General features: G+C 44.0%; 1 protein-coding gene across 2 annotated transcripts; it reads right to left on the reverse strand.

The window, feature by feature from the left end:
- Positions 1 to 30,979: 30,979 nt before the first annotated feature.
- chl1b (cell adhesion molecule L1-like b) lies at positions 30,980 to 58,499 on the reverse strand. Of its 2 annotated transcripts, XM_034532407.1 has the most exons (27): positions 58,397 to 58,499; positions 56,827 to 56,844; positions 55,468 to 55,576; positions 55,126 to 55,316; positions 54,636 to 54,758; positions 53,653 to 53,823; positions 53,366 to 53,392; positions 53,090 to 53,201; positions 52,763 to 52,944; positions 51,766 to 51,897; positions 50,995 to 51,135; positions 50,001 to 50,112; positions 49,541 to 49,707; positions 49,275 to 49,440; positions 49,029 to 49,153; positions 48,596 to 48,697; positions 48,073 to 48,270; positions 47,803 to 47,873; positions 46,792 to 47,011; positions 45,245 to 45,360; positions 44,831 to 45,035; positions 44,586 to 44,708; positions 41,314 to 41,497; positions 39,561 to 39,676; positions 35,502 to 35,633; positions 34,408 to 34,480; positions 30,980 to 32,941 (listed from the first exon to the last, which is right to left on the reverse strand). In XM_034532407.1, the coding sequence occupies exons 1-27, from the start codon at positions 58,497 to 58,499 to the stop codon at positions 32,734 to 32,736; spliced, it is 3,627 nt and encodes a 1,208-aa protein (XP_034388298.1). In that variant the 3' UTR covers positions 30,980 to 32,733. The 2 variants fall into 2 exon arrangements, with proteins under 2 accessions (XP_034388298.1, XP_034388297.1); XM_034532406.1 differs by lacking the exons at positions 39,561 to 39,676; positions 56,827 to 56,844 and adding an exon at positions 36,028 to 36,189 and having other exon boundaries at positions 41,318 to 41,497.
- Positions 58,500 to 72,089: the final 13,590 nt, after the last annotated feature.

Genomic DNA, 72,089 nt, shown 5'->3' on the forward strand with positions numbered 1-72,089 from the left:
ACAAACCTGAACATGATTTGACTAAATGGTTTCTTCAATAGAAATAGAAAAGTGTGATAACATGAACATGTACTTTTCTGCAAAAACAGTTCATTCTTTATCAGATCTTTATATTCTTCAATAATATTGCAGGATCTTTTTTTTTTTCTCCTTTTCTTGTTGTTCAGTCACTGTACAACTGTCACCTTTAATGACCAATGTAATTCTTCAACTTAGCATCACTGCCTGCCATTATGAATCCAAATTGAATGTGTTCAGGGTCATATTTCCTCACCACACAGTACAGGATTGTGTCCCACATCCCATGTTGTTTCAAAAACAGATTCATTTGACTGCATCTGAGAGAGCAAGGCCCCAGTTTTGGGCCATGATTTTAAAGTCTTCATCCTTTGGTGTTCAGAGGATGACTCCCTGAAGGACTGAGCCCATCGTTATGAATAAGATATTTAGATTTTGTGTAGTAAGAAACACAATGGGGTTATCTACTTTCTTAAGCAGTAAAACAATGATTTACATGTTTTTTTTAATTTTTCAAAAGAATACATATTGTTTAATTGATGATACTGATATTTAGTAATAGTTCACTTCAACCAGCTTCTTTTTAAAATGTCGATCCTCCAGATGAGCATTAACCTCCTTTACCTCTATGAACCGGCTCCTCTAATGCCAGCGGTTCACCAACGGTTCCAAACTTGCGAACACATCGAAGGAAAACAACAGCAGCATCAACCAGAGCAAAAACCCTCAGGCATTTTTAAAATATATATATATACACACACATCAAATCGCAATCAGTTATTGTGTATTAACAAGGGATCATGGTCCTACTTTCATGATGCAATCAATTTCATTCAATGTGTTCGTAACCTTCAGCAGATCATTTCCATACAATGTCTCTTCTAATGGGGTTTCTGTATTGCATGTGCACGAGTACAGTGTACATGATGTGATAGCAAGTGTTGTATTTTGACAACCAATCCCTGTACACACTCTGCAAGCATTTTTAGCAATTCCAAAAACCGTGTTCCTGGTGGTTTAAGTGTTGCCACAACCGGTGAAAGCGTAGATTTGACAGCTTCAATAACATGAATCCCTGAAAAAAATGAAATGGAAATGAAACACTTTGTGCTCGTGGAAGGCCCATGTGGCATGTGTGAAATTGGTTGCGGTATTTGCAGTTATCGTACGCCAAAAACACACGTGCAATAGATTACTGTTGCGTCTGCATGATTTGATGCCAACTCGGTGACACTGAACACAAATATTGATTGAACTACGTTTTTTTTCCCTTCTTTTATCATAATCTTACATTTTAACCAAATTATCAACAGTTTATGCTGCAGTTACGCAAAAATAAAAAAGTGCAAACATTGTACATTCATCCATCCGTTTTTTTATCCGCTTAGTCCGGGGTCGGGTTCGCGGTGGCAGCAGACCCATGCAGACTGACCCAGGCTTTCCTCTCACCCGCGACATTTTCCTGTTCATTCTGAGGGAGCCCGAGGCGTTCGCCCGGCCAGCTGGGAGATATAATCCCTCCAACGTGTCCTGGGTCCCTGGGGTGTCCTCCCAGTTGGACGTGCCTGGAAAACCTCTAATGGTCCAGGAGGCCTCCGAATTAGATGCCCGACGCACCTCAGCTGACTCCTTTCCACACGAAGGAGTAGCGGCTCGACTCCGAGCTCCCTCCTGATGTCCGAGCTCCTTACCCTCTCTAAGGCTGAGCCCGGCCACCCTACGGAGGAAACTCATTTCGTCCGCTTGTATCCGCGACCTCGTTCTTTCGATCGAGAAGCTTTTTGACAACCTTAGTGGATATGGGTAGGAAAATTGTTATAGCCATAACAATGTCATAGTCTGCCCTGTTTTTTAAGGTCATGTTTTTTTCTCTGGTTTTGTGTCTTTCATTCTTGTTTCCCGTTAATATTTTGCTTATTTTTATTGTGTTACCCTCCTCTCGTTCCATTCACTTACTGCCTTTCCCGTCAGTTTAGATAAGATGAGATAAGATTGAACTTTGTAAATCCTGAAGAATTCTTAAAATAAAAACTACAGTTCTCCTCCCACCACCAGCTTCATGCATCCCTTAACACACACATTACATTTGTTCAACGCCAATATGGTGTGGGCACAAATAAGAAACACTTGACACAATGCACAGCAAACTATTTATTACCCTCATCCTCCCAACTGGTGTTGCCACGTACCCTTTTTGTCAAATTTCACGGGTGCTTAAATTCTATCGCTCCAATCTTTCATGATTTTGTAAATCAATTTGTTCCTAATGACTTCATGTCTCTGTTTTTTCTATTTCAATTAGTATTAGTATTTTAAATACCAATGTATTCATAAGCATCCAATTGCAGCAAAATAGAAAAGATAGACAGATCATCAGTGTGGTAAGAGCACATTTAAAAAGGAGACAGACACGGAAGCAGCAGACACACATTTCCTCGTGGGCTCTTTGTTTCACACAATATGCAAATTGCCCTAAACAAATTAACGACAGTTTCAAAGTCACAACAATCTGTTTTATTTTAAATCGGAGGTTTTGAGGAAGTAAAGATGTGCCGTCACAGAGACACTGAATTATTTTGTCTGTCATTTTACTATAAAGATTTTTGCAAGAAAGGATTACCTATCAAAAACCAGCAGCACTCAATATCAGACAGTCGACTTTTACCAGCAGGAGGCAAACTGCAGTTATGGAAAGGTGGCAGGCACAGATAACAAAACTCGCAGGTCTGTGTTTGGCACGTATATGCCACCACTGAAACAATTTAGAAACAATTCATAAGAAAACTAGAATGTTACTCGGAGAGCACAGACAATGATGCATTCAAGTGCTCCTCGGATGGTCCCGAATCCCCAGTTGGGAAGCCATTCTTCCGACTTTGGTGTATTCTTGAGCTTGAGGTCGAAATGTGAAAACGACATGGAAATTAAAGAAGTGTTGCATTTCAATGCTCAAACAACACAATCATTGCTTTTTGAGTTGTTGTTACAAGTAGAGGGATTATTCACATACGTTTTCCCAGTCGAAAACTATTGCTATTACTACTTGTTTGGATTATTACAAAACTGCATATATTTAGCACAAATTCTCTCAATGTCAATACGAAAAAACCCGACAAACAAAGTCAATCAAACCTCCGTCTCCAGACCAGCACAGTTCCTTTGTGGGTTTGTCTTCATCTTTTGTGTGTTGTTCTGTTACCTGTTTGCCCGTGACCTTTCCTTCTATTTCTTGCCTGTTGTTTGGGCTCTAAGCCTGTAAGCCCCTTCCAATAAATCATTGCATTGTTCCTCCCGTCTCCTCATCCTTTATCTGCATTTAGGTCCTCTCCCTGCTGTCTGCTCTCCAAAGCAATGGAGACCATCGCCAAAAAACATGTTTGGCCTCCTCTGTTCTCAACACGGCATTTAACAATGTTAAAAGCTGACCAAAAAAATCAAGTGAAAATTATAGGGCAAAAGGAAGATAATAAACTTACTGAGGTCTCAATTCAAGACAAACTGAATCAGTCGTTTTTAGAGTGGGAAGATACTCCAAATCATCTCAGCAAAGCTGTAAATTGTCAATGAACAATTATATAAAAGAATCTTTAGGAAATTATGACTTATCCTCTGTTGTACTCTGATATTAAATGTATATCAGTATTTTGTGGAAATGTAATATATATATATATATATATATAATGTTCTACTGTAGCATTAAAGTGCCCTTGTTTTTGGGAATGTGTCTTAGTGGTGGTGAGGTGAAGTCATGGGAACTCTTTACTTCAAGCATTTGCATTTACGCTTTAAAAGTCATAAAAGTGGTGTTCATTTGTGAAGTTAATCTTGCTGAACAAAAAGGTTTGTTTGCCACAGAGCTTATTTCCTGCAAGGATCCAAAATCTAAAGGATACATCTCCTTTGCTTTATGTTGAGGAAACCAGTGCGATATATTCGTGGTTGGTCTACACAAATATGTCATCCCTGCAGCACTTTATCAAGCACAAAGCAAATGAAGCATCATGTGAAATGCAAAGTTTGCTCCTCTTTATTTTTAATGTTATCTGTTAATGAAATAGCGTCTATCCCGGTGTGTTCTGGAACCTTGCTTTGCTGAGTATATGGCTATTTGAGGCACCATGCAAAGTCCTAAACATGAAAAAAAAAGCCATTAAACAAATGAATGATATCAGTTAATAAGACATATTTAACTGATTACAGAAACTACTTAATGTCAAGACTCTTCAGGGCTCCGAGGGTCTCTCTGGCTCTCCTCATTGTGCAAGGCAATCAGTAGGGGAACAAGACATCAACGCTTGCCAAGCGATGCCGACGCACTGTGAGGATATCTGTGGTCATAAACAATCTCTGGTTAAACATTTTAATAATGTAATGGCCTCCCTGGATTGCAGGCAGGTCGGAGTATGTGTTCAATACTTTTATAAATCTTTACCTGCCAGAGGTTCTGGGCCATTGGCCAACATGTTGAGTAATTAAGCCCAACTGAAGAAAACCCACCAGCCCAGTGCATTTTAGTGAATACAACTACAAAGTACAAATCATACACTGGAGGAGTCAACATCATATATAGTAAAGACATAATAAAATAGTATCAATAAAACCGAACATTAAACCTGCTTTTGGCGACTTTGTGCTTCATTAAACCCATAATCTGCAATAAAAGCTCCCCGATCACCAACACAATGAGACCGGTCTTGTCACCTACATTTTTTTATGAGAAGATAATGGAATAATGCTTTAAATTATTGTCTAAAAATTAATTTCAGGAGTAATCTTAAATAGCCATCGTCTCGTTTAATATTCCTTTAAGGGAAAAATAACATTACGTATAGGATATTTGGCAATTTGCATGGAGTGACTCTGGAGCAGAGACCTCTCTGACCACCAGGGACATTTTCGACTGGCACCATGAGTGATGAGTAACATTTTGCCGAACGAGGTCAAGGTCATTGATGTTCTGGTTGTGTGTGCACTGAATACAAGGACTCACAGCTCAGGGGGCCAAGCAGTTCTTGGTTAATCAAGCTGTGGCGTTTTTTTTTGTTGCTCTGTTTCACGGCTGGATGACGCATTAAGCGCCAATGGTTTTACATTGCTTGTTGTAACGTCTGTCTAACATCTTTCCCGGAAAATAGAAAACCGTAGTGCACAGAAAGTGAAGTTTCCAACCAGAGAGCATACATTAATAAATTAATTCATGTTATTAACTATTAATAAAAGTGGGTTGTTTGGCAAAGCAGTCATCAAACTCTTAATGACAACGTAGATCATTTCTCTGTATCTTCCAGACAAGAAATGGGTTGTTCCAAAGACCTGGCAACGTGATGTACTCTTAACATGTCATTTCTTTCAAAGAAAAGTGAAAAAACACATCACATGCACCTTCTGAAAGAAAGTGCACGTTGAATGGACGCTGTGAATTGTCTTTGATCCTCTCTCTTTTGTCCTTCACCCTCTGCAAGAGGCCTTGAGATGACACGCTAAAATGCAGAGAGCCACCGGGTGTTTTCACAAGACACAACAGAAGTATAAAAGCTGCATTACACGTCCACTCTCGATAGAAACTGTCAGAGCCGATCAGGGAAAACGTATAGCTCTTAAGAGATAAAACCATGTGGGCATGGGAAGTTCATGCTGCGATAGAAACAGGCTGTGTTGCCAGACGTGTACTGTAAGTCAGAGAGAGTGGATAGGAAAGAGCTGCCTATACATCACAAATCCCATTTTGCAGATGACAGTGGCTATTGCTTTTTTTTGATCTGCTTTCATCAAGTGTTTAAGGCGTTACTTAGATGTGCACAACTCCAAACTGTGGAAATTGTGAGCAAAAGCAAAATTCAAAACCCCGCAGCAAATAAGGCGTTATCCACTTCCCCAGTGTCAGCTGCATAAAACCACTAAACAGCCCTGATGAATCTCTCTCCTCTTCATTTGTTTTTCTCTACCTCCCCCGAATTGACTGTCAACAGATCCTCGAGAATTTCAATTTTGTGACATTTGGGGGCGAGCAATTCAAAGCCCAGACACTGTCGAGAAAAAGTATTGATATCCGCCGAGATACTGAGAGAATGCAATGCATCCCCTCCCCATAAGAAAACTCGCAAATGGAAGTTTCAGAGAGGAGGCAGTGGCCTCAGACGGAGCTCAAAGACATGGTTACTGGACTGTTCAATACTAAACGAAGACTTTTTCCTCTGGAGACCACTGAAGCTTTCCTTGAGCGCAGCGCTGCAGACTTCTCCTTTGTGGCAGCCTTCAAGGTGCAGGAGATAAGAAAAATGAAAAATGACACTGTGGGGAGGCCGAGCACTCTTGTTCTGGAAAAAAAGTAGACGTGCTCTCTCCAAAGCATTGTTTATTTAGACTTTTTGTCCTCAGGAATAGTGTCTTTTGTAGGCTGCCATTGATGATCCCTCTCAGAGCTGTTCACAATAAATTCATGTCCTATTCATATATTAATAAAGTAGCGATAGAGAAAAGTATTTTTGCTAAAACTTGCACAATAATGAATAATGAATAATGACACCATTTAAAATTGATTCCCCATAAGCTCCGCTTTCACTATGCAATTATGCCTAGCGGGTTACAATCTCCTGGGAAAACTATGGCTTGAGGCCCTCTAGATTACCAAATCTTAGTTTTACTTGGTTATTTGCCACTAGTTGCACGTGTAACATTTGTATTTATTGTATTCATAAAAGACTTACGGAATAAAAGTGTAACAATACAATCATAAAAAGCATATGCAAGTTCAAAAAAAAAAGAAAAAAATAACATGACGCCGTGGGTTGTTTGTCCTCCTGTTGGCAGTGTTGTGTTAAAAGGTGAAGACGTTGGTCTCTTGGGTGAAAGTTGAACTTGCATTACACCTATTCACCGCCTCGACCTTCACTCCCTTAATATCAGCCTTGCTACATGTGGACCACTACTTCCTAAATTAGCAGTGATCATTGGCACTGGATAAACTGTGAGGTGCAGCAGTTATTGTTGGGAATATTGGCACTTATGGTCTGGTATTTCTTCACTTTAAATAGTGAAAGAAAAACAAACTGGGCCACAGGGACCATTGGTGAGCGTGTGGCCATGTTATCTGCACATCTACAGAATTTAAACAGTTTCTTTCTCTCATGCATATCCAGAATCTCATTGAGCAGCAACTAAACCACTATCAACCTAAGGAGATGAAAACAAATGCTCTGTGCAGACAAAGAACTGACAGACGCCGTTTCTGAGGACAGAGAGCGTCTGAAACATTCATAACCTTTTTGAATAAAACACCACAATCAGGCCATGTGTGTTGTCTTTGAGAACAAATGCCCATTGTTCAGAAAATGCAAAGGCTCAGCTCCCTGACAAACAGAAGCACATGGCTAATTATTATACATTAGACATTCGCAGTTTTTTTCTCACTATGGCGAAGGCCTGACCCACCCAACTCTACCTTTGACTGGTTTACCTGTATATATTAACCCTTACCCTAACTAGACTCAGTCCTCATGCCTAGATCCAACCAACCTAACCGACAAAATTAAGGAGTATTATCCAATCAGTGGCAATGGGCATTTGTTTTGGGGATAACGCTGGTGGACAAATGGGTCCAATGGGACATTTTTTGGACGATTGAGGTTCTGGAATAATGGGCTGTCAGAACAATGGCAGTCCCTGGAGAGGGTCGGGTGGATGGTTGAGTCCACACAGCATGACACTGGGGAACATGGTTTCCAGCTCACCCCTTTCAAACAGGTTCAGTTTAGTTCATGGCTAGGTTAGAGCTTGGCAAGGTTTCCTGTAATTGTGTAGGCAATCTCTTCATAACCTTAACCATGGCCTTTTCCATTTTTTAAAACCTTACCACAATGTAACCAATATTTTGTGTATCTTTGTCCTTCTGATGGAACACTAGATCAGTAAAAATGTCAGTGTTAATCCTTTTTGGCTTACAAAAGAAGAAAACAGTCACTAAGGTTAGCTTTATAATTTATGGGTATAGCTATAGCTCTTACTTTCCACCACATTTCAGAATCCAAACTTATGCCACACTTGAACAACACGTCATGACTTGTGAAGTTCAGTTGTATTTTTATATATCCATTCTCCATTGGCCTTTTAATTAACCTCATTTCATTCAACCTTCAGGCAGTGATTATCTTGGGAATACACCCGTTTAATAGTCGTTTTATAAAAATATTGTTTGGATTTATACCTCATCTTGAACCCATCACATGGGTTCTGCTGAGTTTTTGTTGCGAAACAATCGAGGGGCATCTCTCCTAGCGAGCCTGAGCCTGAGCTGGAATCACAGCTCTCCATATTGGCTTCACGGAGGGTTTGGTGCTCCCTGTGTTGGCGACCGCGTTGAAGGGAATGGACAGCATCTGTGCCGCCAGCTGAGTTGACTTAAGCCTTCTGGCAAGTGGCTGCGGTGGAGAGAGAACACAACACTTCCCCATGTTTGTTTTTATATTACATGGTTTGTTTCAGTCAAACTCCTGTCGGTCTGTTTGTCTCTTTTGGGCAAGACGTACTACGGTGGAAGTCTTACGAGAAGGGTTGCTTAGCAACAATGGCTGTGGTCAGGGCACATTTGTTTATAGAGCGTGTTTGTCAAAGTTTGTCGCACTGCTTTCAGGAACAAACGTGAAGAAACAACAGGGTGGCATCCACCTTATCTTCTGAGCCATAAGTGGTGCAACAATAATGGCAGCACTTAACGTCTGGCAGTGATAAGAAATAATAAACACACATCTGTCAGATGTTTTCTTTAATTCAGTGGTACTGTTGTACAAGACATCCTTTATTGTCTTTTAGAGACACACACCCATTGACTGTTTGTAAGAAGTAAACACAGTTACCATGGCATCATCTATTGGTTTGTGGACAGCCAATTTAAAGCCTCAAGTCGCCATGTTGGATTATCACCATTGCGATCTTGAGTTTTGTGTGACATGAGAGAGTGTACAGCAAAAACGCATAAATGAGACATTTCTAAGTGACCAACAGGGTTCCAATTAACCTTAATGAACTGAAAAGGCTGTGGTATCAACCTGTCACTCACAAGGTAGCCACACCCTAAAGCACTGTCTGCTTTATGGTCTATTTGACTGTAAATGGACATGATGCTGTATTATAGAGGACTTGAAACTAGAGATTGAGACCATTAATCAGACAACCAGAGTAGTTGCCCCCTGCCATTAGCCCTCTGAGGTAAATTTGTGATTTTGGGCTATACAAAATAAACTGAATTGGAAAATTAGAAAACATATCTAGGTTTATGGCACTTCAGCATTGTCCTCACACTTCATACCCAGAGTTTGCCGCCTGGATGGACATGGCTTTCAAGTAACTCCAATGTGAACCCATCCGCAGCAATATTAGATACTCAGAGCAAGCTATCCGGAAGAGACAACATCCGCATAGGGAAGAGGTCGGGGGGGATGGCTGGGTCAAAAAGACACATGACTTTAACCCAGAAGCTCGTTGTTTGTGTCCATTGTCAGCGTTGACTTGTTAACATTGACTTTTAAATTACGTAGACTGAGCAACAAACGTATTTATTTGAAGCCAAAACAAGGTCTTTTTTTTCTTCTTTTTCTTTTCTTTATAAGGGACAGTGCACATTAATAAAAACATTTCTGTAAATGTGCCAGAGTTAACCAAGAGGCTATTTTTCATCTGTAGTCCCGAGAGGCAGAACCTAAAAACAGAGATAAGATTACATATACAAGGTTTATACAATATTGACGCTTTACAATGGGTGCACAAACAATGAATAGAGTGAGAATATTAATATATGTAGTATCATCATTCAGAGACTCTTAGACATTGTCAAGTATTAACAAGACATGCAACACAGAGGCTCACAAATTAATAACACACAAAGCTAAATAAAATAAGGGAGAACTATGTTAAAATGGAATAGCCTTTAAAAGAAATTAAAAAAAGATTGTGCTGCATTGTTAGACACTAACAATACAACAATATAAACACATCCATGTCAGAGGCACAGAACATAAAAGCATGCAGAGTAAATTAAATATATAAATCAGTCAGACACAGCTAAACAACAACAAAAGACATGCATGCAGGTAGAATGATGGCCGACTAGCAAAGTCAAAACAGACAGACAGCCGACAACAGACAGAGACCTGACAACAGACAGATAGTCGACAACAGACAGAGACCTGACAACAGACAGATAGTCGACAACAGACAGAGACCTGACAACAGACAGATAGTCGACAACAGACAGAGACCTGACAACAGACAGATAGTCGACAACAGACAGAGACCTGACAACAGACAGATAGTCGACAACAGACAGAGACCTGACAACAGACAGATAGTCGACAACAGACTGAGACCTGACAACAGACAGATAGTCGTCAACAGACAGAGGAAAAGTTCCACACGGACAGATTGAGGACAGTAAGGAGCAGTTACGTTCTAGTGCTGACAGAGCCGGGTACTAACTAACCATTTCTTTAATTGAGCTTTAAATGAACTGTATGTTTGAAGTTATCTGATGGACCCTGGAATGGAGTTCCAGTCTATTATTGCAGCTTGTACAGAAAAAGCAGACTGACTGAAAGCACTTTTCCTAAGAGGGACAATACAATCCCCCTCTTGCTGCACCTCTTTTGAGCCAATATCCACTTTGTGTGATAACACATTGTTTGAGCGGAGGAGAGGTCAAACCATGTAAAATCTTGTACATGAGACATACATGCACATATTTAATAGTTATATATTTTTAATATAGGGCAATAATGAGAGAAAACTCAAAGAATTGTGAGTGTATGTTTATACAATGACTGTAATGGTTTCAGAGTAGTGGTGCTAGCCTGTGACCAGGTTGTTAAACAGTATGTGATATGGGAAACAACCATATCTGTCTTAGCTGCCTTTGTTGACATGTTGATGTTTTGTGTGAACCTGAAATTAGATAGATTAAATCTGACCCTATTAGACCTTTTTCACCTGAGATTTGATTGATAATTTGGAATAAAAAAATACTCAAGATACTTGTATTCAGGTACAACCTTTAGCCTCTCCCCAGATACAAAAACATCCGGTTCTACACTGACAGAGTTTCTTTTGGTAAAACACATACATACTGTTTTGGATACATGAAGTTGTAAAGAGCATTGTCTGAAATGACAATAGAGTTAATTAAACTAGAAAACAGAATGAAAACAACTATTAAGACGGGGAATTCGTGACAGTACATTTGGAATGGGATCGGGTTGTGTGGACCTGTGTGCAGACCAGCCCACAGTATTAGAACATTGTAATGTTCAGGTTGTTACAGGAGAGGAGTCAAATTCCTCGTTTAAATTGACTGTTGACATTTTATGTAAACACATTTTTTATCAAGCTTTACATTGAAATACCTGCAGAATGTTTTCTCTAAAATGACGAACAACAGAAGACTCAGCCTTGAAGATGTCTGAAGAATCTCTGCTCTGAGAATCTTATTCTCCATCGGCTGTGATGGCTCGTTGCTGCGGACAACGGTTAAACGACTCGGCCCAGAAGTTGAACGATGTCTGTGCATTTTACTCCCCTGTGCTGAGCATTAATGACGGAGCTGAATTGGAGGAGCAAGTTGATCGATTTGTCTGTGCAATCCCTTTTTTTTTTCACTGTGTCTGCCCATTCGTTTACTTGTGTGACTTTTGTTGAAAACCATTTACCTTGATGTTTAATGATGACAAAATAAAAGTCTCAGGTATAAGTTCAATTAAAGGCAGGAATGACTTGCAAATCATTAAATTGCCATGATTATTTCTGGAAAACACAATGGGAGCATAGCATAAAGCCTTACCTAGTCCAAGTAAAAAGTAGATTATGATTTCACAGAAAATGAAGGTTAACCTGCTGTTGTATCATTTCAAATTAGCCGGCAGATATGCCAAATTATTTATGCATTCACCGTCGTATCTCCAGTTTGCATGTAAACATTGCCGATATCTTGGAATGCCTCGGATAGGCGTTTTAGGCTAATGTTACAGGAATGTTAACAGGTTGAAACACATCCCATGTTTGGTGGAATTCTTAATTAATGGCTCTTCATAACTGTTTTTTTGATCAAAACCGACAATACATAATATGAACGCCTCCATATTGATCTAAGGCTGGAAAACGGCTGTGCAGGAGGACCATAATTCAGAGGTGACGCAGACAAAACAAAAACAACCGTGTCCTCTGGCGTACAGTATGAACTAATACACCATCCTTATTGTGCGTTCTCTACAGTTTCATCAAGCCACGAAGAAGATGAATGATGTGCGAAGGAAGCCCCCGTGGAAAAGGATGAGGCGGAGGCAGCTCCGGCTCTGTTTACTGTGCTTTGTAGTCACCAGGCCCACGGCCATTTGTCACAGTGTTCGGCGCATCGGCACACAGTAGATCCCGCCCCGAGCTGCTCCGTCGTTCATCAAGTCGAAAAGCTGATGAAAGACTTTTTGACTTAAATGAGACAAAACTGAACAGAGCCCGTTTGCGCCGTCCCAGTGTGAGCATCCTTTGTCATTTAAATGCCTGAGATTCAAATGACCCACATTTGCTTGTCCCGGCTCCCAGCGTGCGGAGAAAAATACACAACGACACAAAATTATCATTTAAATGAGACTTAGTTATGTTATTTGTAACAATGTCATTATCTTCAAATATGTCAGGCATAAAATTGCAATGTGATTACCCTCCCTCAAATTGTAATTTAAATAAATCAGCATGACAGTGATATGAGCGCGGTTCAGTATTTTGAGTCGAGCTGGAGTTTAAGTGAGTTGTTTGATGAAATGTGTTAGAACACAGGGAATAATATATAGTTCTACGACAGCGACACCCACAAAAAGAAAAAATGTATTGGACAATTTTTTTCAGAGATGGCAGCCTTAATAGACAACAATGCAATGCAGCCACAATACTAGACAATGTCTATTTGTTCACAACCCTCGTCTATGTGTCATTTTAAGTTATTCTGTGGAATATAATAAATCATTGTTTATTTCTAGAGCTTTATTAACAGGACTAATATTGTATTCGATACAGATAGCGTCTGAGGCCTGAAGCCATTTTGAAATCAACCCTATTAGTTTTCAAGGGAATAAACCAAACCTGAGCCTATTATTACACATAAGTAATGAACAAGGCAGTAATGTTGGTCGAATTAATAAGTGACCATCGTATGCGCCACGGTGATTAGCTTATTGTTGTTTTGCTCAGTTTCTCTTTACATCTGGGGAATTTTAAGTAAAAAGCACACACATTTTAATTAGTATGGCCACTAGCTCTGTTTTGGTCCTTATCAGCTCTTCAGGAAAATATTTGGGCCTTTATCTCTCCGGATGCTCCACTATGTTCATTAACTAGTCACTTACTCACAGGTCCCATTTCCTGCTGTTGAAAACAAAGTTGATGAGAAGGCCTTTAAACCAAAATAATGAGCTGAGAGAAGCTAAAATGTTCTCTCGAGCTGAGAGGAACTTCAGACTTTCTGTTGGTTTGTTATATATATTATATATATATATATATATATATATATATATATATATATTGTATATCAACTGAGTCGCAAGGAAATAAATATTGGTATTGTACGTTACTGCAAACCACGGATAAGTTGAATGTGTGTTTTTGCATTTGAGCAGTGCAAGTGATGTGTAATTTATTGAGTCGCTGTTATTGACCGTTATGTCATAAAATAATGAGAATAAAGCATGAGAGTCAACAAAGGGCGGATGGGAGATGATGTGGATGAGTCACATAAACCCCGGACTTTCACCAGCAGGCCGCTGTTCGTGACCTGTATGAAAAGAAGCATTACTTAAGAAAGTATGCTGAGGGTGGCATTTATTTATGTGAGCTTGTAACGTTGTCAGCCGTGATCTTTTTTCTATCCATAGCCAAGTAATGTTGTCGCCTAAACCTAAACAATCCTTTCACAACGTTGACCTCGTGCTACTGTGCTTTTCTGCAAATGTGACACCAGACTGATAGGGAACAAATGATCTGTTCAAAAAACGTTGGCATTCATTTGTACCTTTCTTTATTATTTCAATTCTTTGAACGTGTCAAATCTTTATTGCGTAGCCTCCATTTCACTGAACTCAAGGCAGCTCCTGTTGTGGCCTCGCGGTCTCAAAGGACATCCAAGTTGTGGGTTATCTCAATGTCTCAATGTCTGATCCAACAGAGTGTGCTGTCAAGAACAATTTCGCAATCATTGTTCCATAGGAGTGCGCAAAAAGAAGTCCATGGCAAATGACCCTACTTTTAGGGATACAAAAGGCTTTTTGCAGTATTCTTTTACAGCCGACCTTTTAGCCTAAATCACAAGGGAGGACTACAACGCTTCTGTAGGACAGGACAGGACATAATGGGACTAGCTGGGACAGTATACCTTAATAATCCCAAAAGGGGATTTAGTGTGTTATATCACCTTTGGGTACATTAAGGACAGTGTACCAATGAATGATAAATGCACATAAGCAATAACGGAAGGCTATTAAAAAAAAGAGTATAAAACAGGCCCAGAGGGGCACATAAGTGGCAGTAATTGTCCTATTTAAGAGCAATAGTACAGGTTGATATTCAGTTTATTTGTCCTTGTGAAAGTCCTGTAATGCTTAGAAGCTTTTTTCCGCAACACTTAAGCTGTAAACACAAAAACTATATCCAAAACGAATGTAAAGGACGTGGGAGACACTCCTCAGACCGCCCAAGGAACTTGCACCTGGGGCAGGCCTTGGCATGATGCTCTTCAGCATTGTGATCCTCATGGTTATTTTTTTGGGGGGGACATTGGTAGCGTGGTAGCAGTTAATGTGCAGGAATCCAGCAAGTCCCATTGATTGATTTTCCAATGGTGGGCGCTGCTGTGTAACAGCCTCTGGGTCACACTTTGTATCATATGTTCATAACTCCTCGAATGTTAACCGGGCGAGAGTGGGTCGGTGTCGTGTTGGAGGTTTAATACTGAACTAAAGTTTCAATCAGAATACCACATGTGGAGATCTCCGTAGAGAAATGATACTCCTTCATTGTCTACAATATTTCAGCACTAACAATTCAATGTTTTTGCATTATGCAATTATGTCTCCACTTTATGTCTTTGGGTTTGTGGCGGAGTCCGCCATTCACGTGAAACACTGCAGCATCGAATCCTGCGATATTGTGGTTATTTTATACTGTTTACTCTTCAGTCTCTTTACACCATGTTAAAACTGTAATAGGTTACTGCTAGTGTAATCTCAGATATCTGCATATGAAAGCAGAGGCTGCATTGATTGTGCTTTGTTTTGCTTCTGTCGTCTAAGTAGCATTGACCAATCACGTAAATACCATCTTAAAACCCATTGTCCATTGTCTTAAAAGCAATTAAGCTTTTTATTAATTGAATCTGTTTCCTGAGTATAAACTGGCTGCTCGTGAATCAATTAGACATCGTCTCTCATCTGTCACGTTTAAAGTTGCTAATCGGACTGTAAACAATGACCAGCAAAGCGGAGAGGCCTGGTCTCGGCCTGTATATCCAATTAGAGCAAAAACAATGTACACACAGCCGGATTTTCACGACTTCTGGGAACATTACATTGACCTATAGTGACTTTCTTGAGACGTCAGCAATCTTGCTAGCAATCCACAACTTTAATGTTGAAGTTGTATTGCTGTAGAGTTGATCCACCCTTCTATTGGGTGGATGGAACTTGAATTTCATTTTCTTTGTTCCAAGACCATATTCTTTTTAAATATGACTCCTCTGTTGGAAAGTGTGGTCCAATAATCATCAGCATATAGCTGAATTGAGCAAGTCTGTAGTGACAGTTATATTTAGTGTTACACCCAAAAACCTCACGCTTAACTGGAGTACAAACTGATTTTCTAAGATGACAGGTACACATTGTGGATGGTGGGAGTTTGTGTTGCCGCCACGTTACTGCGACTGGGTTGGCCTCGTCTTTACGGATGTTGGTAAGCCTTTTATAGGATTTGGCATCTTAATTATGACCTTTTGTTTAAAATGATTGCATTATGCTCCGGTGTAAACCAAAGGATAAAGAAAACACACATTCCCTCGAGTACAAATTATTTATCTCCTAGCAAACATGGTATTAGTCATTGCTTAAGGCATTTGCTCTTTTGTCAATTCAAATACCATCTGGGTAAACACAGTCCCCGCTGCCCATCTGTTTTTTTTTTGTCAATTTCAAAGACAACAGTGTACGCTGCTTATAACTTGACAGGTGGTTTGAAGTTGGCAGCTTGCCACAACATCACAGCCAGCGGGCTGATTGCTCCTGCAGTATGTTACTGTAGGCGGAAGCCATTGGACACTGATGATAATGTAACGCGATTGGTGTCAGAGGTAAGTTCTCAAATTAGAGTTTGACTAAATAGTTAATAAATGGACCTTTCCAGTATTATCTTTCACAGGTTTATCATAATCATATGTGATGTTTGTCAGGTAAAAGTTGGCAGTTTCGTGTCTAATAAGGCTGTATTTTTATTTATTTTTAACATCGTTCATTTTTATGGACAGTGACACTAATGATGATGATGAATTCATGTTTTTGCTATAGTTAAATAACTATGTGAAGGATCTGAAGGATGTGTGTAAAACACCTCCGGGTATCCATCATTCGTTGGTACTTGCCCTCATTTCCCTTTTCCCACTAGCTGAATGTCTCAATTCCCCTGAGGTGATTGGAGAGTTATTCAGATTACCTGTTGTGCAGGTTTTGAGGACCTGCTGCTCATTAAGAATTTAGAGCAGTCTGGTGCATTTCCCCGAATAGACAATCAGGGTGTGACTAGGCCCTTTCTTTAGGACTTAAGAGAGTTGGGGAACTGAACACCAAGGGCATTCTGAGACGAGAGCCCTGCTCTTTAGGCCCTTGAGGCTTCTTTTTTTTATGATTGGTGTGATTGAGATGGTTTTGAGTGTTTTGAAACCAAGCTAGAGTGCATATTAAAGAACAGCTTTTCTACCTGCATCAAGACCCATCTTAGTGCTAATCTTTCATTCAACAATAACATACTGCCCGTAGGCTTTTTTCGTTGTTTTGTTTAGTAGTTTATTTTCATTCAATACATTAATACACACCATTATTATCAAGGAGGAAAAACAATTGTGAGATCAGTCTCTCCGAAGAGATATTTCTTAACTCGGAGTAAAGAGTCTAAATATGTCCGGCTTCTTCAGCTGAAATCTGGGCGATCAGTATTGGCACACAATTCCCCCCGAAAAGACTATACCAACAATGTGCACCACCCTCTGGCACTTTGTCTATCTTCTTGGCCTATGATGTTACAAGCCTGGGCAGCGTGTGTGTGTGTGTGTGTGTGTGTGTGTGTGGGGGGGGGGGGGGGGGGGTTCAGTTGCGACATGAATGTAGTCGGCGTTGGCGTTCAGAAGAATTAGGTCCCGGTCATATAGAATTGCACAACTGATCGGGTTCGTTTGCTCTTTGCTGCCATGCTAATACTTTAACCGAATATCAACATATTGTTTCAATACTTTAAATAAATATAATACAACATGAACACACCAAAGACATTAGGACGGCGTGCCATCTCTTCAATACCATTCCCGCCCGTTCATTAGTTGTTGTATGCTGTGACTGCACCACCGCAGCCAGAACACTAGAGAGTCTTTAAAAATAGATTTGTTTGTTCATTTTTACCCATCACTATTTGCATTTTTTTTTTTAAATTTGCTGGGAAGGTTCGAACAGAGCTTGAGGGTGTAGTTACCCTTGTTAAGGACTAAAAACCTTGATTCAGTATGCATCAGATGGACCAATCACATACCGTTAGTGGCTGTCATAGTCTGCATGTCACATTAACAGAATCACACAAAGGGGAATTTGAGAAATGATACAGTGGGCTGGTGTTCATTATTTTTTTTCCAATCCACCGTCCTTCAAACCATTGACACTCAGCCTTGTAAAGAACACAGTGTACAAGCAAAGGATCACTAATGATGACTGCTGGTCAAAAAGCAAGCGGAACATGAAGTCCTCCCTTTGAAAACAGGCTTTGATAAAAAGCATTTGTATTGGGTCGTAATGAAATACTCCCCTTTTATATTTTCTCCATGGCAATAAACTGCTCTTTGCTGGCTCAGCAAACATCAGATGATAAAAGGATGGCGGATGCACGTTTGATTGTGAAATCTCCTCTATAAACGCAAGGATAAAGTGATTCTAAATCAACCATAAAATTGCAGATGGTAATCCAGTGCACGCCAGTAAATATGTTAAATGACTATCATCATTATCGTCTCTCCCTGCCTGACCCACGGCATACATCATTACCTCATCAATGAGATGGAACTTCATCTTTCTTGGAGAGAAAGTGTTTTATTTGATTTTCACAAAAAATAAGCAGAAAATGTAATGCTGTTTGTTTTTTGTTACAAATAGAAGATATATGTAAGATTCCCAAAATGGTATGGCCACGAAAGTAAAATATTACTGCTCTGAGGCTGTAAAATTATATCTCCTCCGTAGCCGGTGAAGTTGAGGCTGCACTTATTAACCTCATACATTTGCTAGAACATTCTCAAAAAAATAAACGCAAAGCCCCAAATTGATTTATAGACCAAGATCAAGTTGAGATATGTGAGCTGTGCAAAGGCAAAGCAGTAGCAGCAGGATTCCGGTCAGTAAGACAAAGAAATCAGATAATCTGCTCCAACATTAGATAAGCGTCAACCTGTTGGCTCCTTCCATCTCCTCTCACGTGGAGAGGATCAATGTCAACGAGGTCATCATTCCTGTAAGTAATCGTTGTGATGGCACTGCTGATGGAGGATTTTTTTTTTGGGGCAGTCCAACTTACTGTGGACAACAAGACAGAATCGCTATGAGCTTCCAAATGTACTCTGGGTGATCTGCTTGTAGAGTGATATAGAAATGTTTCATAATCCAATACATTTGGCAACAGAACAAAAACAAGTAATGCAATTGGTCCCCATGCCACATAAAGGACATCCTGCAATGGAAATGTATTTTCACAGACAGTGCACAAAGATTAACTCATCTGGAGGACCCTCAAATAGCAAAATACCACTTTAATTTAATGCACGTGGATGTAATTCTTTTTTTATGTAGACGCTCATGCCATTAAAAGTGACATTAACCAAGGGGTCGGTAACCTTTTGGATATGAAGTGGCAATTTGAAATGTTCTTGTTAGTCAGTGTGCTGTATCAGCATCAGGTAACATTAAGGTTAATTATGACACCACATCAAAATTGAAGTCACTGGCTTCTAAATGGAGGCAACGTGCATAGCAATCTAAAAAAAGGTTCTCTCAATCACGACATTGTAATTACATATTCAGGTGCTTTTATACAATTAGGCTGCCATCCTTATGAAAACCTCCACATGTGAGTTAAAATCATTAACCTTAACAACCTTCCACCAATCTTGTTCATCAGCAATAAACTTCTGCCTACAAATTCTGCAAAAAGCCAATCATCAGCTACAGTAAGTTAAAACAATAACTTGAATTAATACATTTTCTATGCTGTCCATTGAGGATTCAAACAAAGACATGACAGTTATACTCAAACTTTTTGAAATGTCACATTGTTTTGAGTAACTTTCACTTTATATGATTTACTGGAAAATAATGATTTAGTAAAAACACAAGATTCTGGCGGTTGTATGTTAAGAAACCAAAGCAGTTTACCTTAACCATAACCGTGCAACTGTTTTTATTTTCATATTATTGAACAAGGGCGGGATTAGTGATATGAAAGTAGACAATGTATGGCTTGTCAATTGGCCGTGACCTTTTTATTAAGCCCTATAATCGCACAACTCAAAACTAAAATGGTTGACTTTACATTCAATAAAAAACGTCACGCTCACAGTGTTTGTTTGTGTCAAGCAAACGTAATGTTTTTATGTCATTTTGACCGCCCTGAGCATTTGTGTAGCCTTGACAACGTGTCCATCATTGATGGATTGTGGTTTTCAGTGTTGCGCAGGAAATATTTGGTATTCAATTCAATTCAGTTTATATTTTATATAGCCCAATATCACAAATTAGAGGGTTTTACAATCTGTACACATACGACATCCCTGTCCCAGGACCTCACATCGGATCAGGAAAAACTCCCCAAAAATAACCTTTCACAGGGAAAAAAGGGAAGAAACCTTCAGGAGAGCAACAGAGGAGGATCCCTCTCCCCGGATGGACAGAAGCAATCTGTATCTGTATAAAAACCTTTGCATCTTGTCTGGAATTTTAAATAAAGGTTCTGCGAGTTTGAACATGCATTGGCAGTGAGCAGTTCTGGCAGAATGGAAGAAGATATCGGAGGAAGAGATGCTGTGCATGACAAATATTTGGTGAGGGAGAGAGAAATTGGATTTTAATGTGCATGCCAGAGATGAAACTATAAAGCCAGAGCGGCATGTTAATGTCAGGTGGAAAGGCTGACGCCGCCTGAGGACATTTTACCCTCTTTACTCAAGTCAAAGACAGAGTTTTGACAACCAAAATCTGTAGGCGCAATCCCTCTGTTTGCTGCAGATTTATCACGGCCATTTGTGTCAGCAAAAGTAAAGACTTCTTTATTTCTTTGCTATATTATTCTATCCACTCTTGCTTTTGACCTTCAGGAGGGGAACACAAATGAACAGAGACCGTGGTGCATCCGGACTGATCCTCTCAGAGTGGGAGGGTATTTCAAAGTGTCGTGTTAGGGACTCGGCTCAGAGCTTATCCCCCAAGTAACCGGTGTGAAAAATGTCGACCGAATCTTTTGAAAGACCTCTTCTTGCCTCTGCGGGCCCATGCATGCAGCCCCCTCCTCCCGTGGGGCGGATCGCGAAGGTGGATGGCGGCACGAAAAGGAACTCGCAGCAGATAACGCGAGTCCTCACCTGATTGGATCAGAGCGTGGAGAGGAGCCTTCTCGGGAGCACTGCAGCCGCTGGGAACCAGAGGGGAGGGCCACGGCGAGGGGAGGGCCACTCAAGCCAGAGAGTCATCAGTTTTACCCCCGGGGCCCATGGGGTACGCCGCTCGCCTCGGACCAAGCTGCGTCAGAAACAGGCTTTTTCTGATGGATTACTGTACAGACGTTTTTGCTGCTTAACATACATTGGTAGAATTAAAAGGACCATTTTATAAACCTGAACAATGGGCTGCATTGTAGGAACGCTGACAGCGAAACTGCAGCAGCTGACCACAGATGCTGGATTGATTTTTTTTTTTTTCTTCAAAACAACAGAGACCTCTTTTCACAATTAGCTCTATATATATATATATATATATATATATATATATATATATATATTTGAACATCAGTATTTCACCCTGCTTTGTTTGACGCATCATTTTGAGTTTTCAGCAATGAGTGATTTAAAAAAAAAAAAAAAAAACATTTATTTGGCCTCGTCTTGCCATGCTTTTTTCCCAGCATCCCTTGCTGCACCGCAATCAAATGTTTATTTGAGAGAGAGTTGCTAACGCATGCATCAAAACCCCACACACTCTAATCCGGCTATCTGCATTACACTTCCCCAGATGGTCTGTAAATTCAACAGCTAATGCCCTGAGATTCTTATGACAACAGAAACAATGTATTAACATATGTATTGCCATGAACTTACATTAAGACGTCTATTTGTCCTTTGCCGAGGATGTTGTATCCAGGGCAATAATTGTCAAACCAACAACAGTGAACCAGGATTTGCAAGAGGCATTAAAGGACATTTGTTCAGTACCCTCAACAGCGCTTCAATAAATAATACAAGCAGTTCTAAAATTGCAGTGTTATTGAATACAAGCCGGGGGCAATTCCTGGATTACCCTTTTTTCCTTCTGTATCAGTTCCCATTACACAGAGAGTGGGAGTATTTACTGCGGAGGAACTTTACTGGATTTAATCATCGTTTGAACTTTTGACTTTCTCTAATCATCCACTAATGCAGATATAACATGTCATAAGTGCTCTGATTAGCAGATAATCTGCATTAGGAGCTTGGGTTGGATTGATTGGTCAAACAAACATGGGACTTTCACCCAGGAGGCTGCTGTACATGTCCGATGTAGGACCAAAAGCACAGACTGTACACCTTTTTACACATTTACCACCATTGGCAACAGGAAGTATCCAGATTACTAAATACAAGAATCCCTTCCTGGAAACATAACAACAAAAAAGGTCAAACTTGAAAGCTGCATCATCTTTTTTTTAAATTATTAACAACTGTATATGAATGGAGAAGCGAGGTCATACATGGAGCCACCTGGATCTGAAGAGGCCGATGCCTCATCCCTGACCTGACAGTGTTGGGCTGTGTCCAAGGAGGGGCTATCTGAGATGTCTAATATAGGCCCATCTGCCATCCTCTCCAGGGTCTCCCGCTACCTTTGCCCCGCCATGTGTTCCCCCCGTAGCCGACAATCCCAAATCGGTGGCAGCCCACATTCAGCATCTGTCTGCGCTAGATACGTCGCTCTGTGCTCCCCGGCTCGCAGCCCCTCCGCAAGTACTGAAAAGGATATTCTCGCATATTCCCACACCTCTCCAGTAAATGATCACCTCTCTAGACCGTAAGCGTTGGCTTGCCTGAGTTTGGATTGCGAATCGTCAAGTGCTGGGCCCAGACGGTTGACATTGCTGTGTAATCATCATTACCCTCACAACTGCCTCTCAAGTAGGGTCACGGGGAAGTCAACGCTCAAGTATCCTACAATAACAGCTATGTAAATGCTTGGATGTTCCAACTGCCCATCGTCTGCTGAAGGGATTTTAGTGCGGGTTTATCTAAGGACAGTTTTGTAGAAACTGTGGTCTGCGTATAATCGTGTTTTTATTTCTATGGTTTGTGATTACTTGAGCAAATATAGAGTACTGTATATGATGAGATGTGTCGTTTGACAACATCTGTCATTTAGTCTGTTTACACTAAACTTGGTTAGGTTTTGTTTTTGTTCCAGTAGAAAATGAAAAGAGAAATATGAACCTGAAAATGCAAAGAAAAAGCCCCACTGCCAAGACAATTCCCAGACAAGAAACACGGTACTTTTTTAATTACTTAAAATGTGTTGTTGTTGGTGCACAGCAGATCAGCTCAGAGAATTCAACATATTTCTAGCTGACAATTCAATTTATATGGAGGATGAAGTTTCCAATACAAATGGATAATCAATCAATCATGGATTGTACTTTACAATCCATCCATCCATACTTTCATGTCCATTAGTGACATTATTATTTTCCTTATAATTATGACCAAATCTTTCCAGGAAACTTCCTAGTAGATAAAGGACATAAATAAAGCCCAAATGCATCCTCACCTCTTAAACTAGACTTCTCAAAATATTCAAACTGGCATAAAACGTGCGCATGCCTCTAGAAGGGAGAACGTTGGTATTGCACCTCGACTGGGAATTAAAGCAATCTGACAGGCACCACTTCATGATTTAGTTCCGCAAATGTTCCACAAGGCCACATGGATATATATTCAGCACGTCAAAAAAAAAAAAAAAAGAAGAAGTTTTGCCACATTTCTTTCCGACTTTTCAAAAGTTGCCGCTCACAGGGCAAACAAATGTGTTGATGAATGAAGCTCTCATACAAAGTGAGTTGCTGACCGAACCGGGGGACCAATTCATTTGCGGTGCGATCGGTCCGTCAGGTGTCCCAGACGCCCGAGCACTTTGAAAGAGTCACAGGACTGTGCTGGCTCTGGAAATCCGTGGTGCATCTGTGCTTTAGAGCGCAGAACCCCCCCCCCCCCCCCCCCCCCCCCCTGCCTAACGCTGCCACCGTTAGGCAGGATTTCTCATTACCCGACCGTATGAATCAGACATCCACTGGTTTGATTTGCAGTTATAATTTCCGATATCGACTGCAATGGGCCGGTAAGTGGCTTTACGTGTGTGACTGTTGAAGAAATGGATTGTAATATGTGTGGCTTTATCAAGGAATATGAAGTCATCTGGTACGAGGCAACGGCATGCAGGCATTTTATCACCCCTGCACTGTGAAATGATAATTGGATCCACTGTTTCCTTTTTGCTCTTGCTGTGTTTTGTTTTATCCTTTTCTTTTTCGGCAACATGGGAAGAAATATGGTATGGTATGATATGGCAGGGGAAGGGGTCCATTTTTCCTCTTTACTTAATGCGGTGATTCCTTTCGCTGCGTGAGACCTCCGAGGCAATTCTGACGTTCACGTGAGTCGCGTATTATTTATAACTCTGATTCTGGTGAAATGCTGTCGGAGCGCTTTGCCTGGGACAGAATCAAAAATAAAAAAAGACTCTCGCACGTCATTGGAGCTCCTAAATGTCCACCTTGTGCTTTAAGTCATTGACCCTCCCTCTCCTCTATTCATCACTGAAATAATGGCGGATGCCCGTAGAGAGACGCTCGCCTCTCTTACCCGCTGTGAATCCCATTAGAGGTACGGATATAGCATTTCTTTAAGCCTTTGACTTTGCCATTGTTATGGACTGAGGGTCATGGATTGATATGTAAGTGCATAAAAGGCTGGCAAATATGATACTGTAGGCTACTTTATGGCTTTCACATTAACTGCTAATCCTCTCACCTCTATCCCAAGTGCAGCTCCGGGGTTGTTTACCTGAATACATCATTGTTGAATTAATCATGTGACCCCCGTGACCCCCGACGAGCACAACGCAATGCCTGTGTTGGTTGGACGGTGGCATTCGTGTAAGTCGGCATACCCACGGTTCACCTGGGGGCTATTTCACAAAACCCAGATGGCGGATTAAGATTTCACAGTTATCCTGGCTGAATTCTAGCCGTGACTCGGTTTCATGAAAGCAGTGGCACACGAGTTACCATGGGGATCTGTTCTGTGCAGCTAGCCTGCTCCAGACCAAGCTACCAGCCAGCATGGATTAGTCCTGGTGCCTTTTCTGTTCAGTCAGCAGTCGGAAACCAACGTCTTTTTACAGTTATTCCTAGTTATTCTGTATGTATATAGCATTAAAATGCCCACGGTACGTATTGCATTACAATGAAGTACTGTTAATATTGAATAGATAAAATTCTAAATAAATATAATGTATAAATATACAGAATCGGTCATATTGTTAAAGGGACAATTGTCATTATGTAGATATAGATAGGTAGGTAGGTATGTGTAGATGTAGGTATGTATGTGTAGATGTAGATATAGATAGTTAAGTATGTGTAGATATAGATAGGTAGGTAGGTATGTGTAGATGTAGGTAGGTAGTTAAGTATGTGTAGATATAGATAGTTAGGTATGTGGAGATATAGGTGCGTATGTGTAGATGTAGATAGGTAGGTATCTAGATATAGATATTATCATCTATGTTTCTCTTTCATGTGTATTTATCACAATTTGTGGTTATAAGGTTTCATAATTGTATCCATTCCCTATTTATTTATTACATATATATATATTTATTACAAATATGTATTTGGTCTATTTATTTTCCAAGTCCAATTTCCTCAGTCTCTTTTTATCTCAGTCCCAGTCCTGCTATTTTCAGTTGTGATAGTTGGTTTTCTCCTCTGACCACTCTATTTGTTTTGTGTGCGTGTGTGTGTGTGTGTGTGTGTGTGTGTGTGTGTGTGCGTGTGTGTGTGTGTGTGTGTGCGTGTGTGTGTGTGCGTGTGTGCGTGTGCGTGTGTGCGTGTGTGTGTGTGCGCGTGTGTGCGCGTGTGTGCGTGTGTGTGTGCGTGTGTGCGTGTGTGTGCGTGTGTGTGTGTGCGCGCTGCACAGACACCTGACAGTTTGTTGATTGTGTACAAAAACACACATCAGATAGCAGCGGGCATGGTGCATGGTGTGGATGTCCTTCAGGTGATACTCACTGCATTTTCAGGCTGGCTCTCAGGCTCTGTTACAAATATGATATTTCCCTGTGAGCACCGCATCCCCGACGCCTTATGCATTATGGACTAAATGAGCCTTTCCAACGAGACATGATACGTGCGTCCTCCTGCAGTCCACCGACACCGACTCTCACCTCGTGCAGCAGCGCCTTCACCCTGCCACATTAAATAGAACCAAGTGTTGACCTAGTGGTGACAGGTGCCAAGCCTATGCCTTTTTAATAAATAATACTCACTGGTATCAAGGTTATTGTCTGGTGGCTCCACAATAGCAAGCGTGTTGCCTGACACTACAAGACGATGTCAGACTGCCCTCAACCGTGCGCATAGGACTAGAATAACGTCGGCGACCTTGAATGAAAAGGAGTCGGCGTTTATTATCTTCTATATTTTGTGTTTTTGGTGCTTTTCGGTTGTAGAAAGTCCCCTTCCATGTGTATGATATTCTGTACGGAGTCATGTTTTGTACACAAAGAAAATGTTCAACCAGACTGACAACTGACTGACTGAGCAACAGTTGAATAAGAATAGAAGAACTCACCAGTCATTCAGGAAAGACGGGGGAGGGGGGAGGGGAGTTATGCTTCCAACATAACTCTACCCTGTGGGGACATCGGCTAAACTTAAGGTTTCATCACTGAATTCTACTTCTTTCGAGGCCGAAACTATTTTAAATGTAAATAACACATTTGGTGTCTAGATTGTACTCATTTTGTCTGACTATTTGTCATTATTGAAGGAAAGTGTACAACTGTTAAATTGCACTTCTGTCAAGTAACACCTCGAATGGTATAGTCCATTTAATTTATATAGTGCTTTTCAAGATACTCAAAGACACTTTACATTATACACCGTAGACACAGCTACAATGCAGGGTTTAGTGTCTTGCTCAAGGACACATCGACTAGGGCGGGGATTGAACTGCCAAGCTCTTGATTGAAAGACGGGCATGCTAACCACTGACCCATAGTCGCCCCATATATGATCATGACGGTTTCAGTTAATACGAGCAGTTATTAACAGGCCTCATATCCCTTTTTTCCTTTTCTTTTCTTCATATGATGGGCTTTAATTACTTGTGACCTTCCATTAGAAGCAGTTGCCCACTTTGGGCGAAAGCTATGCCGAACAAATCACCGTCAGTAAATCGGTGATCGTATCTCGTTTGAAGAAAAGCCAAGAACGTGCATCTGTCACTCACACCCGGCTTCACCACGTCCTCCTCAGCCGGGTGCTCGTGAATACAGTGAGCAGAAACAACCAGAGAAACTGGATCACAACGGTGGCCGGTCGGTAGAGGCCGCAATTCTTAAATAGCAGTCAACAAGCTTGTTGAATTATTATTGGATGTTTAATATTACCTCAAATGACGTCATGGAGTATGAAAGGACCTGCAGAATTCAGTCTATTTTGAATTGTTTTTCCTAATGAGCTCTGTCCCATCAATGCACACCAGCTCAAGAGTAGCTTCATCCTGATCCCGCCTCCATCTAATACCTGTACGTGGACGTAAAAAGAGTCGGATTTTAAAACCAATAACACAATGGGATTCAGTATCCAATCAAGACCTCGCACAAGTGAGACTGTCAATAATCAAAGCCTATTGTTGCTAGCAGTGCTGCACTGTCGCCCCAGAGCAGGACGGGGTCGATCAGAGATAACGGATGGATGTAGCAAGAAGCAAAGCTGAGCTGTCGGATGGCGCGTGTTTGCTTTTCTCACTCAAATTGTTGAGTAAACGTTGGTGTCAAAGATCGATGAGCGAAGCTAGCCGACATCGCTCACGTGTAAATCCCCGAGTTCCATCAGTCACACCCGCTCACATCAACACCAGCTGTTACTGGCGTAGTAAAATGGTAGCAAAAGCATTTAGCTTAGCTAAGCATAAAGACTGGGTGGCGGAGGGGAACGGCTAGCCTCGCTTCCATTCGTTATGCTATGCTAAGCTAACCCGAAGAGACTCCGGCTCGGTCGTTAAAGTACAGACATGGATATTGAGATTGATATCGATCTTGGCATCCAGTTGTCGAGGAGAAAACTGCTCCGCTCTCATTGAACTGGTAGCCGGAAACATTTTTGAATTGGTCAGAAGTCAAGCAAGAAGAAATTCCCCCGATAACATTCCTGCATATTATTGATCTTCATTCACGATACACTTCATTAATTAATTGTTCATTCAACAGCAGAACCATATGTACAAACAAAGGAGGTGAAAAATCCTGCTTTTGTAAATATTTAGTGAATAGTTTTCTATTTATGTATAAGAGAATCGCGTTTGTTGCACTTTTCTTTTTAACTTAATTATTCATTTATTGTAAAATGCATAAAGTCGCTGGCAATTCTTTAGTCAATAAGTTAAATGAGAAAAATATGTCGGTTGAAAACTATTTGATGTAACATATGCAGCTCCAGTATTGAGGCCTTTCAAATGGATAAGGAGTCAGTGTCTTTGCCCGAGACACCCAACATTCATCAAACTTACTTTGGTCGCTGCGTTGAGACTTGTCAATCCAAAGATTTCAGATTCAATTTGAGTTTCAACATTACCTTTTGAGCTTTTGTTGCTTCCCACAAACCTCAACACATTTCTGTGAGACATCCACCGTGCTAAATGAGATGTCATTGGGAAGGTTGCTGCGAATGGACGAGCAACGCAGCAAAGGACGCCGAAACCCTCCGGGCCACACAGGGAAGAATCCCCAAAGGCCTGTTTTGAAGATTTCAAGGGTTTCCATCGACGACACATCTTCATTTTCATTTATTTAGTTTTTTTCTCTCTTTTCAAGCACTGGAACATCTGCACAGCCTTTGTGCTCAATAATTCTGCCACATCAGCCACTTTGGTGCAATATATCATCTTAACTGGATCCACAAAAGCTAGCGTGCTGTTTTTGTGTGCATCCGGCTGCTCGGTGCGGCTAAATCCCCAATCGGACGTCAAAGACTGGGGAGCTGTCTGAATGATAGCCACTGCAGTGTGTGAACACTGGCTTGTGGCTCCAGATATAGTTTTGATTTTAAACGTTAAGTATTTTGTCAATATTCATCATGTATTAAGTTTCAAGGCATGGCCAGTCATTTTTGCACAAATGTGTCCCCTGAACTGTTTTCTACTAAAAGCCGATATAACGAACCAATATATATGGGGACTGTGCGAGCGTGCAGTTTTTTGGAACATTTGTAAGTCTAATATTTGCTCTCTTTTTAAAAAGAGAGGGAGAGGAAGAGGTTATTTTTCACTACTTTTCACTCCGATCTTTTTTCGTCCATACTGCGTGTCGATACAGTCGCAATCAATGTTTAATGACCCGGGTCCAAACCTGTCATCGCCTTGACTTACTCATGGAAGAAAAGGTAATTGAAGGAACCATAAGTCATAGTTGTTGTTCACAACAAGACAGCTCAGAACTCAACAAGAACATTGATGGATTACCAAGTGTCTGAGAAACAACTCAACCAGGTGGAGACTCAAAATGACCTCAAAGAAACATAAAATGACGAAAAAGAGGGACAACAAATACACACAGTGACCACAAGGCACACCAAATAAGAAAGAGACAGTGAGACAAACAACCACAAAGGGACATAAAATGACAAAGAGAGATGCAGAACGACCACAAAGAGACGCAGAACAACCACAAAGAGACACACAACTACAAAGAGATGCAAAACAACCACAAAGAGACACACAACTACAAAGAGATGCAAAACGACCACAAAGAGACACACAACTACAAAGAGAGATGCAAAACAACCACAAAGAGACACAACACTACAAAGAGAGATGCAAAACAACCACAAAGAGACACACAACTACAAAGAGAGATGCAAAACAACCACAAAGAGACACACAACTACAAAGAGAGATGCAAAACAACCACAAAGAGACACAACACTACAAAGGGAGATGCAAAACCGCCACAAAGACAGATGCAAAAGGACCACAAATAGACGCAAAACGACCACAAAGAGACACACAACTACAAAGAGAGATGCAAAACGACCACAAAGAGACACACAACTACAAAGAGATGCAAAACGACCACAAAGAGAGATGCAAAACGACCACAGAGACACATAACTACAATGAGAGATGAAAAAGGACCACAAAGAGACACACAACTACAAAGAGATGCAAAACGACCACAAAGAGACACACAACCACAAAGTGACACACAATGACCAGAGTGACGTGCCTATGCAGTATGGATGTCGAAAGGCTTTTTGCTTGCTTAAAGAAAGCTATTTTTGCAAACTTTCGTTGGACTTCAGAATAGCCTTTTACAAAGAGCGTGGACTGTGGATTTCGCACATTTAATGATTTAAGTGAGCACAATTACGTGTTCTTTGTACGTCTGGCCACGGGAGTGTTCTACTTCTTGAAAGTACCAAGAGGCTTTGTCCAAACTGTATTTCTCTCACTCTGACGCAACATCTCCCCGGAGAGCAGTCATTATGTGGCAGAGTTAAGCCCTGCGAGCGACTACTACCCCCCCTCCCCCCCCAGCAACGCTAATGACACATGTAGAGGCGCGTCCAGCTGTTCGCATCTTCGCCAAAGTGCCGGGTACCTTCAAAATGGCAACCTGCGGGCCCATTATCAACACTTGAAGGTCGTATATGCGAAAGCTGTCATCACTCAGCAACGGCCTTAGTCACTGTGTATGAGAGTGTGTGTGTGTGTGTGTGTGTGTGTGTGTGGCAGATGTGACTCGCGCGGTGAGAACCCTCACAGTGACACTCAGCGCTCCTTCCCATCACCCATCAGACATGATTACAGCTCCATGATGCAGTGGCAGTCTGAACACACTCCTTTACGGTTTCTCATGATTCTCTCAAGAAGCAATCAAACCAGGAGCCCCGACTCGGACAAGTCGTACCACAAACGGGAACACTTTCTGTTTAATACATAGATTATATATATATATATATATACGTATATGAAACGTCCTCATTCCCTATGACTGGAGGTGGAGGCAGATGTACGCCTCCCATCTGTGGAGGCGTACAAACAGAACGGGAGGCATCAAGGACATTAACGGCCGTCCACCGGTGATCGCTGTGGCCAATCAGGCAGTCGGACCATTGATGTAAGAAAGTAAAAGCAATTTTAATGACATCGAAAAAACAAAAACAACCACCGATCAACATTCTTAACATGCAATGGCTGAATTTTTACAACAAAAAAAAAAAATTTGCTATTTTTTTTCTTTTTCATGGTGCTAATGTTAATGCTGAGCGACAGAGTGATGGTGTTTTTGACATGACAGTATATTGAAAGTAAGAGTAAGGCTTGTTAAGACTGACATAACGTTGACTACAGTCTATTTCATCTCAGCACGCAACCAGATTACAGAAATCTGATTGCTTACAACAAACAAACAAAAATCCCATGACAGGCGCTTCTTAAAGGGGCAGTCCACCAGATCACAGATGCACATCTGTGTATTGATCATATTGAGAACTGTTCAGTGGACAAATACAGTTGGTTAATGTTCTGTGGCTCCGGAGGTGCTTTGTCAAGAAGACTGATGATGATGTCACAGTGATGTCACCGGGGTTATCCCAATTTGGACTTTTGGGACTGCGTTACAAACTGGGGTTGCGGGATTGGAACGACTTGGGTGTTAAGCCGACAAGAATTATGGGAAGTGTAGGATTTCCACCCTTTATACCAAAAAAAACAATATTGGAGCACAATGCTAAATCACTGGAGGACTGCTTTAGAGTAATAGTTTGATGTTTTAGGAAACATTATCATGCTTATCAATTTCTAGCCATATTTCGTTACCTTTTATGGGACGGACGCTTCCGGTCTTTACGCTAGGCTAAGCTAAGCTAACCGGCTGCTAGCCGTAACTTCACATTTACCGTACAGACGTGTAAAGAAGCGAATACGCATATTTTCCCAAATGTTCCCACTATTCCTCCGAACTCTTACAGTGTGAGGCTACTTCTTGGACAAAATTATGTTTTCAGAGCAACTGGGGCGTTGTAAAATAGTCGGTCTATAAACTGGATTCAACTTTAGTGGTGCTTTTTAATACAAATTCGGATATAAAGGTGATCGGCTGGATTACACAAACATTTTTAATAATCAGATAAACAATAGTGTATAATGGCTTTGATTTTTCTGAATACCTTCGTGTCCGGTATGGCAGTGTACGGCGCTGTTTATCGTAAACATTATAGCTTCATTTCACTTTTCTTCTAACACCACAGGGAGATTGATGACTCGCTGTTTGCGATATGTAAAATTCCTAGTTATTTTTTGTCAGGTACAAAACCACAGGATAGAATAAGTTAATAAGCTTCCATTTTCATATACATCTTCCATCATATTTAATGAATCCATTTCAAATATAAAAGGTCAGTAATAGTCAGCTGCAATTGAAAAATATCAACTTGATATTCCCACTTATCTGAGAGGCAACGCTGCATAATGATGTGCAGTGGAGAGTGAAATGTTCCTAACATTTGTACAAACACTGCGGCGGACGTAATGAGATGGGAAGAAAAGAAAAAAGCCCTCTAGACTTTTTTTGTGTGTAATAATAATTATAAAAAAAAGACACTTCGCACATACAATATACACTATATATACACACAGTATTTAGTAACGGTCATCCTGTTGCGACTCGACAAAAACAGAGCTGTATACAATGGGGGGGGGCGGGGGGGGGGGGCGGCAGTGTGCAGTCGGCGATGACGCGTTAAAGTTACGCGCGTGCTCGGTATGGATCATGTCTGTTTGCCACTTTCATTTGTTCGGCGGGTTTGACGAAGACGTTGCCCGAGAAACGAAGGATGGATGGATGGATGGATGGATGGGCGGCCGCACGCTCCTCACGCCGGGGTCTGAATGGTGGCCTTGATCTCGGCGGACGCCCTCTTCCTCTCCTTCCGGCCGGCGTACTCGCCGATGAAGGAGCCGTCCTCGTTGAACTGGACGTCCTCGTCGCCGTAGTCCACCAGGCTGTCCTCGCTGTCCCCGGCTTTGATCTCTCGGCTCAGCGAGTGCTGGCTGCCCTTCAGTGGCTTCTCGTCGTTGTCGCTGTGAGAGAGGGTGCAGTGGATTTAGAATCGCCTCATTTCACCCATGGCTGCACTCTTATGGTTTATTGGGGAGGACGAGTGGGGGGAGGGAGGACAGAGTGGGGGGGGGAGGACACACACACACACACACACCACAGAGAGGCTCCAGCTATCACTGCCTCACCGATGAGCGTTGACATTGGCGTTAGCATGGGACATAATCGCACGGACCCACATGTTGTGACAATATTAACCCTCATGCTACACGTGCGGCCGGACGCTTTGTGAGGTTCATAAATAGTTCACTTCACATTATAGCCTTTGACATGAACGTCACGTGACCTTGGCGCCGCTTGCGCCAGCTTTTAGTGTCGTCGAATCTAGCCTCGTTAAGTCCTAAGTGTTTGCGAATGGAAATTTGGAAAAGTAACCCGAGAGATATTCAAAGTGTTCAGAGGCTGTTTAAGGGGGTACTCCTACTATTTCCAGGGTGTCAGTGTTGACAGACAGCGCGCCGTCTTTAATGAAAGTTCGGAGAGTTCGCCTTTGTGCGCGGCTAACGGCGCGGCTAAAGGTCGTCTGGTCCACCCAGTGATATTTGGGTTCTATGTGAAAGTATTCATGACAAAAACGTCAGTTTTTAAAAAAACAAAAAAACATTGTCCCGCGAAGTAATCACACACAATAAGAAATAAACGCCCCGCAGTACAAAAGGCCTTCAGGCAGGAAGTGTCAAGCGAGTGTGCCGCCTTCGCTCAGGCAAGGTACAGACATTAGCTTGATGAATGGATTTTTTCTCATCCAACTCTGGCAAGAAAGCCGATATATATATTCCAAAATGTTGAACTGTCCCTTTTAAGTTTAAAGGAACCACTAGCACAGTGCGCCGCTGGTCAGAATAACTTAATGAGGGACTTTACACTCAAACAAAACCTCTTGGAGTCGACGTGACGGAGTGTGAATCCTGCCACACAGAGTCGCTTTTGACTTCGCCGCATCAGCGCTTGTTGTGCCGTGCGGAGCCCACCGATTGGGGAATTACACCGAGACCCGGGACACACCACTGCCCTGGAGACGGGGGCTGCTTTCGGTTACATGGATTGGTTTTAGCCTCCCGCCGTTGTGCTAAAGCCGGCTCACCCTTTGGGGGACGCAGCATCTATCACAAGCAACTAAGGGGCGCCTATAAAAAGGGATGAAAAGGGATGCTACCACTCGGACAACAGCGATGTGTAAACAGCTGCCGCTGTTTATCACATACTTCCCAGTTACTCGGGCCATCAAATGTGTTGAGCAGAAGAAGAAGTGTTAGGCTCCGCCTGCACCTCGTGCATACCGGGTTGTCTTTTCGCAGAGAGGAGAAAGAGAATATCGGAGAGAAGAGGACAGCAGAAAGGAGCATTTCATACACTGTTGCACGTGAATTGCAGTGAAGTGGTGTAATAGTGCTCCAGGGAAAGGGGATGCGGGGGGGTCTCCGCTTACCTGTATTCACAAAATGTGTCGTCATTCATGCCCTGGGACTCCACGTCCGGGTGAAGGTCTTCTTTTTCTTTCACTGCTCGCGAAATGAAAAGAAGAAGATATCAGCGATTTTCAACCCCCCCCCCCCCCCCTCCGAGAGACGGCTGCCGATGAAGCGTCATTCTCAGTCCCCCCCGATTCCCTGCGACTGATTGACTGAACGAAAGAGCACTGCAAGCCTCGGAAACAGATTGCGCCATTTAAAAAAAAAAAAATCGATTCAAGAACAGCCTTTCCATCTCATTTCGGTCATTCTAAAATCAAATTTGGGCTCAAAATTGAGCTCAAACTACGTTTTCTTTCTCCATTAAAAAGTATACATCTGTATGTGATGTAACGGGGAAAGAAAAAAGGAAGAAGAAAGAAAAAAAAAGAAACGTAAGGGGATGAAAGAAAAAGCTCGTCGGAGCTGCGGCTGATAATGAGAACTTAATGAGAAAACAAAGGACGGGGCTGCGTCTCGCTCTCTTTTTCTTCTCCTTTCTTTTTTTTTTTTTTTTTTTCCACGCTGCTGAGTGGAGCGATCGCTGCCCGGACGACAACATGATGGCCATTAGCCGTGAATAATAAAGTCGATAAGGACTCTCATGTTCCCAACAGGATGAATAACATTGAGATAGCGCGGAGCTTATGTCATCATTCCCTGCTCGGCCACCCCGTGTGCAGCATTTGCATTTTGTCTCGCTTTGGGCTGCACTTTGTTTATATTGCTGCTCGGGGGAGGGTGGGGGGGGGGGGGACAACAAAAAAAACACACACAAATAAAAAGCTGCGTGTCTTAATAAAGCCACATTCAAATGTGTGACGTACCGTAGAAAGGCACATTTTCCTATCTGTACACAAGCCTATTTTCTGTGTGAATTTGCATTAACAAAAATTGTGTGGCTGCAAGCAAAAAAAATAAAAAATCTGCTTCCTGTATAGGCGGCCAGTGTGATTGATAATCTCGCTCGTGCTGAATAGAAATATAATGATGCTCCAAGCAGCAATTACTATTCAAACAAGGTGATGGTGTGTGTGTGTGTGTGTGTGTGTGTGTGTGTGTGTGTACCTACCGGAATACTTCCCCCCTTTATTTCTGTTGACAAAGCAGGCGATCAGCACAATGAGAGTGAGGAGAGCGATGGCGCACATCAGGCCGATAAACCAGCCCTGGGTGGATACTCCTCCGTGGACGCTGGCCAGACCTGGGGAGGACAAAAGCCGGTGACTTTGACACGCCTTGGCCTTTTCAAATCGGGACACTTGATTGAACGTTCACGTCAACGGGGGCCCTATCTGATGCGAAAGGAAAGAGGGGGGGGGGGGGGGTGGCGGGGGCCCGCCGCTCGTTTGGAAGCGGTCCAATAATATTAAACAGCTAATCCCCGCCTGTCTAATTAATCAAGTAAAATGGACGCTGTACAGATGTAATTCCTCTCGCCGGAGTTTCGCGCGGCGAAATTAAATCCGAGTGACAACGGCGAGGACCACACGCCGAGGAGTGGAGTCACTGCTCAAGGTCGTTTTAGGTTTAGCCGGCTTTCCCTTTTCTTTTTGAATCCCCCCTCCCTCCCTCCCCCTCCTCCTCCTCCTCCTCACCTGTTAACCCGGTCGTGATAACGTCTTCAAATATGCTAGAATTATCAAGCCAGCTGTTGGGAATAAGGCGCACAGTGTACTCTGTCCCAGGGTCGAGCCCGTCGATGACGTGGAAGGTCTTAGAGGTGTTTAAGGCCTCCGATATCTTCCAGACACCCACACCTGTGCAGAGGGCGACCGGTCAGGGTGGGTTAGTACTTGGGGACGACGGAGGTTACGAATGAAGGGACACGGAGGGCGACTACAGTCACTAAAACCCACGAGGCACAAACTACCACAAACGACCCCAAAAAACTAAAAGAGTAACGTGAGCTTACGGTTGTTCATATGAGCAATATAAAACTCTGTGTGCTCTCCTCCGGGTATCCAGCTGATATTTGCAAAGCTGTCGCCAACAGTGGAGCTAAAGCTCGACAGGGTCGAGGCTGGAGGTGAAATGACAACAGGTGAGAGGAGGGGACAGAAATGGACAAAGAGTGGTTAGTGAAGGACATCGTGGAGGGGTTGTCATGAGTCGCTCTTCTCCTATTAAAGAAAGAGAGAGAGAGAGAGAGAGTGCCCTTGTGTTTCCCAACACTATTGTAAGAAGACATCAATTACATCTGGAAGGGGGGGGGGGGGGGGGCATTGGGTGACCAGGACCAGAGAAATGTGGGTGCTGAAATAATGGAGATAAACAAAGACCTCCAAGGAGATTTGTAGACTTTTAAATGTTATATATATATATATTTATATAAAAAAAAATGTTATGTCTTTTTTCTTTACATTATAGTTTCATAGTTCAACTGAGAAAATGTCTGTTTATAAACCTTTATCAGATAATAGATTATGTTCTTATCTGTTAAATCTATTTTAGTTAGATATTTTCCACACATACCTGCAGATTTACATTCCCATCTGTCATTCTTTCTCATACCTACGACTATAAAAGTGTAAAATAAGAAAGGCTATGTCAATTTATTTCAAGGGACATACATGAAAAGATTCTCCTGGTACATTATCTATCTTGTAAGGGGTACTTGCAAAAAAAAAAAAAAAAAAAGAAGCTAAAAAACAAACACAACATTTACCTTTTATTTATATTTCTTGGAATTTCTGGTGGTGAAATATGTCTATTATATTCCTTGGGGTTTATTTTTTAAATTTTTTTTAAAGCAGTCAAATATAACGGATGTTTTGATCATTTTTATTACAGTATCTATTAATGGGGGGGAAATGATCAGTAGATTAATTGACGAAGCATTTAGTTATTGAAAATAGTGAAAAATGCCCAACAGCTGTTCTGCAGGCCTGCAAATGTCCGTTTGTCCAACTCGGCCCGAACACCAAAATATATTGTGATATATGTGAGAAGAGAGAAAAGAACAACTCCACTTCATAAATAATCCGTGATCAAAGTGGTTTCTGTCGATTGACCAATCAAATAGTTTCAGCTCTAAATATTTGTTTAAAAACAAAACAAAAACAAAAACACATCTGAATCGGCCTTTGAAGCCAACCATGTGTCATTTACTTCCCATTCGCAACAGTGAGGACATGAGCCCTATGTCCTCACTGGTAACTACAGCCCCTGGTTATACTCTTTTCCTTTGAAGATCCAATCATGAGGCGGCTTTAGTAATTATATTTCATGTTATTTGCTTTGAAGGCAGACAAAGCTTTAAGCTTAAAAAGGCAGAGGGAGTTTGATTTTGCTTTCAGACCCCCCCCCCCCTCGGTTACCCGGCTCTGGAGACAAACAATCTAATAATGCCGTGAATGATGTGCGTCGTTAGCATGGGGGACGCGTGCTCTGACAGCAGCCGCCTGGGCCGGTCACCAAAAGCACGATCCACTTCATTTCGCCCACTTCAAACATGCAAATCTTCCCGGCCGCGTTCTCCAGCTCAGGTGCGTCATTTGCTCAGGTGATAACTCGCCACGCGAGGACACCTGCGCCGCCCGTCACCGCAGACGACGGTGCCCTTTGACTAATGTTGATGGATTAGTCTGCAAGCTATGGTAATTCCAATCATTGGAACTGCCCGATGACTTGGACTGATAAGCCCCCCCTCCCAAAAAAAAAAGAGAAGAAAAAAACCACTAAAAATATCCCCTCAACTTGCTATTAAAATGCTGCAGAAAGCAGCTGCTCGCCCAGCAGGGAGCTGAGTCCTGCAAGACGCCCCCCCCCCCCCCCCTTTCAAAGTCAGATGGCTTTTTTGATTTATTTATTTTTGATAAGGAGAGGCCAGAAAATATTCTTTCAACAGCCTCCAGTGTGTAAATATCATCCTTCCAGTTCGAGGACCCAGGAGGACGTTCATCCTCCCCTCATTTCTTTTTCACCCTCTCAGCTCGGACGCTGCCCCCGGACGACTTCTTGTCCCCGTTTAGCCAGTTGAAGATTGCATGGAAATGTCAGGCGACCGTTTGGTCAATACCCGTGTAATACGACGTGCTAAGACACATGTCCGCTTCAAGTGACTGCAATCTACAGCTCCACTGTCGGGCTGGCAGATATAGATCCACTATCTTGGGTTTCGGTCGAGAAAATTAGAACCAGCTGTTTTCATCAGCATGCTACGGGAGGATGATATTTACAGGAAACTGAGATAAGTGGCAGCAGTTCCTTATCAAAAAATAAATAAATCAAAAAGCCCTGTGAGGCAAGTGTGGAAACCAAATGAAAAAATATCAGGTCACCAATCGTTTGAGTCTGATCTCAATCGTTGTCTCTGTTAATTAAGAATGCATGGAGGAATTAAAACCCATCTGAAATAAAATAAGTCCTATTTAGGTACATGGGGTAGTGGCGCACTTCAGCCTCTTGTGGTGGAAATGTGTATTGTAACCACACACATTTATTTCACCTGTTCCTCAGTCATGAACACGGTGACATTTCTTTCACCTTTCTTGTCCCTCTTTAGACTTCCGTACGGGCACTTGTCTTTTTTTTTAACAAACAATAAAGCTGTTTCTTTACATTTCAATTCTAATTTTCAGTGGAAACACAGACGAAATATATATTTATTTTGTCAGAACATTTTGCAGTTGCTTGGTGACGTGATGGCGCTATATTATAGGGGCTAATTAGATTAGAATTTCAGATTATTTTATTTATATTTTATATATATATATATATATACACATATTATTTTATTTATATATATATTATTTGTATATATATATATATATATATATATATATATATATATATATATATATATATATATATAAATACATACACACACATATATATATATAAAAATAGACCTCTTTACAGGCACTTGTTTTTTTTACAAACAATAAAATGGAGCTGTTTCTTTACACGTCAATCCTAATCGTCACTGGAAACACAGAGGAAATAAAGATATATATTTAAATAAAATACTAAATTATTCTAAATAGAACTAGTCCTCATCACGTCGCCGAGCAACTGCAAAATGTTCCGACAAAACCGACGTGGATCATGTCCTCTATATTCATCCCACAGTTTTTCGATGGACCCGGTGGACGGATGCTTGTTGTGTCAGAATGTGCTGCAGCTCTACCGATGGTGGAGCGAGTGGGCTCGGTCACTGGGGACCTTGGAGTGCTTGGGAGGTGAGGGGGAGGCTGACTTGCCTGAAAAGAAAGACAGACCGCGTGGTTATCACTCGGGACAGAGCTCGGGGCCGCTACGTTCTACTGTTATGCTATTTTCAGCTAAAGTCTACCGTTAGTCTATTGAGGAACAATCTAGACTCTTTTACTTGATCTTTTCTTTTTGACATCATTGATGGGGAGAATAATTAATGTCTGATGCTCTCCCTGGGCTTTCCTCTTAAAGCATCATTTATTTCCTCAGCGTGAGCTCGACACACAAGTCTGCTGTCGTCAGGATAAAAGTCAATATTCGTTTACAGTCACTAATGAGCCCAAATTAATATGAATTTATAATTAGGTTACTCATTACCATTGCTATTAGAGAGAGACAAGCCACAAACTTTATCGGAGAAGTTGACACTTTTCTAATGAAAGGAGGCATCGGAGTGCTCTGTGCTGATGCCGAGGCCAAAGGGCAGACGAGGTCAACGATCTGCGGAGGAGCCGAGTGCTTTTTTTTTTTTTATTCCGCAAAGGAGGAAAAAAAATGTAATGTTTGAGAGTCGAAAAAAAAAACCCTATATTTATTCAGGCCTGCAGCATCCACAACTGTCCACATTTCCACATCTAAAAAGCATGCAACCGCCACCTTAAACCACAACTGCAGAAACCAGTAAATACTGCAATTTATTTTAATTTTCTCTTTTTTGAAATTCACAAAAGGAGGTGGTTCACTGTTGTATGTGCAAGGTGTGACATGTCGCAGTTTCTATGTGAACACGGAGCTACATAATGGGGCCGGCAGTGGAATCCAAAGACGGACACGGACACAAGGACACACACGGACACACACGGACACACACACACACACACACACACACACACACACAAAGCAGGTTTTGGTGACATTTCATAGAAAGGACACCGACACAAACACATGTAGCAATGGGATGTGCAACAGCGCCACAAAAATTAATTATCCTAATAATTTTTTCTTTTTTTTGCCGTCTGATCAGCATGCAAATAAACAACCGCTAAGAGACAATTAAGTTCCTTTCCGTGATTGTGGGGATTCTTCCAGTAAACACCAAGTAATCGCTCACACACAATTCAACACCTGCAGCGTGTTTCAACAACAAGTTGAATCATTTTTTTTAAGTTTGCGCTTGTATTGTATTTTATTTTTTTTAAATGTAAAAGCGCACGGCCAATTATTTCTGCTGACTATCGGTTCCCGCGGTTTTCCCCGTTTTTTTTTCCGTCCGGTCGGCCATCACAGCCCCCCCGCCCCCCCGCCCCCTCCTCTATCTCACTTTTGAGTTCTCGCCAGCTTGAAAGTGTGGCGCGCAGTCCTCGACAAATGATATGTAATTGAAAATAAAAAGATTACACGCTGCAAGCCGGCTCATTATGATTACTTACCCGGCAACTCTTGTCGTGATTACACAATTCAGTATCGGAACCTTCACTTTCCCCTCCTGCTCAAAGCAATTTTGTGTCTCTGCTGATTGTTTTCATAGTGCGCGCTCGCTCCGTCCAATCAATAAGCACTTGCTCTCTTGTGACAGTGACAAATGAAAACCTCCCCTGCCGCCTGTATGAAATTGTTTATCCACAAAAATTACTTGCATGGAGATATGAAAAGCCCCCCCATGCCCGACAACGAGCTCATCCACACACACAAACTCAGCCAACTGCTTTGCGGGACCCTCCCATCACTCACTTGTTTCGAGGGTGGTGGTGCACTCCTCGCTGACGGTGGGCCCGCAGCCCACCATGGTGCAGGAGCGCAGGTAGAGCTTGTATTTGCTCACGGGCTCCAGGTCGCGCAGGGTCCACTTGGTGGTGTTGGGGTTGCTGATGTTCACCGGCTGCAGTGGCCCCACTTCCTCCGTGTCGTTGACTGGATGGAGAAATAAAAGAAACGTGTGAATATATCTATAATAAAAAGTTGGAAACCAGTCAGGTTGTCCAACATGTCTTCCTCCACTTTATCCTGTTGGACATTCGGGTGAATTTGTTAGAACCCCAGATTTAAAATGCTAATTCTGAGTTCACGGTGACCTTGGACTTGAAACAAACGTTGAAAGTTCATGTTCACGGACAGGCGGACGACCCTGAAACATAATCCCTCCGGACTCGGCTATTGATATAGATATTGGATATCGTAATATGGCAAAAAGTGTTGTTTTTTTTGTCTTTAAATAGGCGGCATCACAGCTAAGCAACGTCGTTTTCAGACCTCGGCGAAACTCTTGTAGCTATTCCATCGTTCACCTTTCCCAACGTCATCAGTAATGTGGAATTAGTAATGAAACATCTCTCTGAGATCAATGGTCAACATCATGGTTGCAATAAGGATGTCGATCGCGGTACGGACATTTTTACCGGTACATAACCAACCGAAAAGTTGTAAATATGTATTTGTAGTAGTAACTCCTGCACTTTGACAAACACTGACGATCCCGGGGCGTTCCAGCGGCGTCAAAGTCGACAAACAGCACACGTCTGCCTTGTCTTCTTTCTTTTTTTGGGGGGGGGTGGGGGGCTCTGGCAAAATAAAACTTGCGATCGGCTTGTTTGGCTTAATACCCCGTTAAAAAAAAAAAAAAAAGAAGTGATTTTTGCATTCAACAAACAAAAAAAGACGGCGGTCTGCACGTTGGCAACGAGAATGCATCTGCCGCCGTCTTTGTCTACATTACATTTTCACTCCCCGAAGCGGCAGGGAGGTGGCATTTATGTTCTTTGTGACAAAAAACAAACGCAGCAGGGCGACCTTTGCTGTGAATGAGGTTCAACAGAAACAATGACAAGAATGTATCGGTCGACCTGTTTTTGTGGGGGTTTTTTTTTTGCCCAGACACCCCCACTGTTATCAAGAATCAGGGATTTCTATTTAGTCGTTTCTTGGGCTAGAAAAAAACAACAAAAAAAAGAGTCTATTTTTGGTAAAGATGATGCAGTCCAAGCTGTTGCAGAGAAGAGGCCACGAGCATCGAGCATTAGACTGAAGGCTGAAGGCTGCAGTTCTAAATATTCCTCAACCCTTCCCCACTGGGTCAAATATCGTTGGCCCAGTGGGGAAGGGCGCGAGACGGACCCAAGACCGAAATCCGAGAACGACCCCCACGGTTACGAGTTTAGCTCAAATGGGAAAAGGAAAAAAATGGAAATTAATAGACTCGAACTCCTCCACTCAATGAGTTGCTCCGGAAATATCGTGGTGAAAAAAAAAAAGAGATTAAATCTGCACTAATATATATACACGACTGCAGATAATCCTCCACAGAATTCTTCAGCTCCAGTTTCAGAAAACATTTCAATGTAATTTCTTAATTTGCGTTACACTTGGATGAACCTTTTTTCTTACATGTATAAAAGGTGCTTTAAAAAAAAAAAAATTTGATCAACTGTGTATTAATGTCATCCCATCTTTATCATTTACTTATTTCTCTCGTCCCGCATGTTTCCTCGTAGCCTACGTACCGACTATCGAAGTCAAACTGGAACTGAACTAGTCTGCCACAAAACCGCTCCGAGCGAACCGAGCGACAGAGCGGACGGGAGCGCGCGCCCCTCGACTTCACCTCGGTGACTCGCGTTTGTCAAGTGGTGCGCCGATAGCTTCCGGAGAGAGCCGCGCCTGCCGGTGGTTTTTGTCTGGACTGGCCGTGCTCTGCTCCGGGCTTCGGGGATGGATCAGCGGATATTCCGAGGCAGCGTGACCGAGCCACCCGCTCAACGCTGTGCGATACAGTACGTTCAGCCAGAATGTCCTCAGCGATTAACAAAAGAAAACTCTCCATATGAGCTCAGTATTGCTATACAGTGTACCGGTATCAGGCCCACGTCTACTGGATGTATTCCTCCAGATCTATTGGCATTAGCAAATCTGCAATAATGTTTTTGAATATCTAATGTAGATGACCAAAAGGTGATAATAGTCACACGGCTGCTATTATGCGATGTACGCCTGATTCATGAATAGTAGTAATAGTTGGCTAGTGATGGCGGTGGCATGAATGGATCACATGTGGGACTTTCACCCAGGAGGCTCTGAGTCCTGTTAACCTGACGTTTACCTGACGCGCTATTACGTGGCTGAGCTGAAGATCCCCCCCCCCCCCCCCCCCCCCCACCTCTCCACAAACAGCTCAACATTCCCTTTGTGTTTGCCGATGACGCACCGACAGCTGGCTGCATTATCCTCAACAATTCTTTGCACATGACTTCCCTCAAGGGGACTTATATAAAAGGCACACTTCAAAGAGCCCATGAGCTTCACTGCTGTGCTACAATGGAAACGTCCTCCCCTGACAATACTGTCACCTGACACTCTTGTGCGGCTGACGAGTCAAACTGGGAAATGCGTCATTAAAGAAGTTAGCCACTGGCTTCGTGGTGACTTTTGTTTGAGGGGCGGCTGAGCTAGATTTCCCCCCCCCTCCTCCCCCCACCCCCCCGCAGACATGATGGGGTCAGTAAAGCTGGAACCATAACAGACTGCGACACGGTGGCCTTGGTCAGCACTGGCTGAGCCGTGATCGTGACGCAACAGACATCACTCTGACGCGCCCCCTATACACACACACACACACACACACACACACACACACACACACACACACTCTGATCCCACCGTGACCCCGGCCCTATTAGAGCGGCGCACTGATGTTCCTCCCCTTGCTGAGGATCATGGGTTAGACAATCGCCGAGATCCTCCTCCACCATCACACTCCCGTACTGTAAATACTCCGTCTGCATCGATACGACACGGAGATTCTAAATAACAAGGCTATTAAAAGTCCACGCCGTCGCGGCGTTCAAATTGAAACGTGCGCGTCTTTCCTTCAGAAGGGTACAAGCTGAAGAGGAGCACCGGGATGTCAACACTGTTAAACACAAGTGGGGGGAAAAAGCAATACATTCCGAGGGGGGCGTGGCCATTCTATCCGAGTCACTTAAGCATGAGGCGAAGGGATACGTACTGAGCTGATACTCGAGGAGGTACCCGGTGAGAATTCCATTAGGCTCCGATGGCGGGGCCCAGAGCAGAGAGACGGTGTGCCTCTGTGCATCCGTGACCCTGAAGACAGGATTTCTCTCAGGGACTGCGGGGGTAAAGAAGGCAATAGTCGAAATTCTGCAACCCACATTCCTTGGCTATTATTAGACTTTCCCTCTCAGTAGTTGTGGATCAATACGGCCCCGTGCCGTTATTCCACAATCCTACCTCCCTGCGGGGTTTTGAAGGTGAGGGGGTGGCTGCCGGGGCCGTTGCCCCGCCCGTTGAAGGTCATGACGATGAGGCTGTACTCGGAGAAGGGCGTCAGTCCCGGCACCGTGCCGTGGTCGCGGTCCCCGGGGAACGCCAGCGAGCGCTTGTCCCCGTGGCTTTTCTTCGAGTTCACCAGACTGCGCAGGCGCCACCAGTTTACCTGGAGAGGACGCATAAGAGTCAAACTATGTACGCGTGTGAAGGCTGAATGAGTTAATGTGAGGTTGGGTTTTTAAAAAAAAATAAATAATGTTATGCACATGAAAACATGAAGTAAAGGAGAGACGGGGTGAGGCGAGTGGAGCACACGCTTAGAGCAGGTGCAGCCTCTTTGTCTAGAAAGCAAAAGGTGTGTTTGTGAGGTGTTACCCTGTAGCCTCCCAGATGTCCATGTAACTTGTCCTTGTGAACACGCGTCCAGCTGACCTTGACCACTGAGCCGTTGACCACCTCCACGGCTACGTCGTCGGGCGCAGCGGAGGGAACTGCGGAGGCAATCGCACGTTAGAATCCGGACGCTTAGTCGAGTAATGATGATGAACCAGTTTGAAAATGTCATGACTGACTATCCAACTACCTACATTCACTGAGCACCAATTAGGGACTGACAACAGTGGGCTCTACACAAGCTAATGTAACCTTTGAGCTAAGGGGGGAGGGGGGTGGGGGGAGGCGGGGGAGTAAACACGGCATTAAAAAAACACCACATGTGAGAGAGGACACAACAAGGAGAAGAGTCACGACCTGAGGTTACTTCCTGCGGGCAAGTCCAGAAGAAAGCTAAACAACAGGAGATACAGTGAGATTCTGCACGTCCTGCTTCTCTTGAGAAACGGTTTTACGGTACCGCAGCCGCAGGTCGAGGTCAAAGGTCAAACACATTTCAAAGGTTAAAAAGGTCAATCGTTTCAGAGAGTCCACCCCGAGTTAAGCAGAAGCGCTTTCTCTGTGACATCATGAAGCTACACGGGCTACAAACGGGAGCAATGGGTGGGTGGAAAGTTCGAGACCTTCGCTACAGACGCACGGTCACCTGGTTTGACAAATGTTTTCACCGAAAATAGCAGCGAGAAAAAAAGATGCAGCTTTCCAAAGTCTTCTGGAAACACTAATTTACTTAAATTCACAAATCAATGTAGTCAAATCTATGTATGATATGTAAAGTACGGTTGTAAAAATATAATATAATATTGGGTTGACAAATGTACGGTGGTGTAGTGGCTAGCACTGTCGCCTCACAGCAAGAGGGCCGCGGGTTCGATTCCCGGTCGGAGCGGTCCTTCTGTGTGGAGTTTGCATGTTCTCCCCGTGGCAGCGTGGGTTCTCTCTGGGCTCTCCGGCTTCCTCCCACAGTCCAAAGACATGCTGCAGGTTAATTGATCTCTAAATTGCCCATAGGTGTGAATGTGAGAGTGAATGGTTGTATGTCCCTACATGTGCCCTCGATGGACTGGCGGCCTGTCCAGGGTGTCCCCTGCCTTCGCCCTATGTCAGCTGGGATAGGCTCCAGCGCCCCGCGACCCTAATGAGGATAAGCGGTATTGAAAATGGATGGATGGATGGATGGGTTCAGAGTCATCTTTTAGTGTACTTTTTGGCAAACTTCCAACAGATTTGTGGCCAGTGAGAAAAATAATTAGTTAATTCTAGATAGTTTCTATAAGTCTGATCTAAATTGTGCTTTTATAATTTTTCAGGTGAAAAAATAACAAATTATAATTACAATTTGATTGTTTTAATTTGTGCAACCAGGTGAATGTTTTGGCAGGTGTTTTTTTTTCTCTTCTTCTTTTGTTGTCAGGATCATTTGTGTATGTTGTAATACTTAAAAAACCCTTTTCACCTGTTCTGAAGTGATAATCGGAGAAGAAGGAAAAAAAACAACTCTGAAAAGGTCAACAAAGACCTCTACTCACAGTCCTCCCCCGAGTAGCCGGTCACTATCCTGGGCTCGGGGCCCCAGCCCTGGTGGTTCCTGGCTTGGATCTTAATCTCGTAAGGGACAAAGGTCGGCGTATTCTTCACCACAAACGAGTGTCTCTTCACCACGTCCTCCTTCCAGTCCTCCTCGTCCTGCCTCCTGTAACTCACCTTGTACTCCAAACCGGGACCATTGTGCTCAATGGGGAGCAAGGGCTGAATAATGGGGAGGAGAAGAAAGCAAAAAGAAAAAGGTGTGTGAAGGGTCTCATGGAGACATTCACAGTTGCTTTTCAGCGCACGATGTCACTGCCTTCGTGGGATTACAATGACAACCCAGTGAACTCTGGCTGGAACACTGGCAGTGTTTTATCCCACAATCTAATAACGGAACAGCTGACCTGGTCTCGCAGCAGCATGGCTTTTCTTTGATACGGGGCTTGCTAAGACATCGCAGATGAAAAGATTTTGTCTGCTCACAGACGTCGGAACCATGAGAAATAGAACGAGATACCATTATCCGCAGAAGCAAATCATTAACAGTGGGAGCGCTCGTGAATCCAGGATTCGCGGGACTCCGCCGTGATGACAGGGCCGCCAGATAATAAGTGAAGTGGAGATTCATCTTTTTACAATAAAAAGCTGAATATATTACCGTACGTGTGAAAAGAAGAGGGGAGAACAAAAAAAAAATGTCGGCGCTCTTTCTCTTTTCTAATCAAAGAAAAGGAGCAGCTTTCACTGGGATTGCATTCAGAGTGACCCCAGAAAAAAAAAAAAAAGTATTTTCTAAAGATCTGAACCGCAGAATAAAATATCAAAAGTGGGCTGTTCCTAATAAATTTAATTTATATTGGTAATTGCCTCGGAAGCATTGATAAAACGTCCTCTCCATTCTTTGACACGACAAAAGTGAAGCAGATGTGAATGACTCACTGTACAAAAGGTAGCTGACATTTCAGAATGTGCGGTAAGAGGATAATAAAAGACCAAACTCTACTTCTTACCTCCCAGTTGATATCCATTTCATGTGGCAAATGACCTTCGATTTTGATATTGTCGGGGTTCTTGTCAGGGGCTGCAGAAGAGAAGGAATATAGATTTTTTCCACTTTTGTTAGTGGAGGAAATCTCCGGCGAAATGGGCACACAATGCAAGCGTGGTTTTCAACAGGAGCGTAATCAATTGTGTGGCGGGTCTGAGTCTTTTCAGGGTCCGCGGAGCTTATCAAGAAGTACAACTAACAATAAGGGGGGGGGGGGGGGGGAGCCTCGCACCTGCCGGCGGGGGTTTGTATCTCTCCGTGGGCTCGCCGGGGGGACCCCTGCCCACAGCGTTGACGGCGGACACGCGGAAGCGGTAGTCCACGTGGCCGTGGAGTTTGGGCACAGCCTGGTTGTGGTTGCCAGGTACGCGGAGCAGCTCCTTCCAGTTCCCCGGCTCCCACTGGCTCTCCTCGTACTCGATGATAAACTCTGTTGACAGGCAGAAAGACAATCAGAGCGGGCCCCTCGCTGCCACGGCTCTTGCCAAGAGGATTGCTTATCTAACCACCAGCTGTGCAGAAAACAAAAAAAAAAATATTCCTCAAACCCTGCTCTGGGCTCGTGTATCCCTGAGGGAGGCTAATCATAATTCATGCTCAAATGAATCAATAACAGACTCATATTGTACATGATGTTTCAGAGAAATCTATCGCCGTGCAGGATGACGCCCACAAGCGTCATACATCCAGTGCGTACCGTGCTGTATGGACCGACACCTGCATACACACCTGCTCCCTTTGTATTTATTTATTACCTGTGGTGGAGCTGTTGTGATCGTCCCCAGGGATCCATTTCAGTTTCACACTTTTGCTCTTGTGTTCAGACAGTACCAAGTACTGGGGTGCATCGGGGACATCTGAAAAACATGGAAAAAAAAGAAGAATGCCAAACGAGAACAAATGTTCAATCGAATCAACCACGTGAGCCATAGGATGTGGAACGAGCTGCATCGCTGCATATTTCTTTTAAACTCTAACACGTTTAATATATCTCTTCGGCGGCCGGATTGTCGAGACGCGGCAGCGAGCTAATAAAGCCGCGTGGCGGCGTGTCCACGCTCTGCTCGGTCTCCTTTGACATATTGATCGCTTTATGAACGCCTCATACATAAATGTAGCACCAGGGGTCCCTGATCCTTTTGGCCCCCCCCCGGAGCAGAGGCATCGTTCGTTATTTGGTTGGCTCACCTAGCACCGTGAGCCGCGACGAGGCCGCGTCCCGGTCCACCGGGGTTCTCGCCACGCACGTGTACACGCCCTGGTCCCCGTGGCTCACGTTAAGGATCTGCAGGACGCCGTTCTCCACGAAGTATCTGTGGACAGAAAATGGATGGAAGGCGCGGTATTGATCGACAAAACTGGGGAGCAAAATCCAGCTGGGATTCAGTCTGAAACACTGTGGAAAAGGAAAAATAAATAAATGCAGCATCCTACCTTGAATTCTCAGTGTGGTTGAGGCCTATCGCCATATCGTCTTTTTCCCACAGGAGCTCAAAGTCGTTGCTGAAGGACTTGTCGTACTCCACGAGGCATGAGAGCTGGGCCGCGGCACCTATTAAGATCCGCTGGTCCTCCTGCGCCGCCACTATTCTAGTGGGATCTTCCATAGGCGCGGCGGCATTAGTCACATTTCAAGGACTGCGAGCCACAGCGAACACTTTGTACAGGAATGACAAGAAGAAGAAGAAGAAGCGGTTTACCTTTCACGTAGAGCGCGGCGTCGACGGCGGACGAGCCCTCCGTGTTTTTGGCTAAACACGTGTACTGCCCCGCGTCGTCCTTCGCGGTGCCGTAGATCTCCAGCGACCCGTTGTCGTGAACGGAGAACCGCGGCCCCTCCACGGATTCCGGGGAGTCGTCTTTGCTCCTGGTTGGACATTTAGAAGGAAGTTCACTTACGCCGCCTTTGGATTCCAAATTAAAATGTGAACACGGCAGCAGGCCCGGCTGGACAAACACGCACACTGTGAAAGTCTTAAAGTGACAAGGTTACTTAGAAGCAGCAGGTCACCGATGGAGAAACACTGTGTGTGTGTGTGTGTGTGTGTCGTGTGTATGTGTGTGTGTGTGTGTTTACAGAGGGGGGCCGTGTGCATCCAGCGGTTGAGATCTACTGCTCTCTGCTGGTGTAAGTGAGGCAGGAGCAGGCTGCACACTCACCAAATGATAGTTGAAGGCGGAGAGCTGAAGACCGAGCAGTGCATCATCGCTCCCTTCCCCTCCACCGCAGAGTAGTCCTCCCCCTCCTTGGTGAGAATCATGGGGGCCAGATCTGTGAGGGGGCAGAATCTGATCATCAATCTGAGGGTGTTGGGGGTAAAGAAGGAGGATTGCCCTGATGTGGATATTCCACCACGGAAGAACCGAGTCGTGGCCCCTTAACTACTGTTCTACTTTCAAAAGAAGAAGAAAAAAAAAACAGGAAAGGAGGAAAGGAGGCAGATAATCGGCGGTTAAATGAGGCGACGGGGCTGTTAATTGTCGGCTCCTTTTTTTTCCTGGCAAAAGAAAGAGAGGAAAAAAAAAAGACTCCTCTGTCAGATTGTCAGCAATGTGCAACTGCAAACATTGTTTTTAAATCAAAAGGCGAAAACAATGGAATAATAAGTCAGCTGGGCTCGTTTGCTTATCAGTTGTAGCCAAAGCCTCCTATTAAAATGGTCTGTCTCTCCTGATTGTTTACAAAGGCAGCCGCTGGGACTTAGCATTCAGAGAATGTCCAGCTTTATTAACTCCTGTGTCACCGAGAACAAACTCCGCAACGCTCTTTCCTGTTCCGTTTATCTGGACTTGTAAAGCAGCACATGTTTGTCTTATGGCCCTGAAACCAGGATGGAATTGGAAACTTGTTAGCATATAAATGGCAGGCAGCTGAGGCTTGTTGCTCCACGGGGAGAACCCCCCGAATGACGGCGTTACAGCTCGTAGACAGCCTTCCTTTCTCCGGGCTCCTCGCTGCTTTATGGGCACCTGCCAACATCAGCGCCGGCTCGACACATCAGTCAGCAGCGCTCTCCCGGTGACTCGCCGCGAAGTCTGACACTCTTTGGTTCCCGATTTGATTTTACTTTTTCTTCCTTCTACCTTTTTTTTTTTTTTTTTTTTTTGTTAACGCCGAAACGGAAAGTGGCGACTGGCTGGCGTCAGCGCTTACTCATGATCATGATGTTTGCGTTCGACAGGAGGGTCCCGTGCTTGTTGGAGGCCTCGCACTGATAGACGGCGCTGTCAGACGCTTTGGCGTTGTGCAGAACGATGGTGTCGTCAAACACCTTCCTGTTGGCTGCAGGGGCCGCTGTAAAAAAAAATAAATAAACAACAACAACTAAATAACAGAGCGGTTTAGATCGGCACCATTTCATGCCGCAGCTCTGTGTGCACGAGGGGCGGCTCCGGTAGGGCAAAAATATTAATATATTTAACACGATTCATTTATTGAAAAAGTAGAGGCTGTATCCGTGAAGAACGTAACGCTTTTGTTAGAAAAAAATTAATAAACATAGTCTATGGGGAGAGGGCACAGTAAGCACCAAGCCCCCCCCCCCCCCAAGTTAAATCCCCCACAGGCAAACTTTACACAGACCCCACCTGTTGGAAAAATGTTTTGGGGTAATTAAGAAATGGTTACGGGACCCATTAATTAATTGGAAAGACTGGAAAGGAAAAGGGGTGCGCTGGATTTATAACACAAGGCAAAGGGAATGCAAAAAAAAAAAAATATATATATACAAAGATTAATCACCCAGCCCACATGCGTGTACATTTAGGTCTGGACTCTAAAAGTAGTGGTTAGACCTGGCTGGTTGGACTCATGGTTCTGACTCTTAACACTTAAACAAAATAATAAAAAATTAAAGCAACGAAACAATAAAAAAAATCCAAGTCATCAGTTGAAAAGTTTGAAACAGTGAAGTGACGGACTGACCCTGCAGAGGTTCGCCGTTCACCCGCCACGTTATCGTCGGCCGAGGGGTCCCGCCGGCGGAGCACTTGATGACCACGTCGGAGCCGATCATACCGAGCTGACTCTCGGGCTCTGCCACCCACTCCGGAGGCTCTGGGAACACACAATCAGCGTGGCATCATCAGACCGGCGAGCGCCGCCGCCAGCAAGACACTTAGGCGCTCGCAGAGAGCGGACGCAATCACGGACGCAATCACGGGAACGGTCGGCCGATATGCGTTATTCAGTACGAGACGAGGGGGCCCACGCTGCTGCAGTCGGGGGGGGGGGGGGGGGGGGGGGACAGACACGAGAGGCCCTTCAGCTGCCGACTGTCTCATCGGGAGCCCTGAGCGTTTTGGTTCTGTGCATAAGAGTGCATTTGCACATACGCCTCCATATTAAAGATAGATAGACGCTGTACTGAAGCACGTTGTTATGAAAACCGGTGTCCCCTTGGATTTCAGTCATCAGCTCCACCAACGACACCTCTCACGTTCAACGTTTCACGAAGCAAAGAAGAGAGGAAAGTCCAAAACAGGAATACAAATGGTTGTAATAGAATTTTGCATTTTTCTTCTATCCTTCCCTATTACTCATCATGTGAGCCCCCTCAGACTCATCGTGTGACCCTTTGGTGGGGGCCTTTCCCTTAGTGGAAAACACAGAATGAGCTCCACTTTCAAGAACTACAACAGTGCAGCGCTGCTTCCACATTGATGCTTCCATATTTTAAAAAACGTTAAAAAAATTTTGTATTTAACAATATATCAGTAACAAAGGCAATTTTACTTCTTCAATTAGCTGATAATGCTGCCGTACTTTTACCTCAGCAAGCATCAGAGTGCACGACTTTTTGCTTGCCATGCTGTATTTTTACATGGTCGCATTCAAACTTTTACTTCAGTAAAGGCTCCGAGAACTTCTTCAACCACTGAACTTAATACACGACTACATGACGGCTCCTTCAAACCGTTACCTTCCACCATCAGCGTGAAGTAGTGGACGGCTTCTCCCAGCGCGTTCTTCGCCTTGCACATGTACTTCCCACCGTCCTCCCGGTCCACCCTCGGCACAATCATCAGCTTCCCGTGATTCTCCAGTTTGGCTTTGACGGGCAGCTGATGACCCATCTTCACCCACTCGACCTGTGGAGTTGGACTAGACAGAGAGAGAGAGAGAGAGAGAGAGAGAGAGAAAAGGGGACAAAGGGCGAGCGAGATATTGACGACACGTGGCGAGAAATGACGTATAAAAAAATATTACTGCAGTGTGTCGGTTATTAAAAGAGGGGAGTGTTACTTACAATCCCTCAGCAATACATTCCCATTTCAGGTCCTCTCCTTTGACCAGCCGTGTCTCTGATTTGACACCAGAGGGCGTCAGAAGAGAGGGTCTTCTCTCAAGGATCGCATTAGCTGAGGACGCATGGCAGAAAGCACACATTTTTACATCTATGCATTTTTACAAACACACACACACACACACACACACACACACAGAGAGATGCCTCGTGCACACAGCTGTTTACAGAGGACACACAGCTAAAGTGTGTTTTACTCTTAAAAACGTTCAAACTTACCAGTTTCGGGACTCGTGCCACTGTTTTCTGAAATGGAGGGTGGATGAGAAATGGGAACAATTTTAAAGAAAAAAAAAAAGACAAAAGAAAAGAGAGAGACAATGAACAGGAGGACAGCGTGGATCAATGAGACACATCGGCGTGATCAAAAACCACAACGTGAAACTTGGCTGGCTTTTTTGAAATGTGGCTGTGAATGTGGCGGCGAGCCCGTTGGAAGCGGCGGCCGGCGTCTCTGAAAACAAAACTCGTGGAGCGGAAAAAAAAATGGCTGGAGGGACACCTACTCGTCTTCACCACGACGGACATGGCGGTCTTCTGAACGATGGTGCGTATTCTGGGGAAGGCGGCGAAGCAGCAGTAGTCCCTCCGGCTGTCCTTCTCCACGGCGTGAGAGAAGTACAGGTCTCCGTTCAGGCCCATGGAGACCCTCTCGTCCTGCTCGATGTGCTGCAGGTCTGCGCACAGGAGGAGGCAGAGCTTACATCCTGGAGCGTTCACCAGCCGTAAATACTACTACTCCTACATGTATCTGTCTGTATAGTTACTGTGAGTAGATTTTTGGATTAGGATTCCACATACAAGATTATTAATAGCTAAATTCATAAAATATAGTGCATTTTTATATGCATTACAGAAAAGTGCTTTTGGTTTTCTTCTTTCGTACCCAATTCATGATCTCACCAGCCCTCAGGTGCATCTGACCATGTGGAGGAGGTGGCATGGTTAGAAATGACTGGTGTGTGTGTGTGTGTGTGTGTGTGTGTTTGTCTACGAGGCGTTATTTCGTACCGACTGATCCTCCATCAGATCAGTGAGGTTTAAGGGCTTTATCAAGACATATCAACGGGTTCTTTATCCTTTCGAAAATGTCTCAAGTAAATTGCAATCGCATTTAATTAATCTGTATTTCTAGTGTATATTTATTTGTGTGTGTGTGTGTGTGTGTGTGTGTGTGTGTGTGTGTGCGTGTTGGCAACTGATTTATTCTGAGTTATTCCTGCTCATTTTGTGAACTTCTTACTTTTTGGTTTTTGTTGTTGTTTGTTTCCCTCTTTAAATTGAGGGGAGGGCCGGTTTATAATCCCACTCTCTGACACATTTTAGTCTTTCATTATCTGGATTTCATGCAGTCTTCTCATGTGTGTGCGAAATGAAAATATGAGTTGTCCTGGATAAGAATGAAAGGGCGTACTGTTGCAAAAATAAACCTGTACTTTGAAGTAAATTGCACATACGTCACTATTGATTTATCATAAGTATGACTTACTGATAGTCATCCAGTAGATCTGGAGGGGAGGTATGCCTTTAGGTGGATCACACTGTAAAACAAAAGCCTGGCCTTCCTCCACCACGACCGGGTCAAGTGTTTCTTTAGGAAACTTTGGAACATCTAGAAGAAAAAAAGGAAGAAAAAAAATTAAATATAGAATGCGGTTCACTTTTACTCCAGGAGATGGCAGTAGTATCATTCTGGGATTCAGAGGGAGGCTTTTGTTTCATTCAGTCGATCACTTTGGCTCACCGCTGCTGAGAGAATGTATGTAATGTGTTCTGGGAACAAAAATTGAAGGAAAAAAAAAATGTAGCAAAGGAAATCATGGAGAGGCTAAATCACACTTTTTTTTTCCTCCAATGCAGCGCTTTAGATGAGATGCTGCGGTGTGTGGAGGGCCTCAATGAAAGCACTGTAACAGAGCACCACACACACACACACACACACACACACACACACACACACACACACACACGTTACTCACGGGGCACAATGAACTCAATCTCCTTCGATATGGCGGTCCCCAGTTTGTTTGAGGCGTAACAGCGATAGGTTCCCTGGTACTCTGTAAGGTTCCCATTATTGGGTATCACAAAGGTCCCAGAATTCTCCTCTTTCATCAGCCGGGGGTCTAGAGAGGGGTCGAATTCCTGGCCATTCTTCGTCCATCGGTATCTACGTGAAGAAAGACGCTATTGAAATGTCAAGTCCCTTCAGCCGAGGCGGCTCTATTTCCAAACGATCGAAACCAAAATGCAACATGTTGGTGGCAAACTGTCGTTGTTGTTGTTGTTGTTGTTTGTGCGTGTCTAGGCTCGGTACTCACTCTGGCTCGGGGTTCCCTTTGGCTTCACACGTCATGGGGAAGCTCTCGTCAAACGGGAAGGCGATGAGAGAGCTGGGCGACTGCGCCGTGATGGTGGGCAGCTGCTCAACTGGGCGACAATCACAAAACGAGCAACGGGAAGGTGAGAGACACAACACGGGAATGCAGAGCTCCTTTCAGAAGCATCGTGTTCGGAGTGATACTGCGGGGCAGTGGCTCCCAACCTTTTGTGGCTTGTGACCTCACCGCAGAAGATGATGCATTTGTGAAAACTTCAAATGAGGAGTAACTTTTACTTTTTACGAAGGTTGAAATATTAACAGTCCAGGGTTTCATAAGAAATAAGCAAAACTGTTTCCTCTCTTTCTTTTTTCAGCCCTTGTGACTACTTGGGTTCTTCTCTGGGCCCCTTGGGTGGTCTTGACCCCCCCCCCCCCCAGGTTCAGGGGCCTTCCCTGGCTCAGAATGGGCCTTTTGGCGACCACGGTAAGCATGATCGACCCCCGCCCAATAAAGGCAGAACAAAACAGAAATCGTTGCGTTTTGCTGGTTTTCTCTTGCCAAAAAATGCCGTTTCATGCTCGAGTAAATGGAACCCAAATGAACAAGCGCACTCCGAACCAACGTTAAAAAAAAAAAAGGTGCATGCCGCCACCTTCTGTCCCGCCAGCGATGGGGAGATGCCAGTTTTAGTATAGTGCTAATGGGAGCTGTGATCCCGTTAGCACTATGGAGCTTCACATTGGAGCGTTCGGGCCCAGCCGAAAACAATGCAGCTTAGCTGGCTTATCCGGCCAAAGCCGCTAGTGGATGAGAGGGGAGGAGACTGCAAGAAGTCGTATTTAAATTTCTGTTTGTCTTGTTCAACAGTTGTTTGATATGGTGATTTTTTTTTTTTCTCCCCCTTTGGCACTGGTTAAAAACGTCTTTGGAGGGGGGTGGGGGCGCCAAAAGAAATTCCTCCATTCAGGAAAAAAAAAAAAAAAAAAAAGAACACCCCGAGGTTGGGAACCACTTTGCTATGATGTTTACGATGATATCTCTGTCTCCACATACAGAGTTGTTTTGTTAGATTTTGTTCTAATTTGGGGGCGCGTGCAACTCATTTGGTCTTTGAGTTGTGACGTGGAACACAACACAACACAACACGATGGGTGTGAACAGCGCCGCGTGGCCGGGCTGCGGAGCCGGGACGCCAGGCGCTATGGAGTCCATGACTGATGACACACCAGATTTGGATCCAACACATATGGCTGCGGAGCAAAGCTGCCGCTGTGCTCGACGGCGAGCCGAGGAGATTACCAGACGAGAGCAGAGGATGTCACGAATACCAGCGTCGGTGCGGCAGAGCGAACTTACTGTTTATATGAGCTAAAACTACAAAATCCATGGCAGCAGAAGGGGAAGGGAGGGGGGAGGGGGAATAAACAAAGCAAAACAAAAACAGTCAGCGGTTTGTAAATAATCTCTTCATGTCACAGGCATTCTCTACATAAACCCTTTTAAAAAGCACACACGTGAGCAATGCAAACAAAAAAAACAAGAGGGCTGAATTAAAATGATACTCTGACAACAAAAAAATACTTTGAACTGTTCCTTATGTCCCTTAAGATATTTCTGAATAATTCAGAGGGAGAGGTTTCATGTGCGTTTCCAAGGAAACTGGGGCTCCGACACAAAAGAGACACGGACTCAAAGCAGAGACTAGCTGTAAATATATTCCATTCACAGGATGCTTGACGATAGTAACAGTCCGCCGTCGTGCGATTCATCTGCCTCCAAATTATGCGACACCTTTTTTGTTGTTGTTTTCTGCTAAAAGCACTTGAAGATAAACCAAGGACAAGTTCTCCTCAGATGTGCATTAACCATTCAGAGACTCCTTTTGTACGGCTGCTGTCCTCTGCATACTGTGCTGCGTCTTCTTGCTTCACAAATGGCCCGCCTTGAAGAAGCTTTTTAACGTGCGTTTGATGAGTAAGCGTCACAATTCAGCCCATTTTCATTTGTGACGCTGTAAGACGTCAAACACAACAACAGATCTTTTATTATTCACATAATATAGATGGACATTTTCAGAGCCCTTTTTCAGAACTAAGATGAGGCCATCAAGTGTTGTGACTTGACATTAGGATTTGACTGACTGACTGCTGCTGAGTGTTTACTCATATCCTGATTTAGAAACTTCATTTGACGTGTATAGCAGACTTCCCAGCATGCAATGCAATAAGGGTGAAAACCATTTAACTTGTGCATTGGGCATTTTGGACCCACACTGTGAAAGGGTTTAGGTTCTGTGCCGTGGTAGCGACCTGTCGATCACAAGGTAGCCCCGCCCTAAAGCGTACTCTGCTTTATGGTCTATTTTAATCTAAATGGGAACACAATTTACTAAAATTAACATCACGCTGTATTGAAGAAGACTTGAAACTAGGAGATTGAGACCATAAGCTCATGTTTACAATGTTTACTGATACATCTAGAGCGAAGTAGAGTCATTTTCTCATGGATTTCTATGCTGGCCATTAGAAAGGACGCAAGTTTGAGGAACTTCCAAATTGGCAATTGGCTTTTCAGACCCGGATATTGGGTCAAATTCTCTAGAAAACCCTTCTTACATGATGGAAAAGAAAAGAAGAAGAAAAAATACAGTATATACATACATACGTAAGATCTAGCCAAAGACCAAATGTTAAATTACTTAAACTTACAATTATTCAAGTAGTTACCTCGTATTTTGAAAGCAAGTGTAGAAGCAATAATTAAAAAGGGTCGGGGTGGTTGAGGCCACAAACCGAATTCCCATTCACTTCCATTCATAAAAGAAAACTCACAATGTCCCCTATTTCTATTTCCTAGAAACAATTGACAATAGCAGACGTTGAAACAAATGTGAACCCTCCTGCCTCACCCGGGGACCGGCACTCACCCTCCAGCGGGATGTCGACGGCTGTGGTCGCGTAAAAGGCACAAACGCAGGTGATCAAGCCCAGCGCGGCCACCGATCCCGGGCTCCTCTGCTGCGACCTCATGGTTTCTCCTTGGATCTCGGGCGTCCTCAAGAAAACGAGTGCTGTCTCTCTCTCTCTCTCTCCTACTCGGTCCTCAGTGCATTTCCCTGGCGCGCCGGAGATGAGGTACCTGTGAGGGAAGCACAGACGGAGGAGGCCCCATGAATCCACCCACGCGCTGGCAGACGGAAAAGGCAAAACACAACAAATCCACCCGAATTGCAATTTTTTTTTTTACATTTGCATCCAGAGGGACTCTTGCTCTACGCCTAGTTCAAATTGTGCTGCGACAAAGAAATATTCATATAAAAAGGCCTCCCGTCATGCCCTTCCCCTCGGGACTCAGCTTGTTTTGTAGTTTGACGTCGGTGGAAGTGTGAAGCGGCGGTTGCATTTTCTTTTTTCTCCTTGCGACAATGGAAATAACGAAAGAAACGAAAGAAAGGGGGCTGTGGATTTCTTTAATGCATGGCAGATGTTCAGCATTAGTTTGTGTGTGTGTGTGTGTGTGTGGGGGGGGGGGGGGGAAACAACAAGCCAAGATTCAAATCAAAATCACAATCAAAGTGATACTGTTCAGCCGATTTAAATCGCAAGCGCTGTTTTCATCCGTGCCTGCATGTTCCCGATAACAATGACTCAAAGAGATTAACAATGCAGCTAAACATGTGCCCCATTATTGCAGCACTCGGGGCTGCTTGAGGGGTGCGAGGCATAAATGGCTGACGTAGTTAACAGTCGGTGAGTGTACGCCGTCTGCACTCGCACACTGACAGGCCGCGGAGCACTGGATCATTTTCCAGCTAACAGACCAGAGTCTGGGCCATAATCGGCGCATGATCGGCCCAGAGTGCAGAACTGGAGGGGGCAGGGGCAGGGGCAGGGGAAGGGGGGGGGGGATACGTCGAGGGGAGCAATGTATGGGAATGTTAGTGTCGGCGGCTACACTCTGGGGTGTCAGTTCATTAGTCTTCCTCGTGTCGGGTAGGGGGAGGAGCAATCCAGCTCACTGGCTCACGCTGGAGTAATTAGCTGAACAGCTACAGCAAACACCATCATTGCACAAAGAGAAGTGACGGCAAAAACGTGAGAGCGTTTGCATGAAGCTGGCAGGGGATGTTGCTGCTGGTAATGCGAAAACAAGAGTGCTTTTAACATGCAAGGGATTGGCTGATTGAGAGCCACGCAACTGCAATTGCTCCGTCAGTGTCGATAGGGCATCAAGGCTATATCAGGGGCCCTAGTCGATGTGTCCTTGAGCAAGACACTTAACCCTGCATTGCTCCCCGTAGCTGTGGTCTACGGTGTATGAATGTAACATGTAAAGTGTCTCTGAGTACCTGAAAAAGCGCTATATAAATGAAATGGGTAACCAAGACATGCACAACAGCTGCTGTGCGCTCAACCAGTTGCGGTTGCAATGTCTAGAGAAGAGGGCGCTGTTCATAATAGTGCCTGAATCCAACTTTGGCTTCTTTACTTGCCCGTAAAGGTTCGAGTGTCTTCTGTACTGACCCCTGTTGATGCGGAATATTTGAGTGCTTTGCGGTTACGGTTAAGAGGATTGTGACCGATTCATTCGCCCAAGTAGTCAACAAAAGTAAACACTGGACCCATTTTTTCACTCATTTTTGCTTAGAATCCAGACAGTACTTGCCTTTAAGCACACGTCATATTTTATTGCTACAGGAAGAAAACAATTTGGGCATACATTGTTCAATAGGTGCACAATATGACCGCGGGTGTGATCTCAAAAAGGGTTAAAAAGGGCATTTCTTTACTTCATCTCTCCTTTAACTAATTCAATAGGAGACACTGAGGTCAAACTCCTGTTCAAGGGATGCAATTAAATAACTGACCACAGGGCATCAGAGTCGATTTCATTCATTCCACGCAGATCTGTTTCCAGATGAACGTGCACTCTGAACTTTCCGACCATGCTTCATGTTAATGGCATTAACTCAATACCGGCTTTCTGAACCATTGTGACCCCTGCCCCACCCACCGACACGGCTCGAGACTCTTGAGTGTGCTGTACATTATATAAACCCACTCCGCTCGATCACAATTCAGGCCTATTGACTTTATTTCCAACTGAAGATTGGAGTCTCGGAGTTATAAGTTATTCCGAAAGAAAGAAAAAAAAATGCCTGAGGCTTTCCTTTGTCTTCAGTTTTTCCCAGACATGTTGATTAATGTTACCAAACAACAGATACAAATCAAAAAAGGTTGAGCGCTTTGTGCTAATTGGCTTGTGTTTTGTTGGTAAGATTGGCCTGGTTAAGAGGAGAGGGGGTGGGGAGGGGTTTACAATCCCCACAAGACGTTGTTTTCTCATTGTCCTTTTGTTCTGGCCAAAATGCTTTACTAACCCAACAGCACCTTAGATGGATTACATCGCTCACACTGTGCTCTGGCCTTCTGATTTAATTTGTTCTCCCCTCGTTAAACATTTATTGAGAACCAGCTCGGGCCATCTGGTTGAGGCAGGTCCGCTCTCGGGGTTTAACTGCTGCAAGTGATGATGTCTACACTCATGGGGTACGATCCCTACCGGATCCATATGATGCATACAAGAAGGCCCCCACCCCCTTTCAAGCTCCCCTGATTTACAGGCGGCAGGCGGTTCCTAATCCCCGCCCCTTTCAGCAGCGATTGCGCAAGCCTGAGATTGATGAAGCTGGCAGGAGGTTAAAAGCTGCTCACTGTGGGAAGGCCAATGCGAACCCTAGCCTTACTTAGCCGAGGCTCAGAGGGGGCAGAAGCTCTGCAGTGGAGGGGGCACAGAGAGGGAACTCAAGTCAAGTGAATTCTGCCGCCGCACTTTAAAGCTTCCTCTGGATGACAGATGTAGAGCAACTTGTTCCCTGTCATCAACAACAACAACAACAACAACAAATCACTTTTGAATGTAGACCAATTTGGTACAAAAGGCATTGTAACCTCATTTTTCCCATCATCGTTTAAGTGTGTCTTTGTCATTTTTAAACTTGGAGTTCTATTTCCCATTTTTGTTGTGCTTAATTGACTAATGGGGCTAACAATTCTTCAAATTCCAGGAGAATGCTGCAGTCCCAAAATGGGTCGCAATGTAATCCCATGGGGCAACCCCTCATCATGTACGTCCTCTAAAAGTGCTTGTTTTTGCTGTTTTTGTTATTAGAAGTGTCTGACAACATCATGGCAACCCCACAGAAAGCCCATTAAGCCTTTTTCTTGTTTTTCCGTCCAAGTCTTGCTCAAGGAGAAGTCTCGTTCTGAATTCTAAACATCGCGTCCAATGTGTCAAAATCAGATAGATATTCAGCCACAACCTTGAAAATCTTCTGAGGTACTCTTTCTGTACTCCAACACAACAAACTCGGACAACACCGGCACTCCCCTCTCCAACTCTCCCTCACGTTTCATCCTTCCAGCCACCAGTCACTTCTCGCAAGATTTCCGAAAGAGACTTCCACTTGAGGGCAACTTGATTGGACCTTTTGCTTGATCTGGTTCGTTTGTTAAAGACAAATGTTATTTTTCCTCTGTTGGGTCCTTCCCATGATGTTGTCAGCACCGAGCCATTACGTTGCAGCCTGTAGAGTACAGTTGTCTGCATTAGTCGCTTCAATATAATAAAACATGGGAAAATAGGGTCCATGTTGAAATATACAAAAGTGACCCAATAGTCCTTGCTGAGTCCAATAGTGTCACATTAAAGCTGGGTGGCACGGCAACAAAACTGACGGAGCTAATTGTCTTCATAGCAGTTAATATATATATATAAATATATATATATATATATATATATATATATATATATATATATATATATATATATATATATATATATATATGAGCTAAAAGATTCTCTTCATCTTGTATGTCTAAATCGTTTAATCCCAGTGTGACATGGTCCAACCCAGGAAGCTAATGCATTGGGTCCCTCACGTTCAACGACATCTGTTGGCGCCATTCCACTTTGCTGTGAAATCAGCTAAATAGTTTGATGCGTCTGTTAATGAAGTGACATCAACATTGTAACAGCTCCAGCTCGTTGCGAGGGAGTCGTTCCCCGGGACGGGCCCAATTGCTGGCTCGCTCTTGCTTTGAATGGGACGGCGATGCATGTAGTTTGTGGTACTTCCCGGTTTAGGTAACAGTATACATCTCCTGCCTGATTCGGCATCATGTCTGCCTCTCGCAAGCCTCAACAATTGAGTGTGGCTTTTTAACAGTATCACCACACCACTGGTGTCTTCCTGCCTTGTTTTCCACCGTTCTTTACACTAAAAAGAGTTTATGATGTACCTCTGAATGATGAGGTACACTGTTAACAATGTAACATTTCTCATTTTCTGACTCTTTGGCTACTACTGTTTTATACATATATCACTTTGCCCTGCCAGCCTCAATTCTCTTGTTAGAGCCTTTCAGCTTTCCTCAAACTAGCGGAGACTGTTTCCCCCATATCGTTGTGCAGCTTCCACGGACTTTGGCACGCTTCCGCGGTACAATTGGCAAGCTCCTCTCCGTTGTCTTGACTCGCACGGTGCGGCCATCTGGTGCGGCGTTACACCTTAACTCTGAACCCATGAACACATGAACACAAGCATATAAAATGGAACCCGCGCTGGAAGGATGGCATGGTCCGAGATTTCAAGGACCTTGAAATGGCACGGCAACGAGCCGTTTCCTCGAGCATTCCGCGCACTTGTGGATGTGTTGTCTAGTAACGGGGTGGGGTCCGAGCGCAGCCATTCAAAGTTCACTGCAGTGGGCTGTTGAGCCGCCACCATCTGCTTCTTTCCTCACACAAAAGACAACAGGCGGAGACGTGTGGGCCTACTGTAGTTTAATGTGCAAGCCTGTAATAGGATTAGGCAGATCCTCGTCTTGTCAGTGCGGGATTAAAAATATTCTCTGCGTTAAAAGACTTGAGACGGGGGAAGACGGCAGCCCCGCTCCCCTCTCGCCGTCCCGATAATGCCTCCACACTGATTCCCATTTGATCACTCCAGAACAATTAAGACAAAAGGCCGAGCTGATTAACACTAAGCGCCGATTGACTCGCGTTGCTTCTGATGTGCGTAATGAGCGCAGTTTCTTCGCTCCTCGCTTTTGGTCTTCTTTTTCCTTTTTTTGTTGCTGCAATCAATAGCTCATTTAGCTTGCGAGTCAGACGGTCCTGCGTAGCTCTCGCACAAAGCTCTCGTGTGTGGCAGATTTATTAATTATTTTGAAGTAGAAATTAATTTCCCTCTGTGTTCAGACTAGATTTAATTTCCCCCCCACTTCAGTATTTGAAAGAGTTTGTATTCTGGCCTTTTGTAAATGATTCACGCGATCCACGTTCTACTTGCTTGGCCATGCGATTCATCTATTATTGAAATATCAGTAGAAGGAGGGGAAAAAATAAACCCGAAACAAGTTGCTAAATGAGATTAGGAAGTGGGAGCAATATTAGATAATATGCTTGCCTAATTGAGATTTGTCTCGTTCCCTTACGGCACTTGAGGAAGCACGGCGGTTCAATTACCCCAGCATTAATATTTCAGAGGTTCTGTGGCTTTAGCGGGATGAGGGGATTGGAAGCTGGGCGGAAGGGGTTGGCAGGAGGAAGGTGGAGGAGGTGGGGGTGGGGGAAAGCTCCCAGGTGTGGAGGAATGAGGCTCAGTCGAGGAACGATATAGAGCAGCCGCGCCGATGACCCCCCCCCGCCCCTTGTTTTCTATATGAACTAATAAGTACGACCCAGGATGAACTCTCCTCCCCGGGGGGGGAGGGGGATACGCCACGCCTAACCTGCAGCGACCCTGCAGGGCGTCTTCCAGCATACTGCAGCGGGATGATAATGAACAAGTGATTGTATGATGCAGTTCACTTGACATCAAATGCACAAACAACTGAAGAGGTTTCCAACCACTAGAGGTTTCCGTCTTGTCAGTAATGGGCAATTTTCTAAAAGCTTTTCAGTTAGTTTTTTTTTCCACGAACAAAGAGCAATGAGACTCCGCGGCGCCTAATTAGCTGCTCTTTTGTCTGTCTGAAAGCTCTTGTTTGCCTGTGTGAAAATATGAAGTTGTGCACATGCTAATCAGGCCATACAGCAGTGAACGCTGTATTGAATAAAACCTCCACATTAGGGCCGGGCGATAAAACGACACAATCTTCCAAAAACACGAGCGTAATGAACAGCCAATACGCTGTAGCCCCCCCCCCCCCCAGCCATCGCCACTGTTAGCATCTGATCAATTCTGTAAATTATGAACCATAATTTATAACAATTGTAAATCATCAACCATAATTAACCTTCTTTCTTTTGTTTCTTTGGGGCTCCAAAGGATTTCCTGTCATGTCAGCATGTGCATTGTAAATGTGCATACATTTACAATGCACATGTGGTGGCCTTATAGTTAATAGATGACGATGTGTTTTGCAATGTCAACACAATAATTCCCACACTCAATTCCCACATGTAATGTCTCAATAATGAATGCAACGGGGGGAGGATAAACCAATACAAATGTGCCCCCCACCCACCAATAAGAAAAAACGTAAATTGAGCATCATCATTATTTATTCAGTTCTCGTCTTTTCTATGCGGATTGAAAACAAGACTTCACAAGACCTGATGATAAATTAAGCAGAATGTTTGAGCTACTGTATTGTTTGTAGACTAAAACTTCATACCAGGTGCCGTCAGAGTCCTCACTTTGAACCTATTAATAAAAAAAAAAAAGAGAAAAAAGAAAAAGGGGTTTCCGAAAGTGCACTGCACCTGTGCCTATCACAGCTTACAGCTTTTTTTCCCTCTCATTTTCCCTCTGATCTGCTCTCTTTGAAGTGGGCCCTTGCCCAGCACAATAATCACATTACTGTGTGATCCTCGCCGAGTAGCCGGCAGAGAGATGAATTCGCAAGCCGGACTGCGGGGACCGAAATAATATTTTGTGTGAGCTAACACACCGTGCTCCGCTCCGCGTGCATTCACCCCGTCTGACTGATGCTGGCAATTTCCCCAGACGAAACTGTGCCACAGCAAGACCGATGATCGATGGCTCTTATACACACACATATATATAAATATATATATCCCAAATCCTCACCTCCATCAGACCCAGAAGGAATTTATTTTCCGCCAAACAACCAAGAATTTCTGATATCCCGAGCCACATTTTTACAGAAATACCTTTGATCCATTTTTTTTTTTTAATCCCTTCAGGTGTCTAATATACACACAGTCAAAAATCATAATTTCAGCTTGCAGGAATGCGAGTTTCTCTGCTCCCAGTAATTCAGTGTTTGGATTTCCTGTTCCGCGCTCGAGCCGAGCAATCTGGACAGCGTTACTCCGGGTAAGCTGTTTGACACAGCTGTCGGATGCGTGGCCCAGTTCCTGTGCCTCTCCATCACTCCACAGGGTCGGGCTGAGGTTGCGTTGGGACGAACGCAATGGAATGGAGTTCAAGACCAAGACACTCTGGATTCAAGTTTCCCTCTCTGAAATGTCGAAAACATTGTTTTGTCCGACCTGCCAAATTCTCTTGAGGCAGTTAAACCAATGGAAGCGCGACGCCTCCGCCGCGATATTTGCATCCAAAGTAAATGAGTTTGGTTTCACCCCCAGTTACTGATACACCTACGACACATAGCAAAGCTATTGCAGACGTAATGCAAATCTTGCATTTCAAGACAACAAACTTAAATACACTTGAAAAAGATGAGAAGTTCAATGCAATAGCTTGCAACCCATCTCAAAATGTGAATATCCCATGCTACATATTCTCATACTGTTGGTATTCACGCCCCGGTAAATGTAAATAGAGCCTGTTTGTAGGTCTATAGTGAGGCAGCTGGAGGTCGATTGATGTACATTTGCGTTGGCAGGAGGCAGAATGTACTTACAGTAAGTAAACATGAAGCGAGTGTTCCAGAAATTACACTGACATACTGTTTACATTGTATGTTCAGTCGGCTGCACCGAATCCAGTGAAGTTGTGTACTACTGTACTAGTTTAGAATAAACTGATCCTGTGAAAACAAACAAAATACCTTTACATGTCTAATCTCCCTTGTTTGTTTGTACAGAATAATTTGATTGACTTCCTTTTGTTGACTCAAGCTGTAATAATTATTCTCTTAACATGCTTTGCATACGGCACAATAAATAGCACGATTCCAAATGTACGGCTGCCAATACTACAGATGGTACTTTTAACGTGTTTCACATCTCCCATGAAGCACTTGGGAATGTTGCAACAATGCCGACTCAGATATTTGTCAGACGTTTTTGGTAAACAGGACAAGAATGACTAAATGATTAAGTAAACACGTGGTTATTTTGAGTTTGTTGAGTCATAGAGCTCGCTTGGCTCCGGCTCGGTTGTTCAAAACTCACCGTGGCGGGTTGTGGTCTAATAGAAAGTGTGAATTATTAATATATTAAAAAAAAAAAAAAAAATGAAATTACAGTTTTTTTCTACCATGTGCTACGAAGCTCCTGTTTCACATTTAATCATATTGCATTCACGAAAAGCAAGAAACAAGCATCGGCTTTTGTAGAGAGAAAATAATCTCCCGGCTGTCTCGCGAAAACACGCTCAACCTAAATCTGCTGCAACAGCTTTTTTCCAGACGTCCCTACACACTACGAGATACTTACAAGATTCCACCTCATTCTCAGCTCTGGTCCCCGTGAGGGGGGGAGGGCAACCATTCTTTTTCCTGGTAATACTATCCACAAGAAGAAATGGGGAAAATCAAAAAATCGTATTGTGAAGGCCCGCTCTGCGTCGCACCCGCTGGAGACGGAGAAGGGAACTGAGGCACTGTAGCTACATGTGTTGCCAAAGCTCCTAGCTTGGCTTAGAGGCTCATTAAGCGACTGACAATCACTCCCACAAAGCCCCATCTGAAGGCTATTCACAGTGGGCGTACAAAAGGAGAGTGGAGGAATGCAAGTCCCATCTTGCTCCCCACTTCCCCAATTCAGTGTCACGCATGAAAGATGTCCGCCGCACCTGAAAGTCGCGCCGAAAAGCGCTGCATTTACAGTGATCGAATGAATATGCAGAGCGTACAGTGTGTGTGTGTGTGTGTGTGGGAGGGGGGGGGATAGATCGCCTGCTGTTTGCCTGCAATCTTCCTCCTGTCAGCTGGTGACAATCTCCTTAATTGCTAATGCTGCTGAGAGATTGTTGCTCGGCCGCTTTGTGTCGGAGCGGCGCTCCTCTCTTCCCACTGTTAAAGAGGGATTGTGGGTCAAAGGAACTCTAGCGTATGCAAGCCGGATTCGAGGGGACTCTCGATTGTTCCACGCTGGTGAACAGAGACCCAGACTCCACCAGACTTTACAGACAGACTTGAGTGGAGGCTGGTTGACGTGTCAGGGGGAAAGCTCAGTGCACAGGGAGTGCTGAGACTGTCGATAAGAACCCGAACGTGCATACACACAAGAGGAGGGGGGAAGGGAGGAAGCGCCCCCAGTCTGGATGATGTATGGTGCGGACCCTAGTTTGAGACTTGGGGTTTTAACAGGGAGAAAGGCAGAAAATGAAAGGGGGTAGGCCGGGGGGGGGGGGGGGGGGGTCATGCTTGAATTATGCTGATGCAGGCGGTAACCGCGGTAGGAAAAACCCACTGTAGGCGAGGTCGCTTCCACGAAACAAGGTTATTATCACTCGGGCCTCACAAACGCTGACAGTTGGGGAACGGTGGAGGTGAGATTGTGTCCCTTGACAGCACTGGACACACAGGTGTCGTCATTTAGCGGATTGAAATTTGAAATGCATTTCCACCAATTAAATTACATAATTAACAGTCGATTGCGTTCCTTTTCTGTTGCATTGTATTTAAATGGACTTGATTTATCTCTTACTTGGATTTTTCATCTAACTCAAAGTTTCCATCTAAAAAGGCAGGCAAAGAAAGCGACGATGCCGAAAATGTTGGCTGAGATTGGGAGCTGTCACTGGTGGGGTGGGGGGTGGGGGGGGGACACTGGTCTTTTTTATAATGAGAGCAGTCAGCCAAAGTCAGTAACTGAGAACACTCACAAGGCCCTTGGAGCCTATAAGCACTCTTTGAGCTACAACAGGATGGAGCTGCCATTATGGCCACACTAAACAAGAGGGAAGCCTTATGAACTTTGCACAAACGCTTAGTGCTCTGGGGGCCGGACAGCTCTGGACGCCTGGGGGGGAGATGGGAAGGTACCGGGGCGGGCTGCCAGTTCCGAAAAGCTAAGTGTTCATGCACCCGGGGACCAGACAGACCTGACATTGTCCCGGGCACTGCCCCGGAGGGAAAGCCTCTTCCTCTTTCTCTACAATCCCCTGGCTCCTTTGCACTTCCAGTCCAGTTGATTCACGGATTTGGGACATGACTTACGGAGGCAAGAAGGCAAACATTTATTCACACTCTGAACCAGTTGTTAAAATGCCACAAAAGGGACATCGGGGAGAAAAGTTTACGCAGGCCGTGCGTCTCGTAAATTCTGACCGGCTTCTTTCCTCGACGTCTGTCACCGCGCTTTGCCGGCACTTGATCTGTGGACCAATTCCATTTAAAGATGAGATGAGCTCACTCGTTTTTATTTTGTTTAAAACACCTTCAATTAAATGACACATCTCTTATCTCTCTGAAGCAGAAATCACTAAAGGTTATCTGACCACGACAAGATGCAGTCGTATTGTGTCACTGGAATTAAAATAATGCTCTCTTGACCCCCCCCACATCCTCCCTCGGGTGAAACCGGGCCAAAAGAGAGGAAAGCAAAGAGCGCCCCCCCCCTTCCCCCAAACACACACGTTCTGCTTTGAGAGCACAGAGAGAAAAATGCAGGTGGTAACAGTTCGTGGCCCTGCGATAAAACCTCCAAATGTTGCTCACGTGATGCATATGGATCTCCTTCAGCCTGTCAGGTCAAGACAAATGTTAGGGCATCAAAGGGATATTTTTTTTTTTTTTTTAAATGAGTTAGTGGGGGGAGCCATCGACGTCCCCGGAGGACAAGCGAATCGCTGAGGTAGCGCGGAGACCGATTTACACTTTTTCCCACCATTTGGCAAATATGCTTAAGTTATCACACAGTATGGCGCTTTTAATTGCACTTTGGGCACACTGCTGCTCAGTCTGTAAAAAAAAAAGAAAAACGGTCAATAAGCCTCTATCCTGGCAGACAGAAGCAGGCCAGCCTGCCTGCCTTTGGCTGGTACCATGTGCTTTATTCTCTGAGTTCCGAATCAATATGAGAAACTGATGCATTTCTGTGTATGTTTTTTTTTATTTTTATTTTTTTTAAAGTTGCCATGGCAACAGGTGCCCCTATCTTCACACTGATCGCTGAGACATTTGATAAGTTGTTGTCGGGGCCGGTGCGTCGTGGAGTCGCTCTTTCTTCGGCGGGCGGGGGGACAATTTGAACTCTGCGAGAACCAGATACGCAAACTGGTTCTGTTCGCGACCCGTGACGGCAGAATGAAAAACAGGCGGAATTCCGGCGATGAAATTGCCCGGATGCATGCGCAATTCTCCATTAGCTGTGTTACTTTAACATACTCCTCAATTATTTCCAGATCCGCGTTGACGGGTGATTTATTCAGAGAAGCTGATCAAACAACACATGTCTGCAAACTGATATCTCAAACATCCGCGACGGGGCTTGCACACTTCACGTGGTTTATCTGAAATGTTTACCCTTGTAATGGTGGCGTCGTCTAAGAGGTGTCAGTGAGGCGAGGTGTTGAGTGGTTCCAGGTTGTTGTTTTTTTTTCTTAAAGACGAGAGGTGTGAAGGCAGAGCCCTGTTGAGGACAAGGGGAGGGGGGTTGGGGGGGTGGGGGGGCGCACCAGACTGTTATCCGACTCTCTCTCAGCCAGACTGCCGGCCAATCGGAGCGCCACAGATGGTTCGCTCCGTGATCATGGCAGCGAGCGGGGGGGAACTCTGCTCCTGATTAGCACACCTACTGAACACAATGTGCACAACAACGTCTGTTCCGTCGCTGGCTACACGGCACCTGCACAGAGAGCCAAGCCACTGCCACTTTTTTACGAGCACCGCCGTGCCTCTTTTAGAATAATTTGATACACAAGTTGAAGACTTAAAAAAGAGCATAAAACCATTATTCTATTTGTTTAACAACAATTGTGTAGCCCAATTTTGTGTGAAAAGGAAACAATTAATTTAACCACATCAAAGAGGAAAGCGGACTAGAATCTGGACAAAAGTAGACTGGCTCCTATCTTTTTATATTCTCTCCTGTGGACAAGTTCAGATGAAGTGTCCACTTAGACCTCAATTTAATCATGCCTGCACCTCCCCCCCCCCTTCAAGAATCAATAAGCTATTTCACCCAAGTGACTTTTAGCCATAGAAAAGGCCTCCGCTCTATGGCTGTTTAGAGTGTGTACACAGCTGACAGAGAGCATAGAGGCAAACATAAGCTTGAAAATGAACTCGTTAAGAAACGCAATGTCTCTTGGCAAAAAAAGAAAAACGTGTAGGCATGGTAACCGGGCTACGCCCTGGACACGCAAGTAGCCTGTGTATCGCACACACACACACACACACACACACACACACACACACACACAGTATGCTGTATCGCCTGCATCGAATCCCCTTTCTCCAGAGGAGTGTGGCTCGCGTTGTAATGCAAACGGAAGGTCCTGCAGGCAGGAAGCTAAGCTAGAGGATGATCTCCATCAGCGGCGGCCCACCTGTCAGAGGCAACAGCTCACGAGGAAAACACTCTGGGCGCCTAGCAATGTGTTCTCCTCAATATTATTATGCCAACAAGTAGGATTAATTATTCCCGGAAAATAAGCTCTTTTTTTTCCGCCTATAGTCCTGTGACAAGGGGGAGCAGGGCGGATGATTTGGTTGCACGCCGACTCGTGATAAGCAGTGAGGATCTAATAGCCTTTTAAGGAGCGTCCTGCTGGCCACCTCTTCACGCGCACACACACACACACACACCTCGAGGTCAGCCCCTTTAGGTGCACTGAGGCAGAGCAGCCCGTCGCGCTACACAGTTAATCCTGCGGTGGAAAATGTCGGTGGGTTCCGTCGCGCATGGACGCACAGCGAGGAGGCAGACCAATATTTGAGACAAATTAAAATGTGTGTGTGGGAGGGGGGTCTTGAAGTCAAGGCTTCCGCTGTGTGTGTGTGTGTGTGTGTGTGTGTGTGTGTGTGTGTGTGTGTGTGTGTGTGTGTGTGTGTGTGTGTGTGTGTGTGTGTGTGTGTGTGTGTGTGTGTGTGTGTGTGTGCGTGTGTCTTTTTTGCACAGACATGCTGATCAATAGACTGGCTGCACAACTTTTCATCCTCATGGCCATTCACTGAGCACATAAAAAGAACCCTGGCAGGTCTGAGTGTGTGTGTGTGTGTGTGTGTGTGTGTGTGTGTGTGTGTGTGTGTGTGTGTGTGTGTGCGTGTGTGTGGGACTGGCATCATCGTCAAGCGACAATGGGGGAATCCTCGCTTCTCCAATATTTGCTTTAAAAAGGTGTCCAGTTCGGAGAACCTGGCGCCCCACAAACACCACGCACTTCGTAGTCGTCGTCTTCATTTTGCCGATGGGAAGCGCAGCGGTGGGAAACGTGTAGCCCTATTGTTCTC

Source organism: Cyclopterus lumpus, chromosome 5 (assembly GCF_009769545.1).
Source record: "Cyclopterus lumpus isolate fCycLum1 chromosome 5, fCycLum1.pri, whole genome shotgun sequence".
Classification (NCBI taxonomy): domain Eukaryota; kingdom Metazoa; phylum Chordata; class Actinopteri; order Perciformes; family Cyclopteridae; genus Cyclopterus; species Cyclopterus lumpus.

What these genes read in the sequence shown, in the direction of transcription:
- chl1b (XM_034532406.1), bottom strand. Translation starts at nt 58,499, where the DNA reads ATGAGGTCGCAGCAGAGGAGCCCGGGATCGGTGGCCGCGCTGGGCTTG. An exon ending in CGCCGCGCTCTACGTGAAAG is followed by an intron (nt 49,441 to 49,540) that starts GTAAACCGCTTC and finishes CGCCTATGGAAG; the next exon opens with ATCCCACTAGAATAGTGGCG. An exon ending in CACCACCACCCTCGAAACAA is followed by an intron (nt 36,190 to 41,317) that starts GTGAGTGATGGG and finishes CCCTCTGCACAG; the next exon opens with GTGTGGGTGTCTGGAAGATA.